Source organism: Lepeophtheirus salmonis, chromosome 6 (assembly GCF_016086655.4).
Source record: "Lepeophtheirus salmonis chromosome 6, UVic_Lsal_1.4, whole genome shotgun sequence".
In the NCBI taxonomy this organism is placed as follows: Eukaryota; Metazoa; Arthropoda; class Copepoda; order Siphonostomatoida; family Caligidae; genus Lepeophtheirus; species Lepeophtheirus salmonis.
The window spans coordinates 14,998,325-15,070,413 of NC_052136.2; the positions used below are offsets into that span (position 1 = coordinate 14,998,325).

The following is a 72,089-nucleotide window of genomic DNA, read 5'->3' on the forward strand; positions in this document are numbered from 1 at the left end:
CACGTCGAAAGTTGTGTAAATGATAGCACGAAAATGTTCACGACTTAATTTCCTTTTTTTGCCAAATTAATTTTTTCAAGTCACTGGAAACAACACAAATGATGGTCGTACGTCAAAACATTCTAGGTACAATTATGCTACAAAAATGTCAAACTTACCTAAGGAAATGTTAAATTGCACCTGGCAACACTTAGAGTAGCCTTGGCCAGAAATATATATAATAGCCTACGTTTATGATTCGTGTATTTTTTATAAAAATAAATAGTTTTTTTGAACTAAACCCTGACATCTAGGCGACATTGAAAAAATACATTTCAGCCAAGATTAATAGAATTACTATGAACCTTGATTACAGCCAGTAAATTTAAAGGTGTCAGGAAAAAATGTCAAGGAAAAAATGGCAGTAGAAAAAATGGCAGGAAAATAAGATGAAAAGTGTGTAAGTGGAAAAAATGGCAAGATTCTTTTAAATTGATATAATAACCATCACCAATATACTATATATTACGATAAAAAAAAATACAAACACGACAGCGGTTCCAATGGAAGAAGTGCTAATCACTTAATTCCCTGTTATCAATTATAATATCATTAGACATGAGTTGTGTATCATAATTCTTGATATGTTTAGCTAAAATAAATCATATTTTAGGGTTAAATTTAAAAAAAAATATGAATACTTACTGTTAGATGGTACAAAATTATGATAACGTTCTTGATTGATAGAAGAAGATGTATATTATTTAATCAATGATCCCATAAGTATTTCTTCTCTTCTCCTCGCACGCTTTTCTATTCTTACCAAAATTATCAGCCTTAATGATGGATTATTCATATTCGACAAGACTCTTGGATGGGGTTGTACAAGCAAACACAAAAAAAAATTATCTTATTGTATACGATTTCAATATCTAATAATGACCCCATAATAAATAATCCTATATTTGAAATATTAAAATTTTGTGGCTCGAAAGCTTCTAACCGATTCGGCACCCGTTACATAACGAGGAGTTCTATTTCCATATCTCTGATCAATTATCGAGCGTCGACGAGAACAACGAAAGTCGAATAGCGAAAGCCCTAACAAATGTATTCTCCATAACTCGTTTTAAAGCTTACGCGGAGCTATGAAAGAAAATGTGGGAGCCCGGGACGTCGGTAGAGGTCTACCTAACCCAAATAAAGACTTTGGTTAAATGAATCATGACAGGGAACAAAGACGATCTAGCCAGAGTGCCTTTCGTGGTGGGGCTACCCCCCCATATTTCCGCACAACTTCAAGGTACTCCTAATATAGAGTCCAAGCCAATGTCAGAAGTGGTTGGTGTTGCTAGAGGGCTTCATGCAAACACAAGAACGAACGTGAACGATGAGTGCAATCTGTATGGGCTCGTTGAAATTGAGATCGACAAAAACCTAATCAGTCGTGGAGGGGGTCAATATGTTATAACTGTAGGAGAGAGGGGCACATAGCACGTTATTGTCAAGACCAGGGAAACGCAAGAGGGCCGTTGTCAGCACAACCACCGTCCCAATTCGAGAATCAGGAGCTTTAATACCAACAATAAAAATTTTAATTAATGCAAAGAAGGTGTTAGGGCTCCTTGATACAGGGTGCACCCAAACCATTCTCGGACCCTCCTTTTCTAACCTTTCAAGTTGAGATAGGTCCCCAGCAGTGAAGTCCTTCAGTGGAAAAATAGTTATTTGTAATGGAGCAACTCAGGTCCCCATTGAGTTGAACGGTGTGGAGACGAAGGTGGAGTACTTAGTAGGCTCAAAGAAGATTCCAGGAGTAGACGTCATTATTGGGATGGATGTACTTAGAGAACACCGAGTGGTAATGAACAGAGGAGTAGTAACCTTGAGTGCAGTGGAGCAACATGTGGAAAAAGCAAGCCTGAATATTATAGGAAGGAATTTTTCTGGAGCATTCAATGGTAAAAAATGTGCGATCAAGTGGGATTAGAAAGAATAATAAACCTTCGCAACACAATCGCAGAATACACGATGAAGGAGGGACTTAAGGAGAGTTTTGATGATGAAATTACTCGGTGGATATCAAACGGATGGCTGAAACCCTGCAGTCTAGGCAATAAAAGCGTGATATCCCTGTTAGCGTTTTCACAAAGGAAGAAAAACAAAGTTAGGCCCGTCCTTGATTTTCAAAAATTAAAGGATTGTGTAGAATGTAGTGGAGCCGACGCTGATGTGTACAATGAAAAATTAAGATCGTGGAGAAGGTGGTCCCCATCGTGCATATTGTTAATCCTAAAGGACGCCTACATGCAGATAAGAGTTGACCCTTCGTGTGGAAATTATATCGTAGTTCGGGTAAAGGAAAAGCAGTATGAACTTACTAGGCTTGGTTTCGGATTAAATTGTGCTCAAGAAATATGAAGGTGGTGGTTGGTAAGGTGCTGCAGAGCAACGGAGTTGTAAACAGTGGAACAGACAGTAACTATGACGACATTATTGTCGGTACAGGAAAAGTAGATGTGGGTGACGTAAGACGTCTACTCTCAAGTTACGGCTTCGAGTGTAAAGAATGAGAAAGAGTGAGAATGCTACAGTACTCAGTCTTAAAAACCATAAGGAAAGAAACGGACTTTACTGGAGAAGATATGAAGGAGGTAAGTTCACTATTAGATCCAACGGGCTAACGAAATGCAAACTTTTTAAATGTGTGGGAGGTTAGTTGGACATTACCCAGTTGCTGGGTGGTTGAGGACTGCTGCAAGCTTCATCAAGAGGTGTTGTCAAGCAGAAGCTTGGGAAAATGATTCAGGGTCCCTATCAGTGAAGCTGCTTGAGGAGGTTCTCAGTCACGTCAAGAGAGATAATCAAGTCATAGGAAAGTGGACTGAGGCTCGCAAAGGAGAGTTTGAGTTGTGGTGTGACGCAAATTCGATTGCATACGGAGTGGGGTTGATGAAGGATGGCAGTACTTTTAAAGATGGAGTATGGCTTCCAAAGAAAGAAGATAACAATCACATCAACCTCGCCGAGCTCACAGCAGTGTTGAAAGGTGTGATCATGGGGCTTAAATGGGATGTAAGACGAATAAAGATTTTTACGGATTCAGCTTCAGTGTTTGCCTGGTTATCCTTGTCCCTGAAGAAGGACAAGAATATAAAAGTATCTGGTATGTCAGAGATGCTTGTGAAAAGGCAGCTTGCTATTTTAATGGAAACCTTCCATTCCAACAACGTGTCTTGGGAAGTGCAACTCATATCGACAACCAAGAACCAAGCAGACGTGTTAACGAGAGTGTGAAGGAGTGGATCGTTCGATCTCGCAAACCATATGATGCACCTGTATGTACCGAAAGGCTGAAGAAAATCCACAAGAAGAATCAACAGGGAGCAGAAGTAACTTTACATTTTGCAAGGAAGGTTGACCCAAAAGTTACGAAACAGCAAGTGGAAAACGTCCTGAAGGAATGCACTAACTGCCAAAGCATAGATCCACACCCAATCACAACAGTCAGAGGGTCTCTTGGTGTTGACGGGGACGGGAAACGTTTGGCTACGGACATTACTCATTGGGAAGGGAAGAAGTTTCTCACTGTTATTGATTGTGGACTGAGTCGGTTTGCCGTGTGCAGGGAGGTAGTGAGAGAAAGTGAGGAGGAGATAACGAGGATGATAAACCCGATATTTAGTGAATTAAGCCCACCTAACGAGATTCTTTTGATAACGGCCGCAGTTTCAGATCGGCAATGCTTAGAAACTTATGTTCAAAATGGTCTCTGAAATTTATCTTCTGCTACGTTTATCGCCCGTCCGGTAATGGAATTATTGAGAGGTACCATTGATCGGTGAAAACAATGGCGGCGAGGACAAGGGCAGCCATTGAGGAGTGTCCGTTTTGGTACAACATGATATCGTTGAGTGGAAACGGAGACACGCCAGCGGAACGCCTATTAAAGATGAAATGGTGGAACCCATAGTTGGAGGAAAGTGATCACAGAACCGGTGAAAGAGCACCCTATAACATCTATTCGAAAGGGAATGAGGTATGGGTTAAGCCTCCTAGAGCTCGATGTTCGACTAGATTGAATAGAGGGGTAATAACAAAAATAAATTCTAAATTCAGTGTAGACGTTCAGTGTACTAAGACACATTTACGAGGTGCGAAGGGTAGTTGAGTCATCACTTCAGTCCTAAGGAGCCAAAGAAGTGGACAAGATCGGGCAGAGGGGCCCAAATAACGCCTTTGAAAGTAGGCCCAGCCACAATCTAAGATTGCTTAGTCATTTCAAGGATTTTGTACCATGACATGTTATTTTCGGCGTTTGATAGTTTCTGTTTGTTTGTATATTATTAGTTTGGTTGTTTGTTGTTATTATTATAGTATTTGTAAATTTCATTTTTTAATTGTGATATTGAGATCATGGGGGCATGTGGCTTGAAAGCTTCGAACCGGTTCGGTGCCGTTACATTACGAGGCGTTCTATTTACATGTATCTGTTATGGCGCGTAGTTGAAATAAAGACCTCAAGAGAGGAAGACATATGAGAGTCAAGGCAATATTTATTTAGAGTGTTACAAATTGCAAGCTCTCCGTGAACGGATCCCCTCATAGTTTAAATTCTTGATTCTATTCAATTGTTATACAGGGAATGATGAAATTTCCCGCCCAAGGAAGGAGTCGACTCTAATCTTTTGAGGCTTTAGTTGGTTTTCTTCTTCGGATAAAGTTTCAATCTGCCATAATTCTGGGAGATATTAGAATTCGAGAATCTTTTGTTGAGGATAAAGTATCTCGAATTCCTTCTTTTGTCCTATTTCTTAGAGAACATGGAATTATTTCTGTCATTAATGAATGAAAATCGATCTAAGTATTTGAAAAGCACATCTAAATAAAAAATATGTCACTCGATTAAACAGTAAAATAATAACTAAAGTAACATATTCATTTTTAAAACAAATTGAAAGATTTAAGTATTTTTGAAACATGCATAAGCCGAAATCATTAATTTGATTATATCAATTTTATTCATAAAACGAACATTTAAAGGATCTTTAAAATATTATTAGTATATATAAGCTCACCAGATATGGAATAATACCCAACATGATAAAAAGATCCTATTTCTTTTTAATTGAAAAGTAAACCTAGACTTAAATAGACAAAACAGTTAAACAAATGCCAATCTTTTAAAATACAATACAGTAAAAAGAAATATAAAGGGCCTGAAACCATTTCATGGAGTTGGCCTCAACCATACGTACCTAAATTAACCAAATTAGATAATTACATGAGTGTCAAATACATTTTTTTCAGAACCGTTTCTGTCGTCATTAAATATGTATTTATATTTATTAAGTAAATAAATTAATTGATTGAATAAAACATTGACAAAGGAATTTACTTTATTATTTGTTATACATGTTATTGAAGTTGTAGCCGTATTCTCATTTTAAATTGTAATAAAAGAATATATTGAGTTCTAATAATACTATTCTATGATAAATATCACTAAAGTTAAGACCATTAATATTTATTACAAACGTAGTTACATATTCAAATGCCATTGGTTCATAAAGAAAAATACACGTAGAAATTCGTTAAAAGACCTTAAAAGTCACTTGTTATGGATCTTATAACTTGGATTGATACATTGGAAGAAGGAATTTACAGTCCTGGATAAACAACTTCAAGAATTTGAGTAATTTAGGTAACTATGTAATGCAACCTGTTTCGTTCTCCTTGGACAAGAAATAAGGTTTATCAAGAGACAAAGACCACCGTTTTATTGCAATTTCAGATTGCTAAAACTATATTGATCTTTACAGTTTTTTTATCAGACTCTCCAACGACTCGACTCCGCGTCTTCTCAGTGGTTAGGTGCGCCATAGCCAACTACCTCTTCTTCAGATAACAGAGAATTAAGTGATTATTAGCACTTCTTGCATTGGAACCACTATGGTGTTTGTTTATTTTTCATTTATCGTATTAATTATTATATTGGTGATAGTTATTGTATCAGTTTAAAAGAATTTTGCCATTTTTTCCACTTACAGACCTTTTTTTTTTTTTTTTTTTTTTACCATTTCTTTCTAAAATCACGTTAAACCTAATTTCTAACTCAAATATACACTCAATGTGAAGTACTTTAAATCCATACGAAAAATTACATCCATGGGAATGTGTTTCATTGAGTACAAGAGAAATTAAACTACTACTTCTTAGAAGGGGCATAAATAATAATTATGTGCTTTTTAGAGTGGTTAATTCACATTTACATGAATATTAATCTCATGGGTGTCTGGATGGGTGGAGGTTTTAGGTCCCTCCACAATTTCAGAAATTGCCCCTGAATTTGTAAAGTCGTGTTTCTAGGATACTTATCCCGTGGACAACTACACCCCTTCGTAAATTACTATGATTTATTGGAACGGAACGCTAAAATCTCATTTTTGACGTTCACACTTAAAAAAAAAAAAATCTGTCCCGCTAAGCGGTCTGTTCATTCAACACACGTTCCGTTCAATTTTGCATTCCGTTCATAAAAAAAAATTACTTATGAAATTTTGTCATAAATTAATTTTTTTTTTTTTTTTTTTGGAGTGTTTCCTTGTTCCTCTTATCTGAAAAACTTTCCATTTGAATACTTACAGCGTCGAAAACAATTTACATAATCGAGTATGATCACTAAACCCTTCTTCGACTATTAAATTTGAAGAAAATCTCTTCAATTGTCTGAAAAAAGGAATATAAATAATTAAATGATATAGATATAATATTAATGTATAAATAATTTTGTACCTATTAGATTGTTTGAGACAGATTGTCATTCTTCTGAATCAAACGATAGAGCATTTATATACATCACCATTTATATTAAACTATAGTTGCTCCAAATCAAACTTATATTTGCCATTAGATGTATATGTTTGATGATGACATATAAATTCTATTTTTGGTATAATATTCAATGATTCTTCATCATCGTCTTCTTTTGTATTAGGAAATACTTTAAGATGAGACAAAAAGTTTTGAATGCAATCAATTGTATCAACTTTATTGGTTTTTAAGATAGGCTTAAATTTTGAAAGTGAAAGTTTCTTCAGTTTTTATTCCTGTTCTATAACCAAGCTCAATTTCAGATTGGGTCCGTAGAGTTCATCATAACAAATGCATAAAAATGAATATTTTTATTCATTCACATGATAAACGAATTCAGATGGAATTTTAGTAGTTGAAATTTTTTCAAGGAAGTCCAAGATCCCACCTCTGACAATAATTGGCCATTTATTATTTTAATAACAATCAATAAATCATTAATGTATAATTGAAAACTCCGGTCTCTTCTCTTTGGTGGGAAATTCAAAAAAAGGAAAAAATCAAAGAATAACATAATTTCAATTTTCTAGAACAAGGTTAGACAACAAGGAAATTGCAGTGCAAGCATTGCAGATTTACTAAATAAATCTCTCCTTTTCTATTAATGGTGACGTCATTGGGACAAGTCTTGGTTATTAATACTAAATAAATTTAAAAAATAAAAAGTATTAAAGCTATTGAAATTCAAAATAATTTACACAAAGGTGTAGCTCGGTTCATTAAAAATAATTAATTAACTGAAAAATTAGATTTGGCAGAGTAAATAATGACAGAAGAAATGCATATATATATATATTTATTTTTTTGGAAAAAACAAGAAATGCCTCTAAAAGTAAGTATTACAATTTGATGTTGGCTCCTTCTAGGTTTGTAACCTACCTAGATGATGTACAGAAGTAGTTGACGCCTTCAAAAAAGAAAAATAGCCGACAAAAACATTCGAATTGTAATAATAGCGCATGAGTGTTGTTTGTTTGTAAACACGGTCACAGTGAGTGGTGCTGCATTGCAGGAAAATAATTCAACTCCTTGAATAATAATTATGATTATCGGGCCAAAGACTACTAGCTAGAGAAAAACTTCTGACATGGTTCAGTAACATGTTGACAAATGTCTTGTATTATTCATTATTATGAAATCCTTCTCGCTAGTAGTCTTTGACTGGGACTATATAAAGGGGGGTTTGCAACTCCTTTTTGATTCACAAAACCTATAGACCCATGTAAGTATACCTTGAATTCCATTTGAATTTTCCTGGCTGTCAGGAGAAGGAGGGAGGTGAGAGAAGTGAGGAGTTGGAATTATGGGGAAATATATTTCATTCATGGTTATTTAGATTAATCTCTCCTACGGAGGAATCAGATATAATAATCTGCTTCCATCCATCATTCTCATTTCTAGGAATATCGAATTCACACACCTTCTGATACTCTCATCAGTGTCATGGTCTATTCAAGGGATCTTGACACTTAAGCCGACATCTCTTGAACAAGTGCTTCACTCTGAGGATCCCATACCCTTTAATGGAAGGATCGTTCATTGTGCAGGTGCCTCTATTTATCAAGGTCCGTGATAGCGACATCTGATCTTGTTAATCATTGTCCCTATACATCATTTCTTCCAAATCTACGGAATCATCGTATACTTCTACGTATAAGAACTAAGAAGTTCCATAAAACGACTGAGTAATCGATAGAAAGACGCGGTCATGAATAGAGAGAGTTATCATCCTCTATCCACAGCTACTTTTTTGAAATTCTTGAAACTCAACTCTGAGAACTCAATCTCCTACTTTAAGAAAATTATTTCATGAATAAGATTCTTACAGTTTTCTTGAAATTATTCACCCCTAATAAAAATGATGATTTTTCTTCATAGTTTCAATGTAAGTCTTCTGGAACTAAAAGATTTGTCAGTATCTCGGAAAAGTCATCGACTAAAAATTCTGGATGAGTTGTTATCATTTATTAATCACAATTAAAATATTATATATATCAAAAAATGCAGTGCGCAGAAATGTTTGCCCCATAATTAAAATAATCATAATAATTAATTGCAAATCCTTTTTGGGTGAGTACAGGGTCAAGTATCTTTTTGTATTGAAGCACGAGATTAGCACATGTATTCAACGAAAGTTAGGGCCATTTTTCCTTCGCAAATGTTTCCAATTCATTTAAATTTTTGGGAATCCTAGCATGGAGATGAAATTTCAATTCCCTCGACAAGTTTTAATTGGGTTAAGATCTTAAGTATGTGCTGGTTAGTCCAGGACCTTAATCCCATTGTCTTGGAACTACCGTCACAATCTTGGCCTTATTTTTTTTTGAATCAATGTCTTGCTGGAATAACCAATGTTACCAAGTTTCAGTTTAGTTGCAATCTCCTTCAGATTTTTGGTTATAATATTAATCCCCATAGCATAATGCTGCCACCACCATGCTTTACAGTGAGCAAGGTTTAAATGCTTCATTCTTTTTGCGCCAAGCAAATGCCACATCACAATGATCAAGCAACTCAAGTTTGGTTTCTTCTGAACGAATAATTGGTTTCCAAAAGTCAAAATCCTTATCTATGTATTATTTGGCATACTTTGAACGAGGCTTAACATGTCTGGTTCTGAATAATGTCTTTCATGGCCGATAACCTCTTACTCCATTTTTGTGTGAGTTGTGCTTCAAAGTTGTTCGACTGACTTTGACGTCTAACCCTTACAATTCATGTAAAATAACTTTAAATGTCTTGCTAGGATTATTGGAGATATCTCTTATTATCTTGCGTTATAGTTTTCCAGAAATCTTGGACTTGCGACCACGGCCTTTTCTGTTAACAACAGAATGATGATCTCCATTCTTGCAAAAAAGCTTTGGGGAGTGCATTCTGGGCACATTAGATCGTTTTGAAATGTACTTGTAACCCTCCCCAGATTTGTGGGCCTCAACTATCCTATCCTTGTCCTTAAATCCAAACTGAGTTCCTTGAATTTTCCCGTAACCTAAGTATCCTGTGATTAGGGGTGAATAATTTCCCTCTTAACTCTATGTAGCCAGTCACTGTAGCCCCCTCCCCCCACCCAAAAAAAAAAAAAAAAATAAATAATAATAATAAAAACCCTGAAAAAAATAAGGAAGTTTTCCTTTTTACTAGAAAATTTATTTGAAATTTAATTTAATTTTCCAAATTTTTTTCCAAAAAAATACATTTTTCAATTTTTTTTCAAATTCCAAAGACTAAGAAAAAAAAAAAAAATATATATATATACATATTTATAAATAATCCTGCAAACGCCTTTGTTAACGGTGAAATCAGTCATATCAATCATATTTATAAGTTGTATCAGAGCATAATGGATTCTGCTCCATACCAAAGTCCGATGGCTATCTTGGGGAAATGTGCTCTGCTACCTGTATAAATTGCGGGACGTGGTGCGGAACTGAACGAGCTCTGATCTAACAGTGTACATCGGTCGAGGGAGTGGGACCCTTGGCATATGTCTGGGAAAACAAACACCCATGCTCGCACGCGTATACTCATAGTGCATTTGCATAGATGTGCGCAACATTATAAACCACCTCCAGTGTTGTTGGTCTCTGGCACCATTATTTTGGAGTTCGTAAGCGAAAAAGCATGTGAACTAAATTGTGCTCACCTTATTGGAATCTTACTCAAGCAAAGGAATAGGATCTTTCCAAAAATAAATAAATTAAAGAAAATACAATTATTTGGAACTTTGATGTGATTACAAGTTTTACAAAATACATAATATAACTCTAAACTTCTGTTGGAATATCTTAATGGCATTGCAATTCCAAAACTTATTGAGTGGGGAATCCTTTTGTAAACCGCCAAATTGCTTGTCACCCCATTGGAATATTACTCTTGCGAAGATCTATCATTTCCAAACAAATAAATAAATTATAAAATGTTTGCCATACTAACTAATAATACATTGTTTTACTGAAAACAGTATTTAAAATGTAACAAAATAAATGCAATAGTTTTAGTATATTTCTTTTTCTAATAACCATTTTATTTTTTTAGAAAAAAAAATCATTGAATTTTGATTTTTTCCGTATTAAGGATTTTTTTATTTATCGAGTGGGGGGGAGGGCTATAGCCCCTTCATCCTCCTTCCCCTTGCGGACGCCCTTGTATTGAAAAATACTTATAAATGTCTTAAATGCAGTCGTTCGAAGTTACAAGGTAACTAAAACTATGTAGTTTACCGTATTCCATCTCCTTTCTTTTTCTTTTTTCATACCGACAAGGGTATAAATATGAAAGAAAGATTTGTACCCCTTCGTATAGTCTCAGTCCTTGAATTACAGTTTGGATTTAAATCTTTTAAAAAAATCAATCCATTCGTCTCTTTGCTTCAGTTTTCAAAGTTTCTAGATGTATATGGACTGGCTTCCCTTATCTAATAGCTAAAGTCAAATAAGTTCAATCCTCGGAATCTGTTTCTTTAGTGACTAAGGACTGACTCACCAAGATAATGAAGAGCTATCATCCTTTTAGATCAGGATCTTTCAAAATAATAGAAATATAGTCCATTGATGAATAATTACTCATTGACCCTATATTGAGGAATGTGACAAACATTTCTTTTCCTGAAAGTCAAGATAATTTTATTGAGGAATGATTATTTTCTAGCTCATATAAAGGACAATAACAATCAACATCTATAAAGAATTTATCTTCATACAATTTATAGAAATCTAAATACCTTGTTTACCGCAACCCTCTGATCTCTTGTGCAATGGAAAGAAATAACTATGTTTTAATATTTTACTGTAGATTTTTTAGTATTTTTGAATTACATACTCGGGACTCATACTTATCATTTTGACTTTTCATTTTTAATGTGAATATTTAATGCATACACGATGATACCTAATGGTCCTTTTTAATATATTTTTGTATCCTGAAATGTATTTCAATTTATTTATCAATTATTTAGCCTATAATTGTTTTTATCAAGTTAGGAGTATAAATCCATTAATCGGGGCTAATATCAAATTAGTAATTATTTGATTGATGTTGATTTGATCTCTTGCTTAATTATTATATTATTATTGGAAATTAGTAGGAAAAAAAAGTGAATTCTATACTACGCATACAATTTCATAATTTAGGGGGATGTCATGCATCAGGAAGATGATGATGAGGACTACAACAATTCCTCAAATATTTGATTAGAAATAGATAAAACCATTTTTGAACTTAAGACTGAGATTTAAAACATGGAAGACGCTATGAAAATTATTAATAAATTGAATTGTTTACAGTCAAATTCAAAATAATATATAGGAAAGGTAATGATTATTATTAAGAGTGATAAATTTTATGTTAAAAATATAGAAAGCGGTTCAAATACCTTTATTTTTCAATGTTTATTGTAATAATAATAATTTATATTAACATTTACATAAATTTAGAGATGTTAATAGGTTGATAGAGTCTTTTGAACAGATTATTTTATGAAATATAGTAATATTTTTTCAAATTTTTAAATATAAAAGAAATTTTATATAGCCTTTCAAAATATTGATAATGGATTTGGGAGATTATTCTGACTCTAATTCAATTCAAAAATCAATAATTATAAGAGACGACTAATCGATAATACTCGAGAAAAAAAAGGAATGAAGAAAACAATGAACAAGTCCGGAATTAATATCGAAATTGACTGGGGTTTTCATTGATTGAAAACTATGAAGTAAACATTTTGGAATCATTTTGAGAAAGTAAAGAAAGACAAATTATGAGCTTTTATTCCTCTCTTGAGAGTCGATTCGAACAACTTCCAACGTAGCGTAGTAACCCTGTAGTAAAGCAAGGCCTGATTTGAGCAAAGCAAATGGGAATGTGACGGTTGCACCAATGTAAAAGAAGTAAAAATATCCAGATGTGAAATAAGAAACGTACAAGGAGACATAGAAGGCTTCATTTGTCAAGCACATGAAGTTAAGAAAGGTTTCATTCTCATAGTAAAATCGTAGAATGAAGGGAAGAGACTCATCTAGTCCGGATTTGTGAGACGTTTGACCTCTCACAACGGATACTTGGCAATGGATCCAGTGCATGGAGATGTCAATGATACTGGAAAGGGATAAAAAGAATGAATAGGAAGGATAGAAAATGCCAAGTGTGAAAACAAGGGCCATAGTGCCACAACGATCCGTGAGCATGTCAAGAAGAGCACCAAATTGAGTACATTGATTAAATTTCCGGGCAGCAAGACCATCCACTATGTCCAGGACGGCACTTAAACTATAGCAAGTGGCACAAAGGATGTAATGAGACTGCATTACGGCAATGGAGATAATAAGAAGGAAGATTCGGGTGTATCCAATGAGATTGGGAATGAAAAGAAACACATTTTTTGTTTTGAGAAGACAATCCAGACTACACGGCTCTTGATTAGATCCTAACATTCCTCTCCTCATTTAATTTTGTTATTTATTCAATAATAACTTACAATTTTAAACTGATTGTGAACAAAGCTTTAATAATACGTACTTAAAGTTACTTCTGTTATTATGAGATTTGCAAAAAAAAAGCTAATTGTGCGTATGCACTTTAGTGCATACGCACAATTTTATGCATTTATTCTTTCCTTTTATTAGTGCAATAATAATAAGGAGAAGGAGAAGTTATTTTTGCTGATTGAGTGCGTAAGCACTTTTCTGAATTCGCCTTTAATAAAACGTACTTAAATTGCAACAAAAAAGTGATGATCTCAATAGGAAATGAGATCATGAGTCGGGGCTTTCTACATAACTATGAATCAGATTATTGAATATGATAGATAAATAGAGCAACATAATTTGCTATATAACAAAATTTATTGAATTGTATATATTATATCCATATAGACTAGAGTATGCAAAAACTCGATAACGTTTAAAAAAATAAGGAGAAATGTATAAGATGTATTTCTCAATGATAATCATAATTTTATCGTCCATTTTCTTCACATTTATTTTATGAATATAATAATTAATATATATATATTTTTCTTTGGGGGGAGCGGGTTTACTCCTTTATTTTAGAAATAAATCCTTAAAAAGTTGCTTTTACCTAAATGTCCAAATAAAAAAAATTTACGTCATTGAAATTGTTTATTGTTGTTAAAGTTTCTATACAAATGAATAAATTATTTTTTGATATGGGTAATATATTAGCTATTAAAGTTTCAATTTATTACATTTACTTTGATTTATTAATATTATAAAACTCTTTTGCATTCCCGTCAAAGACAAAAAAGAGCACGTTACATATTCATTTCAATAGTTCCCTTTTGTGGGAATCAAAATAGGTATCACCTTAGAGAAAGAAATATATGGTGTCACAAGTGTTGGATCGGTCCTAGGACTGATTTCCTAATCAGTCTTAGTCAAAATAACGGACATAACAATGAACTGCACAAGAGATCATATAGCGCATGCACTGAATTTTAGTCGAATCAGAATTAGAGATAAGAAAAAAAATATATAGTGATATGGTTTGTATACATTACGCCTCTTTCCCTTATGGTATCTTTAGTAGTAAGTAATGGACTTGAGTCTTTTACTACTTACTACCAAGTAGTAACTACGTAATTTCAGCTATTTTAGTTTCCATAAAATACCGATAAGGATCAGTCCTTCACTGACAAATTTTATTAGGATCAGACTGATAAAACTACAGTCTTTTTAGATCGATCCATAGTCACCCATAGAGAAAGAAATACAATGGTGTCATTCAAAATTATATTAAATAATAGTGTTGGGTTCGAGTCAAAAATTTCGAGTTATGCGTCTATTTGAGTTCGTATATCAATTTTTTAGTTCGGTCAAATTTTAATTTTTAAGAATTTATATGTAATAAACAAAGGGATATATCTTTTTGAATACGTGAACTGTTCTTTTAATAAGAAAAGAACGTCTTTAAAAGGGACTGTAGACCCCCTCCCCAGTCAAATATTTTTTATCAGGCAAAAATTATCGCTTTTATGGGACAAATTTTAAATGGGAAAATAGGGGATTTTATTTTCTAAAAAAATGTCTCTCAAAATAAAATCCTGCGTACTATAAGTAGTTTTTTCATACCTTTAAAGTAATAATAGAAATTTGACTAAACATTACTGGAATGTTTCGAGTCTTAATTATTCGAGCTCTAATAAAGTGATATTTTAGTAGAGTTTATTTTGAGTTTGAGTAAAACTGGAGTCAAAAACTTATAGTAAATAATAAATATTTCTATAGTTAGACAAGTTCCGTGACTTTCTTTAAAAAAATAGCCAAGCAATTCTTTTTTAGCTATAAAGAATGCGAAGAATCAGCTGGTTCATATAACTACTCTCACAGTTATTAATTTACATTCATATTGACACTGTCGTTGAGAAGGAATCATCATGGGTCATTTAGAGTTCGGAAATTTAACCAAGATTAGGGGAACCACCTACTACTCCCTGTCTCCTATGGAACAGAGAGCTTTTGCTGGAGCATTCACAAACGGACTCCCCAATTTATTTAGAAGATTTAAGCGCAATGTTGTTTTCATTGCTCCTCGTAAGTTAAAAATAATATCAATATTTTTGGAGATTTAACTCATTTTTCTCTATCTTTACAGCATTTATTACATCATACTTGATTTGGGATTGGGGTGAGAAGTCATACGAACAGTTCCAAAGGAAGAAGGAGGATCAATACAGCCATGAATCATAAAGTTTCTTTCTGTTGTTTTTATAACTTGATTATTGATTCATTTTTTTGTAGTGAATAAGTCTAAATAGATTTTTATTTATAGTTGTGGAAGAATTCGTGTAATTATTTCGTGTTCTGTTCTTAATTATAGAAAAACAATCATTGATAGAGTTGAAATAATGGTAATACATATTATATGTATAACTATCAGATTAAAATAGTGTCATCGACTGAAATATTGCACATTCGAATAAATTAATTCGATATATCGCTGCCTTAGAATAAAAATGTCCTATTTGGACATTTCAAAATCGTTTAGGAAAGACAATAGACATTTTTGCTATACATAATTGATTTTATTATTGGTAAATAAAGGATTTGCTGGATCATAAAGCAAATTACATTGATAAAAGTTACGTTAATCAGAGTATTAAAAAAAATATTTTTACCTATTGTTCAGGGTAAGGTGAAAACTAATAACGTAGCTTGTAAACAAATTTTGTGAAATTTGACTAGAAGACATTTCTACAATTTCTTTGTTAAATAGACAGTAGAGTTATCTAAACAACGTTTTCATGTTAAAAGCAAAGAGTAATAGAGTGTATTCGATAATGCATCTTAATCGTAGTAGAAATTGGCCCTCTTGAAGGTATAAATATCTAAACTTTATAAGAATATTAACTCTTGGCTTCTTTTTAATTAAACAAAATTGCGAATTATTGCATGTATTTGGATTTTTAATGTCATAATAGAGCTGACAAATATAATGATTTAAACCTTGACTGTCTTTATAAATCAAAAATATATTTCTATTGGATCTCAGACCCTAATAATGTATGAAAAATATAATATTACATCAGGATACGTTTGGTTTCATTGTTTAAGCAATAAATTAGTGATTACTTTTACATGGGTCAGATATTTTTATCAGATTATTCTATGGATAATCGATTTATACAGATAAAATAATTTATTAGAAAAATCTAGTGACATCCCAGGCCTCGATTTTATTAAAATATCACTGCTCTTCGGTATTAAGTTTCATTCTATAATAATCGGTATTTAGATTTTTTTATTATTCTAATTTTTACGCTATTTGTTAATGTTTTTGTTTTTTTACTTTGCCCATATGATTTATTGATGGTCACGTTAACTAAGAGTAATCCAACATGATGTCACTTTTGTTTTAATATGAAGTTAGTGAAAACGTGCTATTGTATCTTTTTTTGGTATCATTTCGATTATTAATCACTAATAATTAATTATAATACTATATAACTAGTACGAACACGCTATGCTAAAGATATTAAAAAGATTTTATTTATATTGAGCTTGTTTATGGTCAAATTCTAAACTAAAAAACGATCTACTATAAACTATAATTATGTAATAGGTAATGGTTATTTAAATTTTATTAATTAGTACTAGAATTAGAATGTATTCTACTTTCTACACTTGTTACTCAAATCTAGCTATTTTTAATAATATACATGAATATATTTTAGTTTATAGCTGGAGTTGTTATTTTCATGAAAGTAGAAATAATAACAAAATACTTTCGTTGGCGGACTAAAGAAGTAAATTCTGACCAAGACACTTTTCACCTGTTTATTGTTTTCTTGCTCATTACAGCTTTAGTCATTACTAACTTGCCATGATCATTGTTCAACCATAATGTAGATACATATTAAGACTAACTCGTTAATTCTCTTTTTTCTTAATTTGCCTAATTCCCTTTTTTAATTCGTATTCAATATACGTTTCCCTTAGTAAAATAATTTGGATTTGTAATTTCTTTGGTGCATTTTTGAATATACAACCAATACATAAAAAAACTTTCGAGACACGGGAAATTGATCTTGTTTTATGAAAAAAGTCAACTTATTAGCAAAAAATCAAACTTACCCTCCAGAGCACTAGAATCTGGTCTAATCAGAATTAAACATAGCCTCACGTACATAACTCAAAATTATAAAGAACTTTTATTTATGTCTAAATTCTGTATTTGTTGGAAATAAATACATTTTTATCATTGTTTTTCAAAACGGGATGTACATCACACATAAATTATAGGATGAAAAAATTAGGATTTATTTTCTAAAAAAGTCATTCGGGCAAATTATGCAGCAGAGCAAAAACTTTAATTTTTGAAATTTTTTCTAATTAAATTTCTTAAAGAAATAGTCCCTCTAATTGAAATATATCCATACATCGATTAAAGCAAAAAAAAAAAAAAAAGTGAAGAGGCGCTTGGAAGCCAAAGAGCCACAATTTTCATCACTTCCAAGTCAATGAATTTTTGAAGTTATATAGGGTGCGCCAAGATAACTTCCTCTTTTATCATGCGTGCCAATCAGGTTGTAGAAATAGTTACGGTTTGGACGTGATTTCATTGTAGAAGCAATATTCTAGAGTTTTCTGGGAAAAGCTGTCATTCGCTACCATGCGTTGGAGTAGAGTAGTGAGGAGTACGTTTGCTGTCGAAAATAAATATTACCAAAAATGGTTTTACAGAATATTGTACAAAATAAAAGCAATTGCAATTTAGCTCCTGAGATTTTTGTGCAATTTATGAAAATTAGTTAACTCTATAATTTTATAATATATAAAAATAAAAAAAATTCAATTTATTTTCCTAATTTGAAATTTGTAACATTCTTTAAACGCGAATAAATCCACCTGAGCGCTAATTAGTACTAATTACTTAATCAACTCAGCATCTAAAACTATAAAATAAGATATGTTTTGTATGAAATAATTAACTTTCAAAACTTCTGAATAAAAAGTTTTTTTCAAAATAAACAAAAACCACCAAGTATTAAAATACCTTTGTTCAGTATATCGACAATGGAGGACGTCACCTATCTGATACAATTTTCAAAACTGTGTAAAAACAAATCTTTAATTAAATGTGTACATTCATTACGACACAAAAATGTAACTTTTTTTTTAAATTTATAAAATTTGTATTATTATTTTTTGGAAAAGGGAAGTTACGTTGAATCATCCTGTATTTCAAAATATATCAGATTATTATTTCAATATGAAAAAAGATTATAGATTTATTCTTGATCTAGTTCTAATGATTTAATATTAACTTTTAAATATTTGATTTATCTTGACAGTTTTATTATCCATTACAAGAACTGGGCTGGTGGCGATGGGGGGGGGAGTATGGGTGATGATTTGAATATAAAAAAATGGGATGTCAATCCCAAAAAATATTCATCCCCCAAAAAAAAAAAAAATAATAATAATAATAATCCTAATGACAGTCCGCATTTTGAATAAGATTCTTTCAAAATTTACTTTTAAAAATACGAATGCTAAAAATTAATTTCTTAGATCCAAGTATAATTTTTTAGCAACTTTTGAATGTGTCGAGGTTTCGTTGTGTATACCTACTAATATATTTTTCCGTTTAAAACATATGTATATAATTTTTAAAATAGAAGCAGAATAAAAAAATAGTACCTATTTCTATGGTTTTCATTTCCCAGAAATTTTTGTTGAGCATCATCCTGGGAAATAATTCATTTTTCAAATAAAAAATGCATTTGAAATTAATGTACAGGAGGTCCCTACATAACACGGTTTCAAACAGCATGGCTTTTGCATAACACGGATTTTCAAATTATTCTGAATTCCTGTAGAGTGCAGTATACATATTCTCTTCATATCCCGTTTTTACGTAATTTGATAATAAATTCTAAAAAACTATATATGTTGGTAAACAAGAATATTTGTAGTGATTTGTTGTTCACCATTTTTTTTCAGTTATTGTACATTCAAATTCCTCAAATACCTCTTTAATTATCAAGCTTACTCTTACTTCTTCGTGATAAGAACTAGGCAATGCCTTAATCAATAATAGTCGCTTTGTTATTTCATTCGTAACGCTCGCTGAAGTTTTCCACAAGTGATAATTCTTTGTATCTCCTTACAACTGTTCAGGTTTATATCCAGCTATTTGAAGCACGGAACTCTTTGTGCCAGGCCTTTGGCCGCAACCTGGAAACCATCATTGCTGCTAAGGATGGCCACATTAATGATTAAGAGAGCTCAGACACACATCTATTTAAAGTATTATTTTTTTTGGAATTCTATTGTTAATTTATCAATTATATTTTGTTGAAGTTTAAAATTCAAAGTGTTTAGATTTTAATGGACACCCGATACTTAAAGATCGGGTCAATTTTTCTATTGTGTCTGTCTTTGCACATTGATATTTACACTACTTTTGTCAAATAAACTATGAGCCTACTTAACTTTTACTTCATTAAAAATATTCCAATAATATTATCTCCTTTCTATCTTTGTTAAAATTAGCATCCGTTGTAATTAACTTGTAAGGTAACTACAAAGTAATGCATAGTGCTATTTTTTATTCAATATTCTTAATTCATCAAAATAAATAATTTTATACGAGGAAAGTTGTTTACCGAAGGGATTTAAAATGTAAACAAAAGTGCTCCAGTTTTGCATATGAAGCATTGCTGCTTTATAGATGGGATTTGAAAGACCTAAGAAGGACCGATAAATGACACTGATTTTACATCCCAAATTAAGGACCGACACTACAAAAACAAAGATTCTTGTGTTCCAGGAGGAAAGCGGGGAAATGGAAAAAAATTACACGCAACAATTTCTAGATGTATTAGTTTTCTCTTAAAATATTTTGTATAGTAATTCAGATAAGAAATATTTTTTTTTCTCATAACAGCATAAAGCATTTCTTAAAGTAAATTAAGTCATCTTTCAAAAATCATAAAGCATGAAAAGTTGTATCGTGAACCGTTTTGACGATAATTGATAAATAAATCTTTTTTTTTTACATTGACAATCTTCAAAACTTTGAGGTTGTTGAGCTACCTTTAAACATTGTTCAATTTTAGCCTTTTGTATTTTTTTATCAAAAAGAACGGGTTTTGACCCAACCACTTGGACATTTCAAAGAAATAGAAAACACCCTAATGTCTATGATTTATTGGGCTGTATGATGTAAAAAAATATATTGGACATTTCTTTTATCTAGATTTTTGATCAAGATTATTTTTGTCTCAACGCAGATCTTAATAACATTGAAACCGTATGAATCAGTCAATTTCCATCATAATATATATATACTATGCATCACTAATTCCAACAAAGGTTATAAGTAAAATCAATTTTGAGAAAATAAATAAATCATTGAATGCAGTTTCCCTACAAAAATTCATAGAAATTTATAAATTTTCTTATAGTTGAGGAGGAGCGTATGGCAAATTGGATTCAAAGAAACACGTAGTTATTTAGAATGCCTACATAAGAAGCCCCTCGTGAATACCTTTGAAGTATAAGGGGACATGAATACCATTACACGGCTTCCGATTAAACTTAATAATCCACAAGTACGAACTATTTGCTAGAAAAGTTATAAAACAGGGTCATATAGTGTTTTTAGAACTTAAAAATTGAATATTTAGGACAAAAAGCATACCAAAGTATTTTGGAAGCCTTAAAAAGGGAAATTAGTAATTGAGATTTTCTCATTTTGGAGGTATACACGATTAAATATATTAAATGGTTTACAAATATAGCGAAATAAATTCAAATGACATTAATTAATTTATTAGAATAAATTTAAATACATATATAAATATATCGCATAAAATTATAATTATATAATTATTTGGTATCTATGAGACTAATGGATAATACTCGGAAAAAAAGGAATGAAGAAAACAATGAACAATGAATTAATATAGAAATTGACTGGGGCTTTCCTTGGTTGAAAAATATGGAGTATACATTTTGCAAAAATATTAAAAGACCAATTATGAGTTTTTATTCCTCTCTTGAGAGTCGATTTGAACAACTTCCAACGCAGCATAGTAACCTTGTAGTAGAGCAAGGCCTGATTTGAGCAAAGCAAATGGGAATGTGACGGCTGCAGCAATGTAAAAGAAGTAAAAATATCCAGATGTGAAATAAGAAACGTACAAAGAGCCATAGAAGGCTTCGTTCATGAAGCACATATAGGTAAGAAAGGTTTTATTTTCATAGTAAAAACGTAGAATGAAGGGAAGAGACTTATCCATTCCGGATTTGTGAGACGTTTGACCTCTCACAACGGATACATGGCAATGGATCCAGTGCATAGAGATGTCAATGATACTGGAAAGGGATAAAAAGAATGAATAGGAAGGGTAGAAAATGCCAAGTGTGAAAACAAGGGCCATAGTGCCACAACGATCCGTGAGCATGTCAAGAAGAGCACCTAAACGACTACATTGATTAAATTTCCGGGCAGCATAACCATCCACCATGTCCAAGGCGGCACTTAAACCATAGCAAGTGGCACAAAGGATGTAATGAGACTGCATTACGGCAATGGAGATAATAAGAAGGAAGATTCGGGTGTATCCAATCAGATTGGGAATGAAAAGAAAACACATTTTTGTCTTGAGAAGACAATCCAGACTACACGGCTCTTGATTAGATCCTGACATTCTTCTTTTAACTTGATTCTGTTTATTTAATTAGTTACCACTTACAGCTTTAAAATGATTATGAATGAACCCTTAGAACTGAAATATGTAAATAAAGTGACACACAAACAAATTGATAATCTTATTTGGAAATGACGTCATGAGTAGGGGTCTTTCTAAAGAAAGGGCTCCTGGTTCGATTCGGTTAAGTATGAATCAGATTATTTAATATGATTGATAATTAGGACTATAAAGTTTGCAATAAAACAAAAATTTCTTGAATTGGACATATTATATCCATATAGAGTATGTAAGAAACTCGAAAAGTTAAAAAATTATAAGAATAATTTTGTAAGATGTCTTCTCTATGATATTCTATATTTTAGTGGACAATTCCCTAAAATTTGTTTTATGAATATAATAATTAATAAAACCATGAATTTGGTGTTGTGTCAGTCCTCATTTAGAATTTAAGACTGCAGTCTCGTCCAGTTCAGTCTCGGTCTAGTCCATGTCAGTCCTGCATATCAGTTCTACAACTTATAAAGTTCGGTCCTTGATGACGTCAACTGTATTTTTTTTTTTAACAGTTCTAGTACTGACAGTCCGAGGGACCGACAGTCTTAAAGACCGGTCCTAAGACTAGACTAGAATTGAACAAATAAATAACACAACACTAGGAATGATTGTGATGAATGTATCCAGTATGATTCATTAAATGATTTGAATATAGAACGACATCTTTTTTTTTTTGGCGTACGCTTATTTTGACTGAAATGCAAAATATATTTTTTCAAATAAACAAAGTCAAGTAAATGCAGTAAATTGAAGTTTAGAGAGAGTCTGCAGGATTATATATATATAATGATTATTTATTGTGATCTGGAGGGCCTCCAATAATAATATCGTTTTTGTAATTGAAATGATATTTGTTTAGTGCTTAAAAAATTAATTATTTCTAGAAATAGGTAGTATATAAGGTGTTAATGTTTCAATTTATTGCATTTACTTTATTAATATGATAATGATATGATTTGCACTCCCGTCAAGGACAAAAAATAGCGCGTTTCATATCCAATTCAAGCTCCTTTTATTGGAAATCAATTTAAAAAAAAATAATAGTGTTGGATTCGTGTCAAACATTTCAAGTTCTGTGTTGATTTGAGTTCGAATTAGGACAATATACTTTTGAATTCGGTCGAATTTTAATTTTTGAGAATTTTTATATAATTAATATGCAAAGCGTTTTCTGTTTTTTGAATACATCAACTGTTCTTTTGATAAGAAACATAACATGGGTGTGTGCTGGAGGGGGTGTAGATCCCTTCACAAATCAAGGAATTTTGGTATTAATTAGGCAAAAATTATCGCTTTGTTAAAAAAAAAAAAAAAATAGAAAATAGAAATTGCGCATCTTGGAGGTATAAATTACTAAATTTTATTAGAATATTAAGTCTTGGTTTCTTTTTCATTAAACAAAATTGCAAACTATTACTGTGTATTTGGATTATGAAGGTCATATTTGTTATGTATTGTCTTTTATTTACTATTATCTCATGACGTAGGGATTTGTTTTAAATAGATAGTAATATACCTTTTATTAAGTAAAGTTTAGGGCATGAGTGTTATTTACTTACATTGATTTATAAACAAGGCTATAGTGAGTAGCGGCGTATTGCGGAAAAATAAAACAACTCCATAAGTAATAATTATGAGTATCCCAAGGTTAATAAAAATACTATATTATACTAAAGGATTAAATTTAATCGTTTAGGTTGGACAGAAGCATTACAAGAAAGTGGTGCATCAAAGACTATTTCGTCATGATTTTTTATTATTTGAATGGAAACGAGATGGATTTTCCCCCGCTAGGATGTGTTGGTGAACGGCTGAGTAGGTAAATAATTAATAAATACTAATTAGTAATTACTATTAGTAATTTTCCAAATTTAAAAGTAATAAGCTAATTGAGTAATAGTAATACTTTATACTTATAAGTAATAGCTAATACTGGGACTATATAATGGAGGGAGGGATTACTACTTCTTTTTCACTCGCACAACTTATAGACACTAGTAGCTACGGCTTGGAATTATAGTGACTATTAGTTATTACTCAGGAGAAGGAGAGATGCGAGGGAAAGAACTGGAGATTTACTTGGAACTCCCTGGATCCCAAAGACAGTGTGTTCAGAGGGATTTCATACAACGGATCTTCCTAACAAGTATTCACATATATGGATCTACATTCTCCCAATGGTTTCATTGGAATACCAGAGTCAAACGACTTCATCTTCTATTGACTACGTCAGGTTCCGTTCAAGGGACCTTCCTTCCTCACTCCCTGGATGTGATATTATCTCCTTGTAGAGAAGGATCCTTGAGGGGACAGATGCCCTGCACATCAACATCTGCAATCTGTGTCACTTCTCACCTATCACGGGCTTATCATTGACTTCACAAGAAATAGGAGGCTCCATAAAAATACTTCAACTTAATTAAAGGCTGTGTGTGACTCAGAAACAGAGAGGGTTACTCACTCTTTCTCTCCATCCTCAACTCCTTCATTGAAATCCGTGTGTCTATTCCTACTTAACTCAACACTGCTTCGTCTCTAAGAAATCTATTTCATTATCAGAGTCCTTCAGTGTCCTTGGTGTAGATCACGCAGAAATAACTTATCTTTATCACATTTACATTATTTATACTTTGAGATCTTTTTTCCACAATTTGTAATAAATCATTTCAATATGGCTACATTTTGAGACCTCATATCTGTAGAAATATTTACAATATCAATCCCCACTTCGTAGGATATTTTAATTATATCAATTATAATTTGACCTAAGTTTGATTCGTCATAAACATTTGGTGTAAAATAATATGCTTATACTTGCTTCCATCTCACTGTGGAAACTCCTGAAAGCATAAAAGCAAGAGCTTTTGTAGTATCACCTTCGAAATATGGAAAAGATGCTTCTCCAATTATAGAACCACTCTTGCCATGATAATCAAGTAAAACCTTAATTGAATACTCATCAAATATTCACAACGCTTTCCAATCAATTTCTAACATACTTCTGACCTTGTGCTTTAGCATGTCAAAGACTTCATTAGAGTTTCCGCCATGAAACATAAATAATTCTGTCCTTTTTTGTTAAGTTCTAGTGCAAGGAAAAGTTAAATACTCTCTTAATAAGAGAGAAGACTTCCTACAAGTCATTTTTAATTTAAATGCATCTTTAATTGAATCATTATAAAAACCTCGACTTATATAAATTTTTAAGATTTTTGATCAAATCAAAGTTATAACATTTCAATTGAACTTTCGTCTCTCAGACGACACATTTTTTGGCGCATTATTTTAATAGTTGGTTTCAAATTGATGTTGTATCTTTTGTACATAAATATGGCAATCATGACACATAGTCTGCACTGTGACTTCTTTCTTACATTTGGAATCAAATATAGATGAGGGTAGATGATTATCTAACATTCTCATCGGTGATGCATCTGCTCATAATACATTATACATTTACTTCAAAAGTTATGATCAGGTGGTAGGACAGCTCGAATAATCGGAATTACTTCAGATTTTAAAATCTTTTTTACTCATCCGATATGAATTTGAGAGAAATAATTTTCTATCAAAATGATTTTCACAAATAAGTTAGGATGGAGATGGCTCCCAATTGGGAGGATATTGAAGGATAGATAACCATTATTTTCTTCTAGTAAGTTCTTCAGAACTTTTTTGAAAAAGGAAATTTGAAGAACTGTAAGTTTCCATGAGTTTTTTTTTTTAATATTTTAAATCCATCCTACTCTTACATCCAAGGACGGGTCATCTACCTATGATGTTTCAATTGATTTAAAATTGAAGTATAAAAAATAATAACCAGAATCCAAAATGAGGATTTCAAACAAAACATAAAATACATTTTCAATATTTTAATTCCTCTTACTCTGAAATCCTGACTTCAAGAACTAATTTCTTTCAAAAAAATGGGATATTTGTAGTATCATACAAATGAATAAAAGTATATAATAAGTAGGTAGGTTACAAAAATCAAAAATAACTTAGTCAAGGACTTTAATATGGATTTTATGTAGAAAAAGTACTGATAACTACCTCTAAGTAGTCATTAAAATACTCATTATTAATCAGGATAATGTTGTACATAGAAAATTTTATTTTAAAATATTTTTTCTTTAGCAGAGCACATTAATTATGAGTCTGGCCACCTTCAGCCTCAATGAGAGCCTCCAACCCCCTCCAGAACTCCTTGTAAAACTTGGCAACATAGTCCTTTTTCATGATCCTCCGCTGCTGGTTAACGGAGGTCTTCAGGGCATCAATATTCGGGTGGCGGACTTTGCAGACCATCTTCTCAATTTGCCACCAAATGGAGTAATCTAGTGGATTCAGATCTGGGCTAAAGTTTCTTGAATCAAAAGTTCATGTTGCTACCTATCTATTCTTGTACAATATTAGTAGTATGATTTGTCCTGAAAGTTTTATTGACCATACAAAGAATTGGGAGATCTACTTCAGCAGGGATGTTAGCACGGGTGGGATTAACGATTATTTGAATATAAAGAAATGGGATGTCGGTCAAAAAATTTGGAAAAAATAAAATATATAGAATATTCATAACCTCCAAAATAAATCGTAGAGACGATCCTGCCCTTCAGTATCTATATTGAACGCATTTGAAATAACATGATTTCAAATTTACTTTAAAAAAAATACGAATCCTAAAAATTAATTTCTTAGATCCAAGTATAATTTTTTTAGACAACTTTTTGAATGTATTGAGGTTTTGTTGATACACTTAGATATTCTTCCGTTTAAAAAAATAAATATGATTTTTAAAATAGGGGCAGAATAAATAAGTAGTACCTACTACAAGGATTTCTCACTTTCCAGAAAATTGCCATTGAGCAGCATCCCGGCAAATAATTCATTTTATTAAATAATAAATACAGTGAAATTCATGTTCTGTAGGTCCCTGCATAACGCAGTTTCAAAACGCGTGGATTTAGCATAACGCAATGTTTGGAATTATTCTTAATCCCCGTACAATAAACAATAAATTATAAAAACTATTTATAGCCAAATATTCATTAATAGAAGGATATAATTTTTTTATAGGGGAGTGTTTAAGTAAGTATTTAATTTGATATTGAGACTTAAAACTTCTGTTTATTGCTTATTATAAAAACATGCAATTAAAAAGGTTGCTAAATAAATATTGATTAATTTCTGATTATTTAAATTTAACAGTATTGAAACGACCAGATTAAAATTAAGTAAATACAAGATTAACATTAAATTTCACTGTTATTTTACAAGTGTAAGTATAAAATTTGTATTTAGTGTCCTAACCATCCATTTCAAAATAACAAAACAAAGAAATAATACTAAAGATTGGATTTTGAAGCAATTAATTTTGAGCTAGTCTTATCCATAATATATTATCAATAGGGTGTGAGATGTAAACAACGTGATTCAAAATAATGGTGCGCCATACTCGGGTCCTAAAAAACTGAATACATATACCATAAATATAATATATTCATCAAGAAAATGTAAATACTATTTTATTAATCATTGCTATACAGTAGAATTGTATTAAATTTTATTATATATTTAATTAGTTAATAGCTGTTACTTTTTAAAAGTTGTTCCTAGATATAAAAAAACATGCTTCGCAACGTCTCAGTACTATAGAAAAAATATTTGCATAGTTCTAGAAGCATGAACATTCATATTAATATTCTTCTTAACAATATTATTTTAAAGTACTATTTGAAATACTGATTTTGAATTTGTTGTCTAATAAGCAGATGTTTCCAAGAGTGGAACCTCTATTAATAAATTTTTAGTTAAGAAACATAGTTTGAATAATTTTATAATACGGAAAATAGATATATAATTAATATATAATTTTGGAGGATCAGTAGTCCAGATTTCTGATCTGATTCCAATGGCAAATTGGGAAAATTCATTTGAATTGATGACAATTGTTTAATCTCATATATAGTGTATTTCCCCGAAGACGTAGGCCCACATTTAATTAATTATTTCAATTTATGCAGTCAAAATATTTGAGTTCCTTCCCCCCTCATTTTCCTAGCCTTTTCTTCTCTTCTTGTCTTCCAATATGGCCCTTTAATAATTAAATAAATTGATCTTATAAGAAAAATTCAAAAATTATCTGTATCTTTCAAATTTTACAAAGATATGGTTGTTTTTCTGAATGGAAGCTTTATTAAAATATAGTTCAGACTTTCAAGAATAAATTGAGATGTTTTTACACTTTCTGGATTTATCTTTTTTGGAGCTATGCACCTCTAAAAAACAACCCGTTTTCAACTTTAAACAAAGATCACTCAAGTTCTAAATATTATAGATACATTTTAATTTTTTTTTTTGAATTGTTTAGCATTAGGCTTTGAAATATATTATTGTCATTTATCCATATTTTATATATTTATAAAAGCATTGAATATTAAAAATAGCCAAAAAAAAAAACAACACCCAAACTTATGGCCTTTTTCTGAAGGCCCTGAAGATAATAGAGTAACACTAGGACCATATTTGGAATTAGAGGATCAAATTCTACTATTTTAATATTTTTGCTGTTGAGTAACATAAGTAATTACAGCTTATGTAAATGACATTCACCGTAGTTTTTCTTTCTTTCAATTATATGAACAAGGCCCAAGTATGAAGTATCATCTAGCGGTATAATTTTTTTTATTAGTTTACTCGCACCCTATTTTTATTCTTGTCATTAGATCATTATCACAAATAGTGATCGTTTTTTTTTATAAAACCTAAGAGTACCACTTTATGGAATTCCGTAATCTGATATCCGACTTGGAGCAATATTTTACTGAATGTATATGGTAAAAAAATCACTAGAATAGAATGAACGGACGTAATTCTTTAAAAGTTGTTCCATTTGATTCCTTTAGTTACATTATGTATTTAGTTTCACTTAAGTTGTTAAATCTTATAGTGGAGTAACGTCTTTGACATTACAAAGAAGTAATCACACTATTAATACAATAGTTATATAATTACTTCAATCCATGTGAGGGAAAATAGGTATAACCCAGCTTATAAGTTCTTTCAATGTATATTTTTTTCGTTGGTAGATAGTCTCATGGGCAATGATTAAAATCCATTGTAGAATGGACAAGTTAAACAAATTAAACAGAAAATCAACATGGTAACCCTAACAATTTTAAGAATGTTTTGGAGGAGAGAAAGAATAATGCTCATGACGTTTCATTACATCAGCTACAATCAGCTGTGAGAAGGGAGGAAATAGAAAATGATATGAACAAGGACATTTGCTATAATTACTCTGACGTCGATCCCCAATTCTACTCTGAGTCCAACAAGGACTTACTATTATAACTCCACAAGAAATCCTCAGGGTTACGCTCCTCCGTCTTTTAAGAGCACACAATTATGTTCAATAAGGTTTTTAATATAGTTGAATTTATTTAGGAAAGGATAATCACTACTCAGGAATTAAATAATAATGATAACGTCTAAGGAAAAGAAAAATCATTCTTCAGATTGCCAATTCCAAAAAACGGACCAGCTAAAAAATACACCGGATTTTTATCACTGCTCGTAGAAGCAATAGTTAGAGATGTATTGATACCAAAACTTCAGCCAGTTCCAATTCTTTATGAAAAATTCCGATACCAAATCTTTATTAATATTATGTATAAGGAATTACATAAACAAATAAAAAAATGATTCACTTCTTTAAATGTTTAACTTTTTATTAATTAGGACTTGACATGAAAAAATATAAACATATCCATCATAATTAGGATTGAAATTATTTGTAAATAGTTTGAAATTAAAATTATATACAAAACTAAGTTCCTCTATTTGCTCATGAGTCAATTTATTTCTAGTTGGCTTTTATATATTGGTTGCACGTACTGAATCCACTTTCATTTTCATTGAATGGACATGAATTCTGTTATGCAGGTCTATTGCACCATACAACAGCCTTCTTGCCCGTAGGCTGAAGACCACATTTATTATTTCTATTTAACCCGTCAAACACGAATATGACCATTAAAACATTCAACGGATATTGCTTTTGGGCTTTTAAAAAAAAAAAAAAAAAAAAAATCATGTTTTGAGAGAATAACTAGGATTCAGTGCCATTTTTCGAAATGAAAAGCAATATGTAGATGAAAATAAAAGTAAATATAAATTGATACAAAAATTTCAACATTATAAAAAATGAATGATTTATTACTTTATCTTGATTAGAATAATAAAAATGTATATAACCTCGAAAAAATCGAGTAAAAAGAAGTATTTTACTTAGAAACTAATATATATATATTTTTTTCTTATTTTTTCTTTATATCCTGGGTGAAGTTATAGAATATACTTTATATTTCAATTTTAAACAAGGTCGATTTTGATTGATTTTTGGTCAATTTAGTTTTTAATATTTATTTAGAAATTTAAATGTAATAAGCTGGTTAGGTTTCATGAATATAGATTACAATATATTTTCCAGAGAAAAAAAAATGAATCACTTATGAGTTCAATTAATTAATTATTTTGAATATGAAACATATATAAATTTGTTTTAATCACCTAACATTATTTTAGAAGTACATATTGCGGATTTTGCTTAACCCCACCTTGCACCATTGCTCAAGATATTTCGGAGGTTTGTTGGACATCTTTTATTTATAGTGCTTCATTTGCAAGGCATACATTGTAAAAACTTTAAATTGAGTGATTTTTTTAACGTTTAATGTAATGAATTATATATAATTAAATTAATCTTATATTATTAAATAACTAAATGCAGGATTTCTATGGAGAATACATATTTACAAGTAATTATCTGTAGATGTAAAGCCCTGAGGAATTCCTGTGAGAGAAATTATTGAGATAATAATACAAATTAATTCAAAAAATTTAACCAGGGGTTGGGACTTTAGTTATAAAATTGATTACTGAAAGTTGAACTTTATGGAATAGTTATAATCATCATATTTATTAGTTCCAAGTCTAAAATAGAAATAGAAGTACTTTTTTTATGAAATAATATGGATAAAATTATCAAATCCTTTCAACAGCTTTCCTTTTATAAGTAGGCATCTCAATCAACCCACTAGAAGGCCAATAGATTTATCTTTTATTGTAATATTCCTTATTTCTGAATATATTCAAGAAAAAAATGGATATTTGTAGGAAACAATCAATCAAAAAAAAAAAAATAATAATATTTAAAGCCTTGAATATTATATAAATCTTTTAAAGTGCTTCCATTATTTTAGTTCAATCCTTCAATGTGTGTATGTATGAACATATTCAATTTAAAACCTTTATGGGTCCGAAGATAAAAATTCAATTTTTTTCAAATCTATTAATGTCAGTAAAATTGTATTAAATATGGCTTTCATCAAACTTTATATAATATCATAGGTGTACATTTAAAACAGATATGTTCAATGTATCTCTCAGCCTTTCATCCATGAAACAAAAGAAGTAAGACTCGAAATTTTCACTCCAAACTTTTTTATCCACTCTTAACCTTAACTATTAAAGAAGGAAAGGAAAAACTTTAAAATAACATATGGTAGGTAGTAGTGTTGGGCTTATAGGCTATAGTCCCCTCTAAAATAAGGAATTTTTTGCTTTTTAATAGAAAATTTAATATTAATATATTTTCAGGGATTTCATGAAATCCCTAGATTCAGAGTTTCACTGTAACATGTATGTACTAATGGTAGTACATGGTATTGACCGGAGTTATTATGGGGTTGACTAATATAAAAATTACCTTTAGTAATATAAACTTATTATCATTTTTATTCTCCAACAAATCCTTTGTGTTACTCTCTCTTACTCACTCAATACTTAGACGTTCTCTCCTCAAGAATAATAATAATAAAAATAAATAAATAACAAGCCATTTGCAGAGTTTTGTTGAGAGTCTAAAATATCCCTTGTTCAGAATTCAGTGTGCAAAGTAGCAGAATCAGTAGCTAACGATATTTTTAACAAGAGTAATTATTGATCGAGTGGGGATATGATTTATTTATGTCAATATTTGTAAATCAGTTGTAGTTTGTAAAAAGGTTTGAGTTCATAGGTCGCTTGAATAACTTTTTAAAACTGAATCAATTATTATATATTTTTTTTAAATTATTTAACGTTTATTAGATATGAAAAGATCTAAAATCCAACTTTTGTGAACTTTGTGCTTATAAGTATTTGAACAATCCAAAGTATAGTTCAAATGGTCATTCTAACATTCAGCACATCAACATATAAGTATATTTTTCTCTTCAATATCCATTGGATTATCCTTGTCAAAGACTTTGCTTCCAAGCATATTTATACAAATTATTTAAGTGAGTTTATCAATAGCCTATTCCTAAGATTTTTTGGTGGATAAATAGATATTGAAATATTTATAAAAATGTCATGTTAAAAATATCGAACTCCACGCATGGCTAGGTATCATTGGCACTGATGCCTAATATATTTCCATCCAGTATTTAAAAGTAAAAAAAAACCAGAAAATAAACGTGGTCATTCTAACAATTTGAAATTTTTTTAGGTGGAGAGAAGCTTAGCTGTCTGAATATTCCATTAAATCAGCTGCAAGTATCCTTGAGAGGAAGGAAATAAACACAAATCCCACTTCGTATCTCTCAATGATAGGGACAGGAGTTACTCCGATATCGATCCTTAATTCTACTCCGAGTCCAAGAAAGACTTAGATTCCTGAGAGAGAGCATATTAGATGTAGATATTTGAATTTTTGGAGAGGGGAGAGTCATCAATATACTACGAGAGAAGAATCATGGCAAATTCGAAGTCCCATGTATCTTGGATTAGTAAATGGATTGATTCTCTAGGAAGGCTACATCTTTAAAACAATTCCTAAATCCATATCGTTCATTTCAACCTTAATCTAATTTATCAACTTAACATATTTAGGAATAATTATTTTTTATTTAATCTATTCCAAATCTTTTGGAGCATTCAAATCCCAGTTCAAGCTCTCGTAAATTATTCCTCTTATATTACATAATCTTTCCTTTAAAGACGATATATCGCGTCTGGAGCAAAAAAAAAAGGATAGAAATTGAAAGCGAGATATCTCTTAGCTGTATAATCCGTTAAGAGATTAAAAAATAGGCCTGATAATCAGTTTCTGATCAGTCATGTGACTATTATAATAAAACAGCTTAGTAATGTTTTTAAAAGTTTGTTAAACTCTTAGTTTCATGTTTAAACAGATGTGATTTCCTTTCAATGCCATTACTATGTTTCCTGCAAAATAATAATTGACCAGAGAAATATATATTATTGCTACTTTGAATGAACGCCCCTAGTCATAGAAGAAAAAGTACCATAAAATAAGCGTTTAGAATTCATATCATTAAATCCCAGTAAATATGTATTGTTATGAAGACTTAATCCCCATGTTTTTTATGAAGCGTAAATCATTTCTCTGTTCTCCTTTAGGGAGTTGAGACTCGTGATGTGACAACAGATACTTTTCTTGAAGTTCCAAATTCGATGTGGTTCTTTGCTCTAAATCAAGGATGTCCAACCTTTGAATATAATGGACTGCATTGCCACTTGAAATATTTCAATTGTATATATATATTGTAAATATGTATATATTGTTTTTTTAATTAAAAAAAAAAAAAAATCGCTCAACTACATAATTTGATCAAATGACTTTTTTTAGAAAATAAATCAACCTTAAAAAATTCTCTGTTTTCTCATTAGACTTTTTTTTCCAGAGCAATGATTTTTAAATAATTTGCATTCTTTGCGTTTTGATGATATTGTGATAATTAGGATAAAAAAAACTACTTCAAGTGAGAATGAGTTGTGGGATGCACTAAAATATGAAGCAGGCCGCAATGCAGCCTACATGCCAACTGTTGGATATCCTTGCTCTAAATCATTTAAATTTTAGCGGTTCTGACACGGCTCCGACCTTGTTCCTCGATTAGGGTGGATTTCCTGTTCTTTCTTACTTCATTGCCTGTAAAAATGGTAACTTTATAATGCTAGGGACGAGTAGGAAGGGGTAGATATAGGTACGTTCCTATAGTTTTCGCAAAGTTAAGCGGTCATCTGAAGGACGACTAAAAATCTTCATTGATTAAGAAGTCTGTTATTTTTCTCTCATTTTTAGTAGGTAACTTTTGTATTTCGCTTGGAGTGCAAACTGGATAGAGGGTGTCTGAGCTGGTTTTCTCTTTCTGAAGGAAAGATCTCACACATACAGGGTGTCCACGATAAATTGGAACTATCTTAAAATTCAACTTGCTTGATAAAAATGGAATTTGGAGTGTATTTGTTAATATGAAAAAGTTAGACATGATATTAAACAATAAATTTATTCAACATGTCCTCCTCAGCAGCCACCATCTTCTCCATCCTGCCCCTAAAGGATTTGTATGCCCTAATGACTTCCGTGGAATCGACAGCATTCCACTCCCTCGTAATGGAGCCCGGGAACTTTGTGGTGAAGACCGCAGGGACCTCTTCTCTCTCCTTGGCAAGCCACCTGTCATTCTGGACGTTGTAGCTTCTCTCGACAGTCCAGTTCTTCTCGTCGGAGAAGAAGATGATTCTTCCTCCATGGCTCTTCAGGTCATTGAGGAGACGCTTACCGTTGGTGAGCCTGGTGGCCTTCATGGATGCCGTGAGGATGTGTTGTTTGGCCAATCGCCATGACCTGTACCCGAGGTCCTCATTCACAGCCTTGGAGAGTAGCTGCTTGCTCACTCCACGATTCTTTGCCAACCTGGACAAGGAAGTCCCCGACGAAGCCTTGATGGACTTCCGGAGGCCTTCAAGGAAGCGGGGAGTGCAGATTTGGTCACTTCTCATGTTGTGGGCCCTGCAGCAGACCTTCCCCTCAACCTCCCAGGCATTGAAGACCCGGTACACCGTGGGCTTGGGGTAGTTAAGAAGCTTGTAGATAGCAGAGGGCTTGTGTCTCGCGCGAGCCAATTCGAGGATGGCGTCTCTCCTTGCTTGTTCCATGATGACTATTGTTTGTTGTCAAAACAATTGCAGCGGAAGTTATAGTGTATTGTTCACGCAACCTTTTATATTAGTATGATTTAACCCCAAATATCCACATTATGGATCTGGATGAAGTTTAAAGTAGTTCCAATTTATCGTGGACACCCTGTACTATATGAATGATGACTCTTCATTTTTTTGTTTAGTAATTGGTTCACAAAGCGTTTCTTTTATTTATTTTGAAAACTGTACACGGATAACTAGATTTTCTCAGTTTACCGGCTTGGACCCGCAATCTGTGACATCCCTAATTGAGACTACATAATACATATCAACAACATATTTAATTATGTTTGTCCAAGGATATAAGATTTGCAAGAATAAAAAGTAATATAATATGTAATATTCATACATTTAGATTATGAATTTAATATCTTTGAACTTATGACATTCAAATCCATACTTAATTGCCTACTAAAATTAATTTTGATTAATGAGCTAATGAAGACTAGGCTCTTTATGAACTCATTACCTCGAAATAAAAACAGGCATGACGTATATATTTTTTAAATAAACAATTTGCAAATATATTTCGACATCTGCAATTAATGCTCAATTATAATTTAAGTACTCATTTCTTGAATTTATAAATTGCTTTATATTTTCTTAATTTTAGTCCCAAAATTACAAAAATGTTAAATATATATCATCTTAGTTTATTTTATATTACAAAATTGATCATTACTTCTCTTATCCTCATCCCCCCCCCAGGTGTTACCTTCAAGGCTGTGTCATTATCTGTCTAGCGGTTCTAAGAGTTCGAGCATTTTTGGTTCTTGAAAACTAAGAAACGGAACCGAAAAAGTCGAACATGGACCGGAACCGAGATTGCCATATATTGCTTATCGGTCTCAGTTATTGTGCTTATTTTCGTTTTTTGTATTTTTCTAACCTTTTGATATTCCATCTACATAATTTTATGTAAATGAAAAGCGTCATAACTTTTATTGTATCACCCAACCTTTCCCTCAAAAAGAAACAAAATCATCAACTGCTATTTTTCTCTTAAGTACTACGACATTATTATTGTTATATTATTTCTTCATAATTTTTAAAATAAATTCAGAAATACACATATATATATATATTCATAATATTAAAATCTCCTCCGAGCCTCCATCACGGCCCCCATTTTGAAAACCATTGTCTTGGCAATCTTAGTTTTCAGGTCCCTTGCTGCACTTTGCACTCTGCGTATTAGGTAGCTGTAACATTGTTTCTATATAATATCATTTCTTGGGCCCAAATTTTCTAGGAGCAGCCCTTGTTTTAAGTACCTGCTACCAAACTGAGTCTGTAAAAAAAAAAAGAACCGAGATCGACAAATCAGAATCCATTTAAATGAAAGAACCGAGAACGGGACCGATAAGAACCGATGAACCTGAACCAGGCACAACCTTGGTTACTTCATTAGCACAGCATTTTATATTGTATTTTATTGGCAACTATCGATTTTTAAAATTATTTTCTCTTAATGAGTGTACCTAACAAGAAAGGTTATTTGTTTATAAGGAGAAATTGATTTTGCCATTTAACCCATTTTAAAAAGCAAAATAAAATCATTTTCTATAAAAATGCCATTAATTGAAATATGGATACAATTGATTTAATATGGTCGTTTAAAAATACGATTTAACATATTTTTCTAAAAAAAAACCCCGCCATATATTAAAAAATGCCATTTAAATAAAGGATAGGGTTCTTAATTTTTATAAACCAGTTAAAGTTAAGACCTTGCACAATATATTTTCGCATAGGGCTCCAATAGATAAAGCCTGTTCTCATGATACTCTATAGAATCTCTCGTGGAGCCCTTGCCGATGCAATATGGAACACAAGGTTGTAAAATAAAATAGAAAAGTTTTTTAGTTTTCATAATATGGTATTGTAGATCCTTCAAACAAAGCTCCATGGGCCAAATATTGCCCAATGTATTCAATATGACCCACAACAGTTAAGGAATTATAAAATTAAATAAATGCATGAAAGCTTAATGGCAGGAAAAATAAAACATTTTGGGCCTTTGGAACATCCTAGATTAATCATTATTGTCCCATAAGGCTGGCAAGTCTTATATATTTTTGTTTTGTCTTTCCTCGAATTCGACTTCATTCAATCCTCAAAAATGAAACTCAACTCGACTCAATACTTATAACCCGAATCCATCACCATCAAACAATGTAAGTAAATACATCTAATGTTGAAGGATGATAAAATAATGTATTGAATCATTTATTGTGACATTGAATATTCCAATCAAGGTCCTTCAGTCTATTTACATATATATCAATCCATGTATTTACGTATTCTATATATATTGTTTTAAATTTAGAGCTTGCGTATAATCACATGAAGTACCATTAAGTATACTATAAAAAATTTATTGCTAGAGAACTCAACAAAATTGATTCCCGTTTATGGTTAAATTGACGATATTGTTTAAAATACGCATTAAGAAAACTTTTGGTACTTTATTTTCACAAGGAGTCCTTGAATAGTTCACTGGCATCGCGGAAATATATATATATATACATATACAAGACAAATATATATATACAGGGTTTTTACGATAAATATACACAAGAACTTAGTGAAAATGTAACATCATCAATACTAAAAAAAATGATAAGGATTATAACTCTTCTTGAGTAAAGTTCAAATATGTAAACTAAACCAAGCCTCAATTACAACCTTCAGACAATTTTCGTTGGTTATTATTTTGTACAAAATCGAACATATATTTTGTGTCTGAGATATCTATTACGCCTTAAGTATTTATATGATAACTACAAATCTGATTAAAAGAAATAAAACATTATCCAAAAAAGAAAAGAAATAGAGATAATGCCGTACAAAATGATAAAATGTAAGGCGGAGGAATAATTTAGATAAATTTCCCAATCTTTTCATGTTAGATTTACAATACTTTATAACTACAGGTACAATATATATCAAGCAAAATCATTTTTTACAGCTGGCGATATTGTGACCGCTAATCGCTCTTGTTTATTACCAAAAAAGATAGACAGGCTCATCTTTTTGCAAAAAAATAAAATAAAAATTCATTAATAATTAAATTCAAATACCTGAAATATTTGAGAAATGCATGTATTTGGATGAGACGCTCCAATTTTATGGTATAGATTTTCCTAAAAACTACACACATGTAGCTATGAATACTGAAACGATTTTGATTTGGATCCATCTATGCATGACAAAAAACGATTTTGCTAAAGACATGATCATTTTTATTTGAGAAGGATAACGAACCCTTGGTATTTGTAATCCATTTGTCATTCTGACGACTGAACTTTTGATCGCTTAAAGACACTCCTTTGCCGTCATTCTGATGTTTCAGTCTTTTCTATATCTTGTTGAATCTATCTAATTTGACATTCTCTAAGGAATAGCATGGTCTGAATTTCGTATTTTCTTGCTCATTGGGCTTTTCACTAAACTCTTTCTGACTCATCAGAGGAGTTAACAACTAAATTTGCTTTGAAATGCCAAAGGAAAAAATGATCAGGAAAGGAGGCATTTTTGATTTGTTCGTTGTTTATAAATAAAGATTCACTATTTTATATTGAGGAAAAATGAAGAGGAGTCTTCTATGATCTTATCTCTTCCACTTTGAAGACCTTTTCTCTTCTCAATATAAGATAAATGAACCAATCCGACGCCTTGAGACTCATCCCAAATCTATTGGCTACGATACTCTCCCCCATAGATATTTAAGGTCTCACTCGATCACAGTAATAAAATAAGTGGAATTAAGATTCCACAGCTTCTCTGCAGAAAAAAAAAAGTTCGTTTTATTGCACTTTTTGGTGTAAATCTGTCAAAAAAGTATCGGGAATTGTCAAATAAAATGCAAATTTCACATTTAATTATTCAAATACATTTGTCACCTTCAAACGCTTTTCCAATTCCTCGAAACATTTTATAGATACTTTTTTGTTTGGGCTTTAGCTCCTTCGACGAATTTTGTTTTATGGATTCAATATATTCAAAACAGGTTCCACGGAGTGGCAACTTAAGTTTGTGGAAAAAAAAAAACAACTCACACAGAATCAAATTCTGGTGAATCGAGGGTATTTATTGGCTGTTTGCCTTTGAATTCGCTCAAAATTGTGGCTCTCTGCGATGGCACGTTATAGTCGTGTAAAATCAACGAGTTGTTTTTCATAATTCTGGCCGTTTTTGACGGATTTTCTCACACAAACGCCTTTGCACGCCCAAATAATACTCCTTATTGACCGTTTTTCTATTTGGAACGAATTCATGATGCATCAGACCACAGATATCAAACAAAACAATGAGTATCACCTTGACTTTTTTCGACGATCTCAAGGCTCTCCTTGAACGCTTTGTACCACTCCTATGCATGAATTTTTGATAAAACTGATTCATCAAAAACGTTTTCCAACATTTTCAACACGTCAGCACCTGAAATTTCGTTTGCAACATAAAATTTAAGATTTTATTTGATAATTTCGTTCAATGTAAAAATCATGGACCACTAATGAGGTAGACTGAATTATCCAGCTGTTGCCAGCAAACTGGTTATAGATCGCGCTCTAGCTTGGCATCATAATGAAAGACAGTGCTCCGACCTAATTTTTATTTTTTAAATCCTTTCAGCGAAGGCAATTTAGATTAATAATTCCCAATACTTTTTTGACAGAATATATATCGAGGATGTTGTAACTTTTATCAAAACCACTTCTGGGACTACGAAGTAAAAGAGTTTGCCTTAATTATTTTTGGACTAATTTATTCATCTTTTATGAAAGGTCTCTTTCAACACCTTGCCACCAAAAAACTTAGAAATCATTTTTCAAATCGTAATAATTTTTTTGGAAATGTATCATGGAAACTCTTAATATAATGTAATTGTTATCTTCAAATTGAGATTTTGACATGTTGAAATAAAAATGAATGAGGAATCTTCAGCGTTTCTGATGACGATACTGCAATAATTGACTCTTCAATCAATAGTCTATATATTAATGAAAAATTACCAATTGTTAAGTATGTAAATATTATGTTGCACACTATAAAGTTCAATTGTCAATTATACATGGCTGGGCAGCAAAACGTTGACTCGAGAATTTGTATTAGAAATACTTCGATAATTGTTCATTTTCAATAGTAACAAAAAAAAAAAAAAATATATATATAAACAGGGTCTTTGCAAACTTAGTCACCCAATATGACCACCTTTAGCATGAATCACCCCCTTTAAAGTTCACTGGAAGGCATTGAAAGAGTTGATGATAAATTTATCAGAATAGTTATATCATGCAGCTACTATGGAGGCCTTCAGTGAGTCCCCATTTGGGAGTTGAGTTTTGTCGATTTCCCTCTTCAAAGTGCCTGACAAATTAAAGTTCAAAGGGTTCAAATCTGGCGAGGAAGGGGTCACATCTCTTTGCCTCTTGAGTCTCTTTGACTTCATGACCTCTGTCAGAAGGTGGTGTAGGGTACTCGTGTATAAGGACAATCCCAAGTAGCCCGTCACAGCCTCTTGTTGGTTCTAGCAGCCACCTAGAAGTCGTTGACGAGGTGATTGATTTATTGATTTGGTGGGGTCCTCCTTGATTTTCTTTTCCAAAGTGAACATAACTCCGGGTCTCTCTTCAAATTGTTTCCTCCACTTCCTGCTTTCCTGGAGAGGCCTTTTCCATCATTCTTCATCTCGACTACCTTGAAAACCAGACTCCTGGAGCACTTCACCATGTCCATAATCTTTGCACCCTCAACTTCAGCATGTAGGAGAGCTGAGATGCGCTACCTTTTGTCCTTTTGCTCGCTCAGGATGTCGAGATAACGAAATGTTTATAATAGTTTAATTATGTACTAAAAATGGGTGAACCAGAATGTTCGAAAATAGTCACTAAATCTTACTATGTTAATGTACATTATTTAATAGTCACCGTTTGGCTTCCCAACCTCATTAACATTAATATACATACACTGTACTTTTGTTTAAATACATAAGGCACGTCGTTACTTTTATTTTATATATCAACCTTTCGTCCAAATAGAAACAGAAGAAGGCTTAAAATAATAATTCATAAAAAAATAAAGATTTTGGTCTTGCATTATTTCTAGTTTGTCTTACTTTAAGTCAAATGATAATCGACTTGACCAGCAAAACACCGTATGTCATGAATATATGAGAGAGTACCGGACGCTCCGGACCGTATGTAAAAAGAGGGCATGTATGGGGAAAAGAGAATTCATAGTCACCTTAGATACATAAATAGTTTTGTAAATCCTAATTCCCGAGTAGTGAAAATTCTTTTCTAAATATATTCAATTATATTTCAAGCCTGATTGAACATTCCTGCGTGCTCATAAAAGACGGAGATGGAGTGTAACCCTGAGTATTTGTTGAGAGGTTGAAGGACTCAAAGTAGAATTGGGAATCGACATCGGACTTATTCTTACCCATGTTCTTGTTTATTTCCTTCTCCCCTCCTCCCATGTCACATCTGATTGTAGCTGATCTCTTCCAAAACATTATTCAAATTGTCAGGGTTACCATATTGATTTTTGTGTTATTTTTTTTTAACATGCCCATTATACGCATGATTTTCATCCTACATATACGCCCCTATATTATATGAAAATATAATATACATGGGGGCATAATGACACAATCTAATACTTCTATACTCTTTTTTTGAGCTATAATTATTTTATACTACAGGTCGGTTGTTTTAGAAAGATACATTGGGTAGAAAATTCCATTTGGGAAACATTGTGGGAGTATCAGGAAACTATTTGGAATCTACTATCCTAAGAATACTCCTTTTAATCACGTTTAATGTCAATTGAATATCTTTTTTATGATGGGTTGTGTTAATTGAGAGATGTATGAATCTCCTTGAGGATGTGTATGTATTGTTGATCATGAGGCAGTACCGTTTTTTTCTTGTTCGTAATATGTAGAACTTATCTGGGCTTTGAAATTTGAATGTGTCATCTGTATATATATAAAATAGAGTCTGTGTGTGTATGAGGTACCTTTCTGAATGCCCACACCACTGAAACTAAGAGGCCAAAATTTTTCATAGTTGCTAAGACAGAGGTAAATCTGTAAAAATTTACAATTTTATTTTTTTCAGGTGCATAAATTTTTTGGTTTAAAAAACTTTTTCACCGTAGATATATCCCTGCTCTAAAACGACTGTAGAAATACTTAAGAGGTGACCTTGTTTTGTTGAAAAAAGTTGTGTCAAAAATGTATAAAGAAATTTCACAAAAAGTAAACGGAAAGGATATGCCTCTTCAAAAAGAGGCCTTAAGTAGATTTTGTTGGGTACAACTTTATCAAACAATCATATTTGAGAAAGCCGATCCGAGTAAAATACTTAAAATGCATTTCATTATATGCCACAGCAAAATACCGATAGTTATGGGACCTTCCCTCTGAATCGGAACGTCACCTAAAAAATTTAAGATATATCTTCATATTTTTAGAAAGCATCCTCGTCCTTCAGATAGGCTATAGTTGTGGTAAATTTTGCAACTGTAATTTTTATTATAACTTTTAACGTTTTCTAAGTAATTGTGTCCATTTTTAACTATTTTTGTGAATGATATTTTTTTATATGTTTTATTATGAACCTTTTCATTTCTATTTTTATTTTCAATAAATTAAATGAATACTTTTATAGAATTTCCAAAACTGAGATACAACAAAAATAAACGGAAGAACTGGTTTGTATCTCTGGAGGTCTTATTTTAAATTAAAATGTTTATTTATAATGTTATAATATAGTTCCTCCAGTTATTTAATTTAATTATTACTTCACTACTAAATGTTTATTAACTTTATTAAAAAAAAAAAAAAAAATCAACAAATTCGTCTCCATTATATCATACATATACAAAATGAAATCAGACATCTTTATACAGAAATCAATATGCTTATTAGGAGAATAGAATACGCATTTGCAATGCAGACAAAACTATCGAGAAAAGAGAGGCAAATTATATTTAGAGGTCTCTAATTATCATCAACTCGTTCTCCAATGACTAAAGAGGCACACAAGTGATAAAGAATTCAAGTGTCCAGCTTATATAATTATCCATATAGATTATTCATCACAAAATTTATCTTAGATTAATATTCGAAGCAGAGTGGATATAAGAAGAAAATGACTTTAGAATTTCAATCAATGAGCAGTGGATGGAGGATTATAACTCTTTCTGTTCCTCATTTGTGCCTGCAATCGATTATTCTTTCTTTTTATGTAGAACTTATTAGCTCATATGGCAGTATACGATTATTTTGTAGAAAATTTGGAGGAATTAATGTATGTATTTTTGAGTATGCAGGTTATGATTCACGAGTTCAGAAGTCACCAAGGTACTATATTATACAGGTGTGTCGCTCAAAACTTTTATAGTTTGACAGAAGTAAGTATCCCATTTTAATGACGTCACATATGTTGGAAAACACTAGCCCGTACTTGTATTTTGCTTTAACATTACAAGGAATCTAACACAAAATGAAAGATTTTCTATTTGCAAACTGGGCCTGGCACTATATAAAGGGAGAATTACATTTTATTTTCATACTATACCGTTTTAGGTATGCAAAATAAAAAGATAGATGTACATCCGTTTATGAATATAATACGGTAGACAACTATTACTATTAGTTGCCTTGTAGTTGTAAGTTTGAACAACTGCATCTAATCATTTGTGCATATTTTTCAATTTTCTTTGGATAGGGGATATACACCATTATCTTAATATTAGCCATAGTTTTAAATAAAAAACAATCATTGTATCGAAAAAATCAATTATATTTTAAAAATAAGTTGATCTTATTTTTTCTTATCATGAATTGCTCACTTGAAAAAAATAAACTTACAATGAACGATCGTTCCATTAAAGGAGATGCGATCCACCGAGTAAAACACTTGTTCATTGGATCTCACCTTAAGATTGGAGTTCTTTTGACCAGAACATTACATTGAAGAGAGTTATATCCTCCACCACCATGATAAATTCTCAATTTACGTTGTTATATGAATATTATTTTTTTAATTTTTGAGTGAATACAACATATGTGACGCCACTCAGCTCAGCCAATCAAAATGCAGACGCTAACCGACACACCTATATTATCGACTATCTTGGAAGTCACTATCAACGACCATTAAAGGGAAGGGGAATCTGAATCTGAACAATGAACGATCTTTCCATTAAAGAAGATGAGATCCATGGAGTGATACCCAAAGAGACGAGATTTCTCAAACAGAACAGGAAAAGAGGATCAGAAGACGTGTAGCTAGGAAAGGGAAAAAAATGAACTTAGGGAAAATGGATATATGGAGATCCAATTACATGTAATGCAGGTGGAGGGTGTACTTTTTAAGGGATTTGACTAATAAAACAAATTATATTCAATATTGCACTAAGGTAAGTGTCTTTATTAGAGAGAATAGATTTTGTACAAGAATTATTATAATTAAGAAGAAAGAAGAAAAACGAAAGGCAACAACTTTTTAATCTCAAAACAGTAATTTATTTGACCAAACGTGCCCAGCCTTATCTATGACGTCAAAATCTTTCTTCCTACCAATCGGTAGGGCACACCAAATTGAAAAGTATAGCAAGCCCAATTACATGATGGTATAATTTTTTATATCTATTAAACTTGATAGTATTTTTATTTTGTTCTTGATGAAAGAACATCTAAATATTGAATAACAACGTGTGATTGTGCTCATGAAATCGGAGAGTAAAACTGATTATTTCTTGGATGGAAATCTTATATATTATTATTGAGGGAATGTTCATTTGATCATCGACACCCAATAAGTCCGGGTAATGCGGGTTAATACCGCTATAATGTAATAAGGCTTAGCGTTAGAAATATATGCCGTAAGGGTTTTTTATCTGAAATCCTGAAAATATCCAATACATTGTTAGAATTTTACAATTAATTTTTGTTCAACTAAGAAGGAAATTAGCCAATTTTTGTACAGAATGGGGATACATATTATATATATACATATTCATTGAATATCCCCTGGATCTATATAATCTAATACAATTCAACATTTTCTACTCCAAAATAAGGTGTTTTTGAAGGGAGTGAGAACAATATCCTACAAAATAAAGGCCTTGGAATGCCTGTAGCCTGAAATCCGCCATTATGATTGTTATTTAAGCCATAGAACACGAAAATGCCCAATAAAACTGTCCACCCCTACAGGTTAGGCCTTTAAATCCTTTTTTTTTAAAATCAAATTTGAAGCGTATTACTACAATTCAGAGCAATATATCGACATGAAAAAAACTATATCGATGAATAACAAAGTAATTAACAAATTTATACCAACATTCAGCATTTGAAAATGAACTCTTTTTTACTTTAGCTTGATTAAAATTAATAAAAATGTATTTAGCCACTACAAATAGAGTCAAAAGAAGGACTTTACTTAGAATCGAATATCAAGTGCTATATATTCTAACTGAAATAATAGAATATAACTTACATTTCAATTTAAAAAAATTGCCTTTAAAAAGGTTTGATTTTAATTGATTTTTGCTCAATTTAGTTTTTGATATTCATTAAGAATTTTAATAAAATAAACTAGTTGCACAGCAACAAGACAAGAAAAACTGGACCTTGGAATAGTCAAAAAAACTACAAAAACGACCGCTACCTCCCCTATATGTTCGATGAATTTCTTCCAATCAATCAGACTATGTTCTCTGCATCTGCGATGATACTGGGAAGCGTGGAATCAGACAAGAAGAGGATGTCCCCATATTAACTACCAAAAGGCATGAAAATTGAGGCCAAGGAGTACCAAGATGTCCTCAAGGAGGTGGTATTATCCATTCATTTACATTCAAGGCCAAATAATGAGCCATTGTTGAACTGGTCAAGTTCATATGTTTTAATAAAGGTAGAGTAATATAAACTTTCATGTTCCATAAGAACCTTCGAAAAGTGCCCTCTTCTTGTGTCATTGCACAAAATAAAGCGTTCCTCTTTGCTATATCTGTCTTTTAAATCATATTTAAAAAGTAAAAAGGATATAGACTTTGATTTCTTTAATTTTTTTAAGTACTATAGGAACGGACTACTCAAACCTCATTTTTAGCTTTCAGCGTTTAAAAAATAATAAAATCCTTCAGTTCATTGAATGCAAGTTCCAAGGAAAACTTTTCGATTTGTCGTTCCGTTCACAAGCCTGGTTTATAACGTCGTTATATAATCTATTTTCGTCTTGTAGATACAAATTAACTATTACAATGAAAGAACAGATATTTTTTTTCTAATTCTCTTATTTTTCTTGAACATAATCGATCAAAAAAAAAAAAGTTTAAATTTAGCCATTTTTAAGGATTTTTATTACAGATTACTTAAACTTTGCTCAAATGAAATTTATTATCTCAAGTGAAAATGCTTTAATAATTGTTTTTCGCTAATTTGATTAGATACACTAATTATGTGAAGATTAAGTCAATTTTCTTATCTCTAAATATGAATAAAGTCATGAATAACTATGTACATTAAAGAAAAGAGGTGAAGAAAAAAATATTATTACAAAATATTTTTTTTTCTAATTATGTAAGAGTTAGAGGTTGGGTTGTATGTCATTTATTGTATGAAGTAATATATTTTACTGGATATTTTCTATAATATATTATAGAATTTGCATTTTACAAAATGTATTACGAATAAACGAGTCATGTGTTCAATTAGGATCATGCAAAGTGTTAACCTCTAATAATAAATTCATACAAACACATGCTCTAGTTACCCAATGAATGAAGGCTTCAAGCCTCGCCTTGATTACACTTTTAATTACCTTATGTAAATGTATAAAGAAACATTATTTACGATTTGGTATGCATTCACTCAAAGATGACGTCATTATTACTATACATATGTTTGAATAGTGAAAATGAGATTCTTATTTTGCAATTTCTAAACGGAAAGAGAGTTTTTACTATTTCAGGGGCGTCTGCAATGGTAGGGCTGGAGATCCCCCCCCGCCTCCCCATTTAAGAAATTTTTGTTTTTACTTGAAAGTTCAATATTCAAAAAATTTAACTTTTTGAGAATCGCTATAGATTTTTAGAATTTTTTTTCAAAAAATTTCATTATTTGTTAACAGGTATGGATTTTTGAGTTTTTCCCCCAAAGAATTTAATTTCTTGAGAATAGCTATGGATTTTTGAAAAAAATTTCCAAAAAATTTAATATTTTTGAAACAGCTATGGATTTTTGACTTTTTTCTTCACAAAATTAGTTTCTTGAAAATTGCTATAGATTTTTGAAATTTTTTTCCCAAAAAGTTCATTTTTAAAATGTTTCCTTCAAATTTTAAAAACCCAGCCCAAGTTTTAACTGTCAAAAAAAAGAAATGTTATGTTTATAGATATAAAGTTAATATGATTTAAATAATTTCGGCAACCCAGGGGATTCGAATTAAGAGTAATTTGATAATTTTTGATGATGTATCGTAGTTTGACATGAAGGGGCATAATACTTTAAATTAGTCTTACATTTTAGACGCGGGAAATTACAAAATATTTTTTTCTAAAAAGGAGTGTTTGCAATCAAGTTTGGTATATTTGCAAAAACCAACATCAAATGCTGGGGCTTCCACAGGGTTGGGGCTGAACCGTAATAAAGGAAATGCATACTCAATAAATGTGATATTGTTATTATATTTTATATATGACAACATGCCTATCATGATTTCTAAAGCAAGTGTGTTAATGTTACTTTATTATTTCAAAAACTTCCTCCATTTTTGTAAGTTTAGCCTGTTTCGTTTTTTCAGGGATGTTATATCCAAAAAAAAAAAAAAAAAAAATATTTAAAATCGTATGTACCACGCAAAAATTAAATATATTTTTGCATGGGATAAAATATGAACTCAAAAACTGTTCAGTCTAATATTGGACACATTCAAAGACTCTGATTCATAGTATAGCCTACATAACTCAAAGTACATATGTCATGTCATAACACACGTTTTGTGGTGGGTTGGAGAGTAAATACATGTATACAATATGAGTCTGACTCAATGAAGTCTTAGTTTGTTTGTTTTTTCTCCTTCTTCCAAGAGTATTTAACAATCAACTGGGATGAACATTGAAATTATAATTCCTTATTTGTGAAAGTAAGTTTCCACATCCTTTATGTGATAATTTATTTCAAGGAACTTTCTACTGATATCATAATTGAAGGAGACATATTGTGAACAAATCTTGTTGAACCTTCATAAAATGGCTTTCAGAATAAAAAGTTAACACCTGCATTGAATACTAATCGATTGATAAACTGTGATATTTCAATTAAATTAAAGTAAGTAGTACTAAAAATCCCCATGAAAATACAAGATTTGTCAAAAAAAAAATAATTGGATCGATTATAGGGGCGTCCGTATGGGGTAGCAGGAGGGTCTGTAAACCCCCCAACCCCAATATCTGAAGTTTAATTTTTGAAATTTTCTGATAACAGCTATGAATTTTTGGATTTTTTTCTTCCAAAATTTCTTTTTTCGTAAATAATTACGGATTTTTGAAAAAAAATTTAATAATTGTAATTATAGGGGCGTCCGTATGGGGTAGCAGGAGGGTCTGTAAACCACCCAACCCCAATATCTGAAGTTTAATTTTTGAAATTTTCTGATAACAGCTATGAATTTTTGCTTTGTTTACATCTCCCTAATCCTTTCCGGAAGAGGCAACCATGACTTTAAAATCTCTAATTAGTTTGTATGAGATGGGGATGTACATAAATAGGTTTTTCAAATATTCAACTTCATTATATGTTGATTTATATGCCAAGATTTTGACTTTTGATCCCTATATTTGATTTTATTCGATGCTTATTGTTGATGCAGAGTTCTCCTTAGTCTTTAATTATACTTGAGTGAGAGGAGTGGCGAGTTCGAGTCCCTAGTTCTGAATTTAAACTTACTTCCTTATACTTATATTTATAATACCGATTAGAAACTTGAACCACACACATTTGGGGATATTGTAATCATAGAAGTATGCAAAAAGTAATCTGTATTAATCTACTAAAGATGTACTAGGTCCATCCTACATATGTATTCATGACAGTATCTACATAATCACTTGTTGATAAGAAGTGTAACTGAAAGTTATTTATACATGTCAAGTTACAAGTCTTAGCTATCGAGTCCAAGTCAAGCCTCTGACTATAACTACAAATTGCTTTAGTTAATTTTAACTATTTTACCTCGGCTGAAAAGTGACAAATAGAGGTTTAATTTTGATGCAATTTCCATCTAATATAACCACAAAAAATATGAAAAGGTTAAAATGCATAAAAGTTTCCGCACTCCTCCGAACGGGACAAGTCCCAAACCGACATCAACAAATAAGTTAATGTGGACAAGAAGATTCTGTACATTGTACAACGCCCCTGAGGTTGTATTTATTTATTTCGACTAGCGGATATAGAAGTCTAAAACAGTCAGCTTATAGCTAGTACAAGTAAAATATAAAAGTATTATTGCTCGTAAAAATGATAATTATAACATTAAGATTAAGAAAATAAAATTGTTAAAAATAATTTGCAAATGTAAAAGTATGAATATGTCATATACAAAAGAATTAGCCACAAATTGCAATTGGTCAGCATCACGTCCCTGACGAAAGCATGGAGGTATATGATTTTAGAGACTAGCCGATCTATAATAAAAACTTTAATAAAAAATGCTCTTATTTAGTTTTGTTAGAGTTGTGATCAGAGAGTCCCGTTTCTGGAAAAGGTAGCCTTTGTTTCGTATCCAGGGTGAGAGAGATAGATTTATCTTTTGGCTGAAAATTCTGTAAAGCATAATTAGATTTTTAATTTCATGTCCATGGTATATACTGATAAGGCCAAGTTTTAATATTTTGCATGATCAGTCATCGTAATCTCGAATCATCGAAGGAAAAAACGACACAAAACTGACTTAATGCAATATTTTCTGGAAGAATTCTAGATCTCAGATCCGTGCATAAAAGTTGTAAAGTTTTACCGTTAATTTTGCCATTAAGTAAGATGGTCCCTTGCTCACACTATCTTTTGACCAAACACTTTCTTCATGATCACAAGACTTTGCGAACATCATTTTTGGCTGTCGTGTTTATAAACTTTAAAGACCATTGCTTGATCAACAGAGTACAATTTTGTTTTGTTTGATCCAGTCTTAGGATTGCCGTATCGGTCCTTATGCCCGGTAATAAAGACCATCGATTTTTTGACCCGTAGTATTATAACTGATTAAAAAAGTAGAAATACACTAGAGTGACGTCATAAAGGACTAAACTTTATATGTTCTAGAACTGATATGCAAGTTCAAACTAGAGCAGATCTAGACTGAAGGGGGCGGGACTTCAGTCTTCTGTCTTAAATAAGTACAGATACACTATGATGTTTAACTATACTTGCAACTCCATCTGGTCTATTAAAGGAACATTAAAAAAATATATACCACTGGACTTTTGCAACCCCAGTTTTCTGGCTAAATCTTATTGAATTTTTTAATGGGTGAATGGAAATAATTATCTGACACTCATTTTATGGTACCTTTTGATGAGTCTATCCACAATTGGGACAATCATGCACCTTGTACATTCAAACAAACGAGTCTAACAATAATTGCATTATCTCTTTATGCATCACTCCGGCTGCTAACAAGCATTTTTTTTCAAGGAGAGTCAATAATAATGTAACGATTATTATGATTATTCAATATAGTGTTATTGCTTACCATAAATAATAATATTGTTATTGATTCTCCAAATTTAGCACCATTACTTATGTAGCTGTTGATAAATTAACTTCTTAATATGTGCAATCCTAGTTTATAGCTCAATAATATAATGATGTGCAATATAGAGAGAGGAGAACAGAGATGATGCATTCCCACAGAATTGTTAGGGGAGACTGGAAGAGTTGCAGTACATTTTCTTAATGATTGGCAGTTGGGTCGACTTAAAGTGACTCTAAGGAAAGAGGTGACAAGTATATCAATGGAAAAATGAGTATCACAATTAATTATGATATTTTAAGAGTCCTCATGCCCGTTACTCAAGTTGTTGATACAATTTTATTTTATCACAATTTTGAAATTAACAAAAATGTAAAAAAATAATATAAAAACTTATTTGTTAAATAATCATTCTAAATATAAAAAAAGTAACATGATTTTTTTTTTTTTTTTACACAAAAAGATCATTTTTTAATAAATTATTTGGTTAATTTATATTCAAATAATGTTGATTGACCTTTTGAGTCCCTTTCCACGATGATACCGGCCTTGTTTACAATTGTTTGAATGTATTTAGATTCAGTAGTTTATTCATAAATTAAATTTGAATGCTATCCGTCAAATGTTGAAGCTGTCCCACCAGGAGACAATGGCAAGGGAAGAACCAGGGAATTAATGCCTTTCAGATGAATATTTGAAGTGCCGTCAAAATTAAAAGAAGATAACGACATATTTAAAACATGATATGAAAGGAGCCATAATTTATGGGAAGTATCTTGAAGAAAAACATTACGCACATTTTTTTTTTTTTTTGATCCGAAATTACTTTTTGCATATCTGAGCGTGCAGTGAAATTTACCTATATTTTCCTCAGTGAAAATCGTGCCACTCCATGACTGCATGTAGGTAAAGATGGTTGCAATAGTTACAAAATTAGTGTTTATGTTAGAAATCATGAAAGTTCAATTAAAGAATGTTTTTCAAGGAATAAATTGATAGACTTTGAAAGTTTTGAATTCTTTACTTTAATGTTATTATAATAGTTTATGATACAATTAAATTTAAATTAATAATTACCTATCAGTATTATGGATAGGAGAAATTCCCTCTCAGAGCGCTTCCAAGGTCCTTAGACAAGCTAACAAATATACTTGATGTAAAGGATAAAACTTTTGTAATAAAACAAAGTTTCAAGGGTATTTACAATAAGATTAACTTTTGTTTCCTTTAATCTAAAAGGATGTTTCATTAAGGGAATAAGGGCATTTTATTATATGACCATGAGATACAATTTGAACATTCTGTGAGACTATAAAATTTTACTTAGTTAAGATCAAAAAAATGTTTTCTTACAAAAAAAATTTCTAATTTTGGTAAAAAGTCTTGTAGCAATGATTCAACTTAAGAGGCATCTAGCAAGTAGAAAATCAAGTATGTAGGTTTGAAAATATATCATATTCATATTTTTATTCTAAGAAATAAGAATGTAGCCATACTAATAAAATATCGCAAGAACTTAGCTTGTAGCATCGAGCGTGTATACAGGGTGGATTGTATATAGTGCTTCCTGATGTATTTATATATATATTTTTTTAAATCTAAAAATTAACAATTTATTCATATTAACAAAATATGACAGTCTTTTGGCATGTAGCATCGAGTGTATAAACAGGGTGCACTGTATATAGTACTCCCTGATGTATATAGTATACTTTTTTAATCTAACAAACAACAATATAGTCATTTTTTAAATAATTTATATAACTTAATAATGCATAATGAACTTTACAGGGACAATTACAAATTTCCACTGAGTGTTACAATATCTCAAATTTCTCCCCAATTTAGAGTTTGGCTGAAATTATATCAAGAGATACGAAAAGAATGAATAATTCAAATGATAGAAGAACAATGATTGTATCAAAATATTACTGTTAAAATTGCCCCGTCTCCCCTAAATGTATACAATTATACTGAGAGTTATTAATGAAGTCAAAAAACAAAAGTTTGTTTTCCTTAGAATCTCACAAATCATGTAAAACATTTTTTTTTCTTTCCATAACTCCATTTTTGATCTTGAATACCTATTGTAGATAAATTAGTTATGAAGTTGGTCATAGTTTGATCAAATTATCCTGTATCACGTAAAATACATACAAGGCTCTATACAAAAGTGTTGATTAAATCCATGATCGTTTCTTTGTTCTAAAGTTCCTAATTAATGTTCAGAGGGATTCCTTATAGCAACATTTTTCTCATCCATCACATTATTTTACGTCATCAGTCAATATTATTTACGTGTCTATTGATTAGGGATACTAATAATTAATTAGTTGCTGGTCTCTATTGAATTGAGTCCGATGAGTATGTACTTTGAAAGTATTTTTTTAACAACCAATTATAGTTAGTCACATATTGATCTTACACCATGAGTCACTCATGATTATAGATTTTATTGTGAATAATGAATGCCAAACGGAAGAAAAGGTGGATTGGACATGATAAAAAGGTATCTTTGATGTATAGGAACCACTTTTTTGAGATGTATTACACATAAATATCTATATACATATATATGTGGTGAATTACAACAGAGACAGTCTTCAACAAAAATCAATATCAAGTTATAAATCAGTTACAGACTTCAGCAGGGTGTATTTTTTTTACAAACCGTGTGAACACTTTAGGAAGATGAATAACTCGGCCATCCATGCATTCGCTGTGTTTCCCCGCCTGGCAATACTTAGACTATTAGTATTTCTAAATATAAAGGGTCTTGAAAACACAAAGCCAAGCTATACCTATCGGGCATTATTCTTATAGGATTACTCATTATATTAAAATTGCCAAGCTAAAAAAATTGATCATGTCAATATAATATTTATCTGATAAATGTTTTCCACGTGGAAGAATATTTTTTAAGAGATTATAAAACGTAAAACCAAAGATAAAAGAACATAAGATAATTTTACAGGAATGTCTATATAAAACAAATGAATTTGATTTAGAAGTCATACAATAAGCAAGTTACTAAAGATTATTAGTTCAAAGTATTATTTCAACTTTAATATTTCATAGAAATGATGAAATTTCTTTGTGCACTGTTGTTCTTGGCTGTTGCCGCCAATGCTGGTTCTATAATGAAACATAGTGGAAGAATTGTCGGAGGAGATGAAGTTGAGCCCAACTCTATTCCATTCCAAATTTCAATTGAAATCAGTGGAGGCTACCACTTTTGTGGTGGTTCTGTCATGGACAAGGATACAATTATCACTGCTGGTCATTGCTGTACTAACTTGAAACCCGAAGACATTCTAGTCGTTGCTGGTGAACACGATTTCCTCTCTATGAGTGGAGATGAGCAAAAGATTGCTGTATCTGAAATGACCCGCCACGATAAGTTTGGAACATATGGTCCTAACTATGACATTTGTCTTTTGAAATTGAAGTCTTCCTTGGCCCTCAACGAGTAGGATCTGTCTCATACCATTTCTTTGTCAATAGCTTATAACTATTTTTTTAGGAAAGTCAAGCCTGTTGCTCTCCCAGAAAAGGACCAAGAATTCACCGGTGATGTTGTTGTGTCCGGTTGGGGAACTGTCGAATTCGGTGGCTCATCTTCTGATGTTCTTAGATCAGTTACCCTACAACTTGTTTCTGATGAGTGTGAGACTATAAGTCCTATTTTTACCTTCAAAATGAATTTACATGTGTAAAGTATATTATAATAGATTGTAGTGATGCCTACGATGGACATACTGATGAAAGCATGATCTGTGCTGGGTCACCCGGAAAAGACTCATGCCAAGGTGACTCCGGTGGCCCATTGACTCAAGACGGAACCCTCGTTGGTATAGTTTCTTGGGGAAATGGTTGTGCTTTTCCTGGATACCCAGGTGTCTACGGCAAGGTCTCCAAGTTCATTGACTGGATCGCTGAACAAAAATAGATAAATTTTGATTTTATTTGTCAATTATTTTAAACTTTTTGCAAATATACTCATCTATTTTTCTCATTATTATTTTCGTGTTTTTTTAATATATTACCATTGTGCCAAAAATTGCCATATAACTTTAAAAAGCTCCGTCAGACCAATTCTCATCTTAATAGATGAAAAGACTGCCAATCAACTCTGTGAAGAACAGAATAAATGATCCATACTTGGCAATGGCAGTTGGCAAGTATTGACAAAAACAAAGCACTCTGTTAGTGTTATGTCATTGGCTTTGTTACCTCAAATAAACTTATTATCTTACTCATTTGGTTCCCCCATCGCGCAACGACTCCATTCGACTAATAATCGGGAACTTCCCTTATATTATTGTGTTTCTTCACAAAAAGGGTGCATCTGCAACCAGTCCAACAAGAACCAATCCCTCCTCAAAACAATATTGTCTTAAGGTAGAAGGATCTGTAACCTTTCTATAGTTTTGGGATAACCTATAAGACAATTCTATCTAACCAACAAACCAGAGAAAGATCAGTCGTGTATATAATTTTTAAAAATCCTCCCCAAAATGAAACAATAGAATATTATAATTTTCAAGTTTTACAGAACGATAATCGATTAAAAGCAGGGCATTATTATTTGTAAAAATGGCATAATTTTTAAGGCAGCATAATATTTTGATAAAGAAAGTATGATATACGTGGTTATGAGATATATGAGGATACGGAGTTTATATATTTATATACTTTAAACTCACACGCGGAGAATCCAGAATTACTCTCATATTAATATATTATTATACACAAAATACATACGGAACATTTATACATAGGTCACCAAACCTATAGCTATGCATATATATATATATATATATATAACAGAAAGTAAATATCTTTTTATTTTTTACAAATATTCTTTTTTGGTAAAAGTTTACGAGCTTTTTTAACAACTACATGATCTGCAAGATCGTAATAAAAATTAAATACTTTTTCACATAGGACACATTAGTCAATTCAAAATCTTATAGAAATTAATAATAGTAATTGGGGTCATTTTTAAATGGCAAAATTCAAAGTGAATTCTAAAAATAGTACACTAAAGGGCTTTATATTAATTTTTTTCTTGACTTATCCTACAATACAGGATACGATATTTTATTTAACTTTCCATCAGTTGGAAATTTTTTATGTAATTAGTGCACAGAGATCGTTATAATCCATAAAATATTGCTATGACAATTATTATCAATGTGTGCTTAACTTATTTTATTAAATATTTAAATTAATTAAAATAACTGTTTTTTTACTATTAACGTATTAAATTTTTATCATACTATGAAAACTGATTGGTATTCGTTTGGATCGAGGAATCTGCCGGAAAGATTATGGCGACTGTCAAAAGGATTTGCAAGGAATAATCCTCATCGACTATCAAGAAAAGGGTAAAAAGGGTGGATTTTTGGCGTATTCAACCCTCCTATTGTCATCTCTGCGATCACTTTGGAAATGGTACATGTGCTCCTTGATATTGTTGTTAATAATTGATGTTCAATCAACCAAAGGATTTTTTTTGCATCTATTCTCTGAATAATGAGACTTATTCTTAAGAATGATCATAACAAATATGAGAAACATCGCTTCACCGTCTCATAGTACCCAATTCGGGACGCACAGTCTTTCAATGACGAATAAAAGTGGATTTATCGTACCCCTTGATCAAAAAATTATTCATTCTACTTATTGTATAAAACTTTTCTATTCCAAGGACTTGGGGAAACAACTGGATTTAAGATAATAATGAGATATAAAATTTTTGAGCTAGTTGTATCAAAAGAGCAAGCTCATTAATGTATTTGCTATTGCTGTAGTCTATACATTTCAAAGACACAAGTGGCACCTTACCGAAGAGCTGGTTTAGTTAGATTTATTAAACGTACAGCTTCTAGTCGCAGGTTTAACATTAGGCATAATGTACTTTAAAGTGAATATAAATAAGTCAAATTGATATATTTATACAGAAAAAAGCCTAAATTATACAAAAATTATCCTAATATATGAAATAAAAATTAGTTTAAAACACTTTTAAAGTAAAATATTGATTTTTAGTTGTATCGGATTGAAAATATAGGTCAAACAAATAATATAATGCAAATAATTATTCATATTCATAGAAAAATGAAGTTTTCATATGCTGAAACCATAGAATTTTTAGCAATTTTTCACTTCAAAATGCAATAAAGCTTTAAACCTCAAGGACTGGCTGAATTTTTAAGATATCTGTATGATTTTTGTTATGTTAGTTATATATTGAAAAACTTCATAATAAAACAGCACAGGTTTCATGATACCAAACATTTTTTTTATTTTTTATACACCTTAATATGTATGAAAAAATTCAACCCTATTTATATATGATCTTAGCAAAAGCCTATGTTACTTTTACCAAAGGCTAGAAGGTTCAAGTTTAGAACAGAAGTATTTTTTTTTTAGTTCGATTAATGAGAAACAGTTAATCGCTTCAATTTTTAATATACAAAAAACATCATTTTAATTCATTTTCATAATTTCAATTTTTCAAAATTATTTGAACACGAATCACTACAAACTTGATGCAGATAAAGATCTAAAGTTGGTGCCATCAAACCCAGTGCTATGTCAGAATATTAAATTAATGAAGTTTGTCCAAATCGAGTAATTAAACTTTGAAGCCGTAGTTATTCCCGAAAATCCTTTATTTTTAATACCTTTGCAAAATCTCTTAAAAATAATTATTTAATTAACTAATCATCCCCATATACAAAATGCTATATGTTGTTAATAAAATATTGAATCTTTTGTGAAAATTTTATACCTTTATAACTTGTTAACCATAGACGTACCGGAGCTCTGACATTAGGCATGTAACATCCTATTTGAAGCCCGACATTACATATAGCGGCTGATTAAAAAAATAATTTTTTAACCCCCCGATATATGTGTTCAAATTGCAAAAAGAAGAACCCATTAAAGAGGGGCATTCGTAGTACCTAATGCATATATTACTTTTTTTGGGGGGAGGGGGGGGTGGAATTAAAAAAAAAAATATAATCCATACGTATTCACAAAAAATTATGAAAATTTATATTTCAACTAATAACTTTATTGGGAAAAAAATAAATAGCTATTTACAGAAAATTAATTTTTTTGAAAAAAAAATCTCAAAAATTTATAGCTATTGAGAAAAAATGAAATTTTTAGGAAAAAATAGCCAATATTTAATTTTTCAGAAAACAATTCAATTAAAATGCAAAAAAGTCTTTATTTATGAGGGTGCAACAACCCCTCTAGCCACCCCCTGCGGACGCTGTGTTAAATATGAATCAGTTTTAATTTTAATATAATCAAAAAAAAAAAAAATATTTTTTCCTCTTCTTCCCTTTCCCCCCGTTTTCTCCCTTTTGAAAATGAGATCGACAGCAGGTCCCTGACGAACCTTCAAGGTACGTCTATACTGTTAACAAAAAGTAATGTAAGGAGAAATGAAAAAAAAAAAAGAGAAAATAACTTGGTATTAAAATACCCAAGTTCGATAATTTCTATTGTATGAACAATTTACTATCTGATATAATTTTTAAAACTGTGTCAAACGAAACTTTAGGTGTTTAATATCATTATGAAGAAAAAAAAAAAAAAAATCCCCTTTTTAAAACTTGTTTTATTGCCTTTTGTGTTGTCGCACACAGTATAAAAAGGACTCATTTTAAAAAAGTATAAAAAAATCATTCTAACTTGCTTTTGTTTTGGTGGACCACAAAATATGAGATAATGTCTGCAGGATAATAAAACACTTTACGACTTTATTTTATTGCTCTAGTCTAGAGTTACATACACAAACAAAAGAAAAAATAATTTGAGCCAATTTGGTTGTAGGGTTCAAATGAATAAATGCTGAAAATTATATCTTCAAACACTACGATTATAATTTAGCAATTAACATGGCATTGTGCCATATTAAATCTTATGTTATAATTGGTGCAAAAATTAACTACGGATTTAAAAAGATAAGAAATCTCGTAATTGACGTACTAGCTTCTAATTTAAAAAAAAACCATGCATATCCTGAAGACTTGGTTATATTTTATAGTAGTGTATACAAAAGAGAGAAAAATAAGGGGTTTTTTCGTTTGGCCAAATACATCAATCAGTGTAACAGATGTTTACTACATACAAAATATGTAAAAAAATTGAATAATTACATTAATTTATCATGTAGTGATTTGGAATGGATACATACTACTAGTAAATCATAATATATATTATGTATATTTGATCATACTCCCACAATTGTCTAAAATATCAATTCAACTACCATATCAAAAGCTACTAATAATAATTGTATTGTATATATAAATGTATTATTTATGATGAATAAATAAATACTCTAAACAAATTTGTGGTTATCTCCTTCTAGGATTAATGCCTATGAACAAGATGGATAGAGTTGTACATTCTAAGCATTAGGATATGTATAAAAGAAAAATAACCTAAAATGGACATGGACATGTTTTTATTTTTATTTTCATCAGCTGTTCTGATGATTCTTGAGGAGAGAACATATTATACTTATAAACTATAAAGTGTAACAACCAATGGGGTTGCTTATTGAATCAAGTCCTTGTTATGACTGAAGACTGAAGTCTCAGTCAGATCTTGTTCAAAATTGCATATCAGTCCTACCAACTTACAAAGTTCGCTCCTTGATGACGTCAATTAACTTTATCTCTTCCTTTTTAAAAAAAATCAGTTCTAGTACTGGCAGTCCGAAGGAGTGGTCCCAAGGAATGATAGTACCAGTCATAAGACTGTACTGAATATGGCTAAATAAATAAGAATTGCCACAACACTACATGTTGGACTCGGATTAGAGAATTGACATGGGAGTAACTTCTGCCTATATCAATCATTTATACAGAGTGGGACCTGTGTCATGTTACAGCTAATGTAATGAAACATCATGATAGCTAAGCTCCTGTTCTCTAAAACATACTTTAATTTGTCAGAGTAATCACGTTAATTTTCTGTTTCTTTTTTTAAACATACCGGTTGAGAGTATCATTTTCATCTATGGACATGGAAATATGTACAATTTGAAGAATGTTTGACAGAAGAGTAGATTGGCTGTCATAAAATTGCACTAGACTAGCTACAATCAGATATGAGAGGGAGGAAATAAATACTAATCCCACTCCATATCATGTAAGGTATGGAATTGCTCCATTGCCGATCCTCAATTCTACTTTGAGTTCAACACGAACGCGCACTTATAACTCTCTAACCAATCTTACGAAATAATGTATAGATTTTTGCAATGAGATTTATTTTTGATCAATTACTGACAAGAAAAGTATGATAACATTTTCAAGGACGCTCATCGCTTACATTCTTTAAACACCCCATTTTTTGGAATTGCCAGCCTGAAGATTCAATTTTCTTTTCCTAAAGCAGCTATCATTATTATTTATTTCCTGTGGAGTGAACTTCCTTTTCTACTACATACAATCTATCATTGCGTTATAAGAAACAACATTGAACATTTGCGTCTACTCATAAAAAACAAGAGTTACACTAAAGAATTATTCCAGAGTTATAATTGCATGTACTTGTTGAAGTTCTACTAGAATTGAGTATCGACATCGGAGTCCCTCTTGCCTTTATCCATGTTTACAAAGACATTCCTCGTTACAGCTGCTTCTAAATGATTTAATGAAACGTCATGACATTTAAGCTACTCTCTTCCAAAACATTCTTCCAATTTTTATGGTTATCGTGTTGATTTTTTTAAAATTCCCACAATGCTACAATTAGCATCACTGATAATATCCTTACACATGTAATACCTAACTGAGGGTCTACAAATGATATATACTAGTGACGTCATCATAAATAATTTTAGTAAGCCTCATTTAGACTTGAATTCCGTCTAAATTAAGAATATTAGCAAAATATTCACATGTTATAAAGATACTTAATTTTTTACAGAACTGATTCAAATGATAAATTTCTATGCTTAAAATAAGGTACAATAATTATATATTACTGTTTATTTGGATATTCCAAAGGGGCTGATAAAAAATTAAAAGGACCAAAATCTATCTCTTTCTAACGTCTAGTTTTATCAATCATCAAATCCTAATATGCATTAAAATATATTGCTTTATAACTAAACATTCATAATTACATAGTTTAGAAAATAAACCCACGCCTTCCCGTTTTCTACTTTAGCCAATCAATATTAAAAAGAGTGGTTGCCATGTAACAAATGACAAATAATATAAACATTTATTAAAATCTATGCACACAATATAAATTTGTTAGTATAATTATGAACGCAAAATTACGTTTGTTGTAATCTTTTGATTAAATGACTAAATGTATAGACCTGGAAATGTCTAGTTTACTATCATAGACTCTGAACAGTTTCTATATAAACCACACTGAGAACCAGGGATTTAGACAATAAATTAACTATTATAATTGCAAGAATACTATATATTTTTTCCAATTATCTTACTTTTATTGTCCTGTATACATCAGTAACATAATTAATTGCTAGAAAAGTAGCCCTTTTTTTTAGGAATTTTGAGTACTTATTTATTTGATTAATATCTTATAAAGTAGTAATAGTTCGTACTGAATTCTGTAACAAAAGATACCAAAAATTAACATGATAATCCTGAAAATTTGAAAAAAGTTTGGAAGGAGAGCAGTTATTATGCTATTATGGCGTTTTATTACATTTCTAGTCTTTTACTGTTAAGAATATGCTTTTGAATTATTTTCTTTCATTGCAAATTCGTTTTAAAAGTTGTTGGTTTTCTTTTTTTGTAAAAATATATTTTAAAAGTTTTAATTAAATTTATATTAGAGGAGATGTATGTAGATACATCAAGTAGTATGCCTCAAACCAAAAACAAATTCGTTTTATTTAAAAAAAAATCTTATTAAAAAAGAATTAAAGACAGTTTAAAATCATGTGTTGAAGAACAGCATTAATGCAGCATTTGGAAAGTCCAACTCTTATTAATATTTTCCTCTTTCTCGTATGTCGATTAGGCTTTAAAACAAAATGGCGAAACACGCCCAGTAGCTTTGGTAGATTCCTTAATTTATTGATACATTTTCCCCCACGCAAGATGTCGCTTTTTATAACACTGCAAATGCTCATTTTCTGTCATTTTCCCTCATACTTTGTCATTTCAGTTAAAAGGGAGAAATCATGGAAGCTGCATAGGTCGTTGTGGATTAATAATTAAAGGTGTAAAAAATATGAACGAGTGCAATACTTTTTGTAGTTGTAACTTGATCTAATATTCCAAAGCTGTTATCAATTAATGATTAAGAAGGGAGAGTTTAAGTATAAAGTGCGTGTGCTCATGAAAGACAAAGAGTTAATACCGATGATTTTAGGTATATAGTATTTAGAGTTGTTGAAAATATCACCTTAAACGAGAGTGAGATTTTTGTTTTCCCTTTTTCTGTATTTTTATTTTCATTTTTGAGTTTTTTAATTATCTTTGTTATTTGCATATTTACTTCCTTTTTATGACAACACCTGATCTATAGTTTCCGAAACTGCTATAATTATCATTGAAATATTTAGGAAGGAAAATCTAAGTATAAAGTGGATGTGCTCATGAATGACGTAGAGTTAATACGGATGATATATAGGTATTCCAATTTGTAGAAATATGAGCTTAAACGAAGGCAAGACATTTTGTAGTTACTAATGTGGTGAGTTTGATATATTTCCTAAACTGTTATCATATTCTTTAATTATTAAGGAGGAAACATACGTCAATCAAAAAAAAAGAAAAAAATTGCGATTTTGCGAGAGGTTTTTCATAAAAATGGTGAATTTTATGGCAAATTGAGATTTTGGGAAGATAAATAATTTTAAGAGAAGATACATTGGCCCTAGTGACAGTTTTTTTTTTAATTATATGAAAATGATAGGAAACAATAGGGTAAGAATGCCTTTTATGGGCAAATCAAAACGAAATCAATTTTTAGATCAAATATAGAAGAAGATTTTTAGGGTTGGGTTGAAAGCCTCATTCGGGGATATAATCAGAGGGCTCAATAGGATGATAGACTATTCAGTATTTTGGATAAAGTACAGAGTGTTTACCAATATACTATCCTTCAGTAGTTTATATGGTAGAACATCGGAAGTGAGAAAATATTTATTCTCTAAACAATCTCTGGAGACAACCCAAGCATTTCCCAAAAAAGTTTCAATCTTTAAAAAAAAAATTATAAAAAAATAGTTTCAGTGTACTTATATAATTAGTCTCATGCACTAGGTGATTAAGTTATCTATTTTTTTTCAATTTTAAGTTGAATCTTGAGCATAAAGATTTTTGTTATGCTTATATCAAATGGAAATAAATTATATAACTAAAAAAGTACTAGTTCTGATATACAAACGTAGTTGCAGAAGAACACCTGTGCTTAAGGATTCTACGATATTATTGCAGAATATTATATATAATATGTTACAAAATTAAAATTAATGTCTTTAAATAATTTTAAGTGGGAATTTAAATGTACCGTGGTACCAAAAAAAAAAAGAAGAAAAAAAAGGGGCATCTTAGTATAAAGTCGTGTTATTATAAGTGACTGAGAGTAAACCCCGATGATGTGTTGGAGTGTTATAATTGTAAGTTCTCCTTGGAATTAGATTATAATTGAGAACCGACATCAAAGTTTTTAATGCCTAGATCCTTGCTTGATAAGGAGTTAAATTTCTGTTTATTCCATTCCTCTCATAGCTGATCACAGTTACTCTTATAAAACGTAATAATATTTTATTTGCTTTTCTTCTAAACATGCTTCAATTAGTCAGGGTTCTCATGTCATTTATCGGTTTCTTTATTTTTACATACTTTTTTACAACTCAGGTCATACTCGAGTATACTCAAAGCCCTAGCAGACAAAAGTATCACTACTATGTAGTCTTCGTTTTGCTATTTGCTCTGGGAGTGTGACTCAATCCATCTCAAAAAACTAAAACTCATCAAACTAACTCATGCACAAACACACACAAAATCAAACATATGCAAATAATTATTCGCAGATAGGAATAAATAAATCAAGTTTTAATAATATTTCAGGTTCCATTCTGTTTTTATTTTATTATATGTTTTTTTTTTTGCACAAAAGTTTTTTTTTTGCATTTGAAACAATTTTTAATTAGATAATGGTCTAAGTTAGTAAGGGAAAAAAGAATAATAAAAGGTTTTAAACAATTATAACAATTTTGTACCACTAATTTCTTTGTTGTTCATAGTTGTAAGTAATTAAATGTGTCCTCAAGGCACATTTGAAAAATGTACATATTATGCAAGTATACGTAAATAAAGATAATATTATAATATAACTACATGGGAATCTTTTTTTTTATAATTTATGTTTTCACCATTTATTTATATGTATACAAGTTGTGATTTTGTACAAGTTGACGTAACAATCTATCTGTCTTGCCCATTAGTCAGTCAGTAAAGTAAATCAAATTGAAAATTCTAGCATGCCCGATTATATGACCTTGTAAAATCCTTATTTTTTATTTTAAAATCCTTATTAATTGTATTCCAATGAACTAATTTGGATTCTGAAACGATCAGAAACACTCTACTGACCTAAGATCGAATCAGTCTTCTTCTAAAGTTAGCATTCTCGTCTGCCTTTGGTGTACATTGTTTAAGTATGCTTAATAAAATGTAAATAGGTATATGAATTTACATGAAATTATGAATTTTTTTCTGCACTAATATTATTATACGTAGAAAGTTCTCCTTTTATAGCAGTAATTCATTTTATAACCTGTAAGTCATATAACTAGCAGCTGATCGGAACAAGTGTTTTAATTTAGTGGTATCTTATATTTCGTACCAACCTTCTCTTAGGTTATTTTTCTCCTTACAAAAATGTCAACTCTACTTATAACTAACTAAATGATTATTTCTTTTAAATATTTTTATTGTAATTATTTTTTCAAGGTCCTTATTCTCCTCTTATACATAATATACATATCTAAAAGTTACCTGTAATTTTTCAAACTTTAATCTTTGATAGTTCCAAATAATAAATAACTTCCATTTAATGCAAACGGATATCACAGAAAAAATGATTATTAATTGGCCTATAAACTATGACAATAATTTCTTTTTACACGCTTCATCACTTACCTTGAGTACATCATTAAATTTTATATAGCTTCTACAGTATCTACAACTAATGTATATAAATTCTAATAAAATATTAATCCTGAATGATTTATGATATCGAGGAACAAGGAAAATATTCTTACGAGCAACTCAATTTCAATCAAATTATGTTTTTATTTTCCTTTACTCGTTTCCTTAACTTTACTAAGCAATGATATACAATTTATATGATTCTAGGACATTTTACCACATAGATTTTCGGCTTGGATAGTTTCCCCTCTTGGAGATTTTGTTGCATGACATTACACCGCCTTATTATTTTTTTATAATAAGTGTAGTAAACAAAAAATAATTATATTTACAATAGATGGCTCTAATAATCCGTAACTCGTGTGGTATAAGTGCAATCGATTTAAGTCAGATGTCCTTATAAATATTTAAACTTTAAATATTTTAAACTTTTTGACTTGTTTATTGTGAAAAAAATTAAATTTTTTATCAACAAATTTTTGTTGATATATCTCAAAGTTTAATAGAAATATTTCTTTCTGATTTTTCATCAAATGTTAAATATTTGAAAACATAATAATTAGTCTTTGACAAATCTATTAAAGTACATAATCACTGTCTTTCACAAAAAGTATTAAAAATTTGACAACAAAATACCTACCAGTTTAGAAACTCTGGTCTTATACGTAATTGGGGTTTAAACGTATCCATAAGTGCATTCCTTGATTCGGGATATTTTAAGCATTGGGTCAAGTCGAGTTTAAATATTGACATAAGACAAGTACAAATATTGCTTGAATTAATTAAAGATGTTCAACAATCAAATCTGTTTGACTATTTAAATAAGACAGTCAAAATAATACCCGTTAGTTAGACTGAAAAAAAATATCCTGCCAAAAATATGGCAATGAAATTTATAAAGAATTACTCAAAATAAAAATGTAAACACAATTGAAGATGAAATTAATCCATTCTGATTCTATTCATTCTAGTTGAGTTTAGCCGAGTTTTTCAAATAATATTTGGAGTATTTTTCGAAAAATAGAGTGATGTGGAGTTTTGTTCGACTTCTAATAATATTTGAATTCAATGCTAGTGATTAGTAATGCTAATTATTCAAGTCTCGAATAATTTTATAGAGAAATTTCGCTTATAAATTTAATTACATTGTTTGTGGGTTGTTTTATGTTTTTACTATACCAATACAGTGTACTTAACAAAGAACTTTGAGTGCGTGCGCAGGTAGTTGCTTGTTGTTTTGAAGGCAAGGTATAAATGTTAGGCGTCAGTTAAAATAAATGCTAACGGTCAACTATCATCAACCCCATGGACTTTTTTTTTGAGGTACAGATGAGCGTCACATCATCAGATCCCCTTCTAACACAAAATCCGAGTTGATGTCCGGGATCTGAAATAAATTTCAGAATCCGCCAAAGGAAAATGTCATCAAGACCTACTACCATTTGTGAGGTGGAGTCGTGGTCGTTATTGACGCCAAAATAATAATTAATTTGCTTAATAAACACAAATGGATTCACCTTTCATTTGCCATTCGTTTTTATTAAAATCGGATGATACGTTTAGTAGAAAATCAATTTTTAGATATCAACAAATTCTATTTATATTTTTTATCCTTTGTTTTTTCTCTACTTCTTTTGCTCCTTATCAGTGATCTCTACATTGTCTAGATAGCTCGAATATGCTTTGTGTATAATTGGGTATGAAACAAATTAACATTGTGCGACGTAGCTCAATAAACAATGCGCTCGGAAGAAATTATTCTCTTGAATCAATGTGCGTAGGTTTGATTTATGGTCGCTCCTAGGAAAGAAAATATTCATTATGTATATGGACTTCATGGACAATTCCAAGATCGGATGGAGTAATTATAATATTATAATGTTTACTCATACTTAGGGTTGGATCTGTATTAAAAAACTAAAATGACTCCAGTCCAAACCTAATAAAATATGTCAGCCGTAGGACTGACATCTTTTAAGGTTAATACAACAGTTAAAAAGACATAGTTACTAACCATGCCCTGTCAGCTGTTTAAACATAACCTCTTTCAAAAGACAAAATACCTGAAGTTTCAACTAGGAGGTGTGTGGCTAAAACTTATTATTATAGTTTCTAGCTATCATTCATTACTTTCGTCGTTTTTATTTCTACAATCATAGCTAGGTACTTCTGGTTAGCTATTCAGAAGGGAATGAATGTCCGACGAATCGGTCCGTAGGACCGTTGTATTTAAAAAAACCGGACTGATAAATAAAAAGAGCGAAATGGGGAGACAAAAAGACCGATTAGACAATTAGTCAATTGACCGATCCAATAGTACTTATACTTAATTTGTGCAACTCCATCTGCCTAATTAACGTTCAAACATAAAACAATAAAATTACGGAGGGCGGCGCCACAGTACTTAGTTATGACAACAAAAGAATAAGCAAACAAGGTACTTTAATAAACAAAAACAACTTATTTATTTCAATCTCGATTCACTAGGATTAAGTTAAAGATATTATTAAAATAGCAAATGCATTTAGGCCTTCATTTTTGACGAATTTAATGACATTTTACTACAACCCTTGTTTCTTTTTAACATATAGTTAAAAATATAACAGCAAAATATTTATTCAAACTACCATTAGTAACTACTATTGTCCGGAGTTATAATGCATCGACAAACCGACAAATGCCGCTTTAATAATATAGAAAATAACTCCCCAGGAAGATTTCAGTGTTACTCTCCGTTTCTCTTGAGACAAATTGATCGTCGTTTCTCAGTATTTAGTATCTCCATAATAAAATAATAATAACAGCTTGAGGAATGTTTTTTTTTCATTAATAGAGTAAATAAAAAGTTCTGAGCGTTTTTTTGCTTTATTTTGACAATATAATTATTATATCAACATCTTTGACGTTCATTTTAGCAGAACAAAATCGTGGTAACCCCTGGTTTGCTGTTACGTTCGATACTGTATTGGATCCATCAACAGCAAATATTTTTTTGGGTGCCTGCTCCACCTTTTCACTTTGAAGAATAATGTATTGAATTTTCTCTATTTTACTTCCATTTTGGAACGCTCTGAAACACAATCCAATATTTTGTTTTAGCGTACGCTTAACTTTTAAGCTTTTTTTAACACAATTTATTAATGAGGAGAGATAGCTCACTAAAAACATGTAGTAAAACGCTCAGAACTTTTTACTTAACCCAATATTACGTGATGAGGCTTGGAGTACTTTGGTCTAGAGAATGTCTCAGTTGACCATTTGAATTAGTTGAAGGAAACATTACCGAAGTATCTTTCATACCCGTAAAAAGTTTGCCTATGTACTTAATATAGACCTAAATAAATTCTAAATTACACTTATTAAAATGATAGGAGATCAATTTATAATTAGGTCACTGGTAGATATAATAGGCGTTATAAAAATAAATCCATTATTTATCCAATAGATGGCTTTAGTAATTTATATCACGCGTTTTATAAGTGCAATCATTTTACACCAGATGCTGTTAGAAAAATACAATTTGTAAAAATAACAATTTATTATGCAGTTGTGTGATTGTTTGAGAGTGCGTGAACGATCCACAAAGATAAAATACGCCATACTTTAAAGTTTTTCTTAGAACAAGGCGAAACCGCAAGCCAGGAAGCTGAAAAAAAAATTGAAGAAAAAAGTTACAATTATTAAATTTTTTTTCAAAAATCCGTAATTATTTACGAAAAAAGAAATTTTGGAAGAAAAAAATCCAAAAATTCATAGCTGTTGTCAGAAAATTTCAAAAATTAAACTTCAGATATTGGGGTTGGGGGGGTTTACAGACCCTCCTGCTACCCCATTCGGACGCCCCTATAATCGATCCATTATTTTTTTTTTTTGACAAATCATACATTGTTATGGGGGTTTTTAGTACTACTTACTTTAATTTAATTGAAATATCACAGTTTATCAATCAATTAGTATTCAATGCAGGTGTTAACTTTTTATTCTGAAAGCCATTTTATGAAGGTTCAACAAGATTTGTTCACAATATGTCTCCTTCAATTATGATATCAGTAGAAACGCTCTACATGCAAAGTTCCTTGAAATAAATTATCACATAAAGGATGTGGAAACTTACTTTCACAAATAAGGAATTATAATTTCAATGTTCATCCCAGTTGATTGTTAAATACTCTTGGAAGAAGGAGAAAAAACAAACAAACTAAGACTTCATTGAGTCAGACTCATATTGTATACATGTATTTACTCTCCAACCCACCACAAAACGTGCGTTATGACATGACATATATACTTTGAGTTATGTAGGCCATACTATGAATCAGAATCTTTGAATGTGTCCAATATTAGACTGAACAGTTTTTGAGTTCATATTTTATCCCATGCAAAAATATATTTAATTTTTGCGTGGTACATACGATTTTAAATAAATTTTTTTTTTTTTTTTTTGGATATAACAACTATCAAATTGTGAAATTAGTTTTTTGCCGTTTTAGGTTCGATAAAATTGCATTTATTATTTTTTTTCTATTAAAAAAAAGGAATGTGACTTTAGATGATGTTTAGCAACAAGCTATAGTACTCCCTGGCATATCAATTCATCATCTTATTATTTTTTTAAAGCTGTTATTATCCTTCAATTTTTTTTGAGGGGAGAACATCTAAGTATTGAGTAAGTGTGTGTGTGAGGGTGCTCATGAAAAACGGAGAATAACACTGATTTTTTTTTTTTTTTTTTGGGGGGGTGTTATAGCAAAGTGTCACGTCAGTTTGTCGACGCATAAAAACTCGGGATAATGCCGGGTACTACCACAATTATGTTATAAAATAAAAAACACATTTTTTTTTGACTCGTTCTATTATATTTGGAACAGTACAAGAGGTTTAAAAGTAGCCCATTTCGATCTAATAATCCTTTTTGAAACAAATAACTAAAATGGTTTTGTATTCCTGAAACTTAATGGACAATGTCCTTGAGAAAAATTATTCTCATGAACTCAGTAGTGTGTAGGTTTAAATCCCAGTTGCTCCTAGAGAAGGAAATACACATTATGTATATGGACTTGAAAGACAATTTTTAGGTTACATGGAGTTAACGTAATACTATAATGTTTACTTATTTCTAAGGAAGGGATCGTTGTAAAGAAAAACACTATGTTTACTGATTAGAAAAGGAAAAACGGTTGATGCTTTTGTTCTTTTTTCCTTTTGTTCAGTATTTAATAAGTCGTGGCGTGTCAAAAAGAAAAAAAAAATCTCTTTACAGTAGTAATTCATTTTCTCCCTAGAAAATCATATAATAGGCAGCTAATATTAACATAGGTCTTAATTCAGAAATACCATATGTCTTGCTCCCGCCTTCTCCTCGCGCTCTTACACAAAACTCATCTCTACTTATTCTTAGTCTGTGCCACTCATTCTGATAAATTAAAGGAACCTTTAAAAATAAAGTATGTACCACACCAAATAGGTCCGGAGACACCTCAAACTTTGTGAAAGTTTGTATTTAGATTTTGCCTTACATAAAAGCTCTTTGTGTAGGGGGAAAAAATATTTGTTCAAAAAAGGACAGTCTATTGTCGTTTTGCCATTCAATGCCTACTACACACCACATTTACACACTCATTTCAAACAATTGTGGGAGCTTTTATGGCTTCAAAATTATAATTTAGTATGAAGACTTCCCCGTCTCAATAATACCTACTTTTGCACATTATGAAATATCTTCTAATTGAATTACTCGGGCACATTAATTAAAATATTCAACACCCTACGTAGGTATGTAATAAAACATAATATTATGTAGATTGCATTTAACTTAATAGTAACCACCATTACAAAATCAGCTGTAGGAACTACCAAGTCATGAATCTCAATTCCAAGGAATTGATTCTATGGCTTTTATTGTCATGGAATTGAAAATGATGTCATTTTCATAAAAAAATAAAATATGAAAGAGGTGGGTGAAAACTATGATGAAATTTCGTAAATACAGCCCATTTTTTTATTCCCTTCTCTTAATATGGCTCAATCAGGGTTTTTTTCTACAAAGACAAAGTATCGGTTAACTTGACTCTTATGTCTCATTTTTCCTGCATTTGTATTTTGAGCAAAAACTTTAGTTTTTTATAACTAAATTTTATGTAAGGAACTTTTACCACTAAAATTACCATATAAGGCTAATCAAGTACAACTTTATGATTAGTTATAGAGTTAGTGAATATACTGACAATTATGTATGATAACCCATCTCCTGTGTACTCCCCTGTGCTATCTCCTCAGGAATGAAATAATAATAATAGCAAGATAAAAAAACCCTAGTAAATATGACGTCATGATTGATGAGCTACGGAGTACTTGAGACTCTAGAGCGCTACCAGGTTGATCCTTAGCTACAAACACTCGATGCTACATGCAAAAAGCCGGCCAAATTTAATTAATATGACTAAATTGTTATTTCTTAAATCAGAACTGTGTATGTAATATACATTAGGGAGCACTATATACAATGCATCCTGTATATATGCTTGATACTAAATACAGGGTGAGGACTCAGAAATTAGATTATTCTTTGAGGCCGTCTAGTCTCAGTTCTAAAAGTCTGACAATTTTGAACTTGGCGCCATTTGAAGGATCTGAAAAAGCTAGAATTTAATGTTTGCTTTTGTTTTTGTGGTATAAAAAATGTCTGATCAAGAAACAAAACGGCAGAGGGTGTGCGATCTCCTCTTTGCACAAGTCGATAAGTGGACACTGTTCTGAACAGGAAAAATGATTCCTTCTTGGCTGAATCAAGAGCTTAAGTCAATAACCTTCATCCAACTCAGGTCACGGTTCTTGGCGTCGTAGCATCCGACAGCAGCAGGATGCCTCCCTACTTCTTCAAGGTCAACGAGAAAGTCAGGACGGACGTCTATTACAAAGTTATCAGGGACAACTCTGTGTTTATCCAAGAATCCGCCCGATTACACACGTCCAAGAAGATGCAAGATT

The 72,089-nt window shown here is 31.1% G+C and overlaps 4 protein-coding genes across 4 annotated transcripts; 2 read left to right on the plus strand and 2 right to left on the minus strand.

Annotated features, from left to right (window-relative positions):
* Positions 1–2,548: 2,548 nt before the first annotated feature.
* On the plus strand, positions 2,549–3,755 carry LOC121119426 (uncharacterized). Its single transcript, XM_040714087.1, has 3 exons — positions 2,549–2,633; positions 2,699–3,028; positions 3,070–3,755. The coding sequence occupies exons 1-3, from the start codon at positions 2,549–2,551 to the stop codon at positions 3,753–3,755; spliced, it is 1,101 nt and encodes a 366-aa protein (XP_040570021.1).
* Positions 3,756–10,974: 7,219 nt separating this feature from the next.
* Positions 10,975–13,399, minus strand: LOC121119940 (CDP-diacylglycerol--inositol 3-phosphatidyltransferase-like). Its single transcript, XM_040714783.2, has one exon. It carries the CDS (start codon positions 13,296–13,298, stop codon positions 12,612–12,614), a length of 687 nt encoding a protein of 228 aa, XP_040570717.1. The 5' UTR covers positions 13,299–13,399; the 3' UTR covers positions 10,975–12,611.
* Positions 13,400–21,133: 7,734 nt separating this feature from the next.
* On the minus strand, positions 21,134–22,609 carry LOC121119941 (CDP-diacylglycerol--inositol 3-phosphatidyltransferase-like). Its single transcript, XM_040714784.2, has one exon. The coding sequence runs from the start codon at positions 22,028–22,030 to the stop codon at positions 21,356–21,358; it is 675 nt and encodes a 224-aa protein (XP_040570718.1). The 5' UTR covers positions 22,031–22,609; the 3' UTR covers positions 21,134–21,355.
* A 31,310-nt stretch (positions 22,610–53,919) lies between these two features.
* On the plus strand, positions 53,920–54,937 carry LOC121120545 (trypsin-1). Its single transcript, XM_040715427.2, has 3 exons — positions 53,920–54,388; positions 54,443–54,585; positions 54,651–54,937. Exons 1-3 carry the CDS (start codon positions 54,000–54,002, stop codon positions 54,866–54,868), a joined length of 750 nt encoding a protein of 249 aa, XP_040571361.1. The 5' UTR covers positions 53,920–53,999; the 3' UTR covers positions 54,869–54,937.
* The last annotated feature ends 17,152 nt before the right edge of the window (positions 54,938–72,089 follow it).

Excerpts from the sequence above, each read along its gene's own strand:
- LOC121119941 (XM_040714784.2), bottom strand. The coding sequence starts at position 22,030 with ATGTCAGGATCTAATCAAGAGCCGTGTAGTCTGGATTGTCTTCTCAAG.
- LOC121119940 (XM_040714783.2), bottom strand. The coding sequence starts at position 13,298 with ATGAGGAGAGGAATGTTAGGATCTAATCAAGAGCCGTGTAGTCTGGAT.
- LOC121120545 (XM_040715427.2), top strand. The coding sequence starts at position 54,000 with ATGATGAAATTTCTTTGTGCACTGTTGTTCTTGGCTGTTGCCGCCAAT. Across the intron at positions 54,389-54,442 it reads TCTTCCTTGGCCCTCAACGA|GAAAGTCAAGCCTGTTGCTC; the intron begins GTAGGATCTGTC and ends CTATTTTTTTAG. Across the intron at positions 54,586-54,650 it reads ACAACTTGTTTCTGATGAGT|ATTGTAGTGATGCCTACGAT; the intron begins GTGAGACTATAA and ends ATATTATAATAG.
- LOC121119426 (XM_040714087.1), top strand. The coding sequence starts at position 2,549 with ATGAGAAAGAGTGAGAATGCTACAGTACTCAGTCTTAAAAACCATAAG. Across the intron at positions 2,634-2,698 it reads CTGGAGAAGATATGAAGGAG|TTGGACATTACCCAGTTGCT; the intron begins GTAAGTTCACTA and ends GTGGGAGGTTAG. Across the intron at positions 3,029-3,069 it reads GCTCACAGCAGTGTTGAAAG|ATTTTTACGGATTCAGCTTC; the intron begins GTGTGATCATGG and ends AGACGAATAAAG.